Source organism: Balaenoptera borealis (assembly GCF_965194805.1).
Source record: "Balaenoptera borealis genome assembly, chromosome: 1".
In the NCBI taxonomy this organism is placed as follows: Eukaryota; Metazoa; Chordata; class Mammalia; order Artiodactyla; family Balaenopteridae; genus Balaenoptera; species Balaenoptera borealis.
Window position 1 is genome coordinate 176,984,468 of NC_138860.1, and position 71,145 is coordinate 177,055,612.

The window sequence follows — 71,145 nt, forward strand, 5'->3', positions numbered from 1 at the left end:
ACAGAGGCTGAACCCCGCCCCCCCCAGAGCCTGATCTGGGGGTTCTGTTGCACTCCTAAAGAGAGCTATCAGGACATCCCTGAGGTGAACGGAGACTGGGACCAAAGGGAAGGGCTGCTGCAGGCTCCCGCTGTCCCCCCTTCCTCATGGGGCTGGGAGTGAAAACCAGACATCCAGGTCACGTAGGTGGTGCGAGGGAGGACCAAATCTCAGCAGAACTGAAGCAGCATCCCTCCATCTCATCCCTCCTACCTGTCTGTCCATCCATCCATCCATTCATCCACCTACCCATCAGATCCATTCATCTACTTGCCCACTTTTCCATCTATCCACCCACATAACCCCTGCCCACCCTCCCATCTACCCCCCCTCAATCACCTATTCATTCATCCACCCACCTATTCATCTACCCACTTAACATCTATCCATTTACTCACCTACCTAGTCATCCATTAATCCCTCCATCTCTCTCTCTCTCTCTCTCTCTCTCTCTCCACCCATCCACTCATTCACCCAAATACCCATCCAACCACACACTCATCCATTTCTCCAGTGAATAAATATTTAAAAAGAGGAAAATCGAAGTAGCATTAAGATCCCTGGGGTAGGAAAGAAGAGGGAGTCTGAGGACATGAAAGAAGAACCACGGTGCTGAAAATGGTGAACAAAAAGGTAAAAAGAAAGAGAGATGCTTGAGGAGGTAGGTGGGCCAGGCCTGGTCCCAGTGGGCCACAAGAGGTGTGAGTCTGGGGCCTGAGGCTGAGCTGGTCGTGGGGCAGAGGTGGCAAGGAAGGCAGGGGCCAGCAGGAACCCCAGACCCTGGGGTCTCCCTGTCGCAGCCCTGGTGCCATCACCACCAGTGACCAGCAGCCTTGGCACAGGCAGGAGCTGGCACCGGAAGAAGGGAATTTGATATGGAAGAAAGCAGCAAACCTGAGTCTAGATTGGGCTCTGCTTCTCATTGCTCGTGTGACCTCCCTGAGCCTCTGTTTCCTCGCTGGCAAAATGGACATAGTCTTTCTATCTCCTGGTTTGCTGGAGGAGCAAATGAAATAATGCTGGTGAAGAGCTGCACACAGGTCAGGTTGTCGGAAGCGGAGGAAATCCAGGTGGGCCTGCAGTAGCTGGAGCAGGGCTGGGGTAGGGGTCCAGCTGCGGGGTTGCAGGCTTATGACAGCAAGAGGTGAGCCGGCAATTATGTTCAGAAGGGATATATTCAACCCTGCTGGCCCAGCTGATCGAATGGAGAATAACAGGATGTTTTTAAAAAGGTTTCCATCTGCCCCTCCGGCCCGCAGGCGGGAGCTACCACCCTGGCACCCTCTTCACTCGTATCCACTGTCGAGGAGCACGAACCATGAAGGCGGAGGAAGAGCCCAGAATTCAGATCAGACCCAGCTGCCTCTGGCCATGTGACTTTGAACCAGTTGGTAACCTCAGGGCAAACTGAGGATGGTTGGGTGGTTGAGAGTAAATAAAAAGACATCCCTTCTCTCCCCCTCTGTCCTCACTTTGTTCCAGAAAATTATTCAAGGCTGATGTAAAGTACCTGGCACACAGTGGGCACTCATTCATCCAAAACCACCCTCAGGGTGGCCTCTTGGTGGCTGGCCCTGTGGCCCCCACCCCTGTGGCCCAGCCAGAGACCGCATCCCGCCTCTCCCCTGGGACCTGGTGGGCTTCGGGGAAAGCAGGACCAGCGGCCCCAGAGGAGAAGGCTGAGGGCATGGGGGCCCGGGCAGCTGCCCTGGGATGATCTGTCAGGTGCAAGCTGGGCTGTGGAGTTGCGTCGTCTCGGGGGCATCCCGGCATCTGCACTGCCTGTTTCTTTCCTGGCACTCAGTCATCAATGCACTGCCGCTGAGCACAGGTTCTGGCTTCCGGAAGTGTTGGGGGCACCCAGCTGGGGGCCCTCGAGCCTCCAACTGGCTTGGACACAGGGTTCACCGAGCCCAGGGCTGGGGAACAAGAGGTGGGGGTGGGAGGTGGGAGGTGTTGTCCCAAACAAACAGACAGACAGACGGACCGAGCCAAGATGGCCCCCAAGCTTAGTCACTGTTTCAACTTTTCACATTTGAACCCAACACAGCGGATGTCAAACTCAGGCCCCTGCCCAGACTCCCACATCCTCCCTCCCTTCTCCGGGCCCCTCTGCCTCCTCCTACTCGCCCCCCACCTCCGCCGGGAGTTTATGGATGGCTCCCAACCTCACCCTGACACTATGGGATCCTCACTTCCTGTGTTTATCTTGGAGAGGGATGGGGCTCTCTCCTCTCACCCACCGGGGCGGCTGAATGGCCGCCCCACGCAGGTTACAGCGCCTATGCTCAGGGCACACAGCACGCGCGCATGTGTGTGTGTGTACGCGCACACACACGGGCACCGGGGTGTTGGTGTCCCGGGCAGTGTCTGCGGGGCCAGGAAGCCCGGCTCTCCTTCCGGGATCTTCATGTCCCCTGAGCAGGTCTGTAGGGGTGTGAGGGGATAGTGTGTCATCCCTGGGGACCTGAGTCATGTCAGGTGGAGGCAGGCACACAAGGGACTGAGCGCTACCGGCTGCATCCCCACGCACAGCTCTCTCCGGCCTCACCCGTGTCGCCCCCGGTTTGCCAGGAGAGCTGAGGCTCAGCAAGGTGACGTGGGGAGCAGAGTCAGAGAGCGGCTGAGGGGGTGGAGGGGAGTCTAGAACCCAAGGTGTGCCTTTTTTTTCTTTCCTTAATAGCTGCGTGGTTTTTCACCCCAACTGGAAACATAAAAAAGTATAATGAAGAAAAATAAAATAATCCATAATTCCATGAAAGAGAACCATTGTTAACATTTTGTATATATCTTCCAGACTTTCTTCATGTATATATACATGCATATAGAACTTGTTTAATTAAAAAATGGGATTGTATTATGCATACAGCTTCTTTCCCTCCTTCCCCCCTTCCCTCCCTCCTTCCTTCCTTTCTATCTTTTTTACTTTTTATTATTAAAAAACTCAACATATACGAATGTAGAGAGAATAGCACAAACAACCCCCAACACATGGGTACGGGGCACCGGGTTCCGGTAGTAAGTCTGGGTGAGCAGCTTGTCCGGAAGTCGCTGTCCTTGCCCCGGATCATTTTCTCAGAGAATTGTCTGGACCAAGGGAGCACAAAGGGTGTGGAAGATTCCGCTCCTAGTGTCCAGTGGCATCCTCCCAGAGCAAGGTTAACTGTCCACCACCCTCCTCCCACCTGCACCCCCAGGGAGGGTCCAGTTCCCTCCCCTTGGAAACAACAGAGGTCCCACTCTGAAGGCTGGGAAGGGTCCTTGGGGTCCCTGAGAAGTGGGACCTGTGCAGGGAGAACCCGGACCTCCCCCCTCTCCTCTCATAGCATCCCTTCCCCCACCATTGCTCACAGCAACCCCACAGCCAGCTCCAGCTTCCCTAACCCTTGGAATCCCTCTTCTCCCATCCAGAGGAAAATCTGCTCAGCAGCCAACGGACGTTATGCCTGATGACCAGTTTGATTTCCTGCACCGCATTGCTCACACATGGAGCACCCAAGGGTCCCAAAGGTGAGCAAGGCCCCTGGGAGATCGGGCAGTGGAGGAGGCCTTGTGTACACAGCAGACAGTGTTGGGGGCTATAGCCAAGGAATAGCATTAATCTCGCTCAGCCTCAGTCTCCTCATCTGTGAAATGGGGATGATACTCGTACCAGCCTGGTTCAATTGCTATGAGCACTAAATAAGGTCATATACAGAAAGCGCCTTTACACGTGACAAGAGCTAAACCTTGTTTGCTGTTATTTTCAAGGGAGCTGATGCCTGATCCCAAGGCAGCGTGTTGGTGGCAGAGCTGGCCCCCCTTACCCAGAGGAACAGTGTAAAGGGCACATCCTCATGGAGCTTACAACTAAATCATTAAAACAAATGATCATAAATTGGGCCAAGTACCATTAGGAAGACAGAGGACTGGACTGTTCTGGAGAACAGATTGGGTTACCAGTTGGAGGCCTCCCAGAGGAGGTGACATTTAATCAGAGACCTGAAAGATGAGAGGTCTTGGGAACGGTGGGGAGAAGAGTGTTCCACACAGAGGGAGCAGCATGTGCAAAGGCCCTGAGGTGGGGGGATGAGCTTGTTGAGTTTCAAGGAACAGAAAGGAAGCCAGAGTGGCTGGAGCAGAGTGAGTGAGCAGAGAGTGGCCGGACAGCGCTGGGGGCGGGGGTGGGCATGGCACCTGGGTGTCGTGCGTCCGCGTCCTGACTGATGCCTGGCTGTTGTCTGATTAGGCGCCACCAAGTCCCTCTTCCTGGCATGTGAGTCCCACTTGCCCCTGGACAGGGCTTGGGTCTTTGTTCCCTTTTGCCTCCCCCAGTACCTCATTCAAGGCTTAGCACCCAGGGCCCCTCGAAGCCCCAGACCCCTGGGTGGGCGGGCGCCTTCTCCAGGCCTCTCCAGACTGTTCAGCCCTGACTTGGCCTTGACCAGAGTATGCAGTGGGCCTGGGGCCAGGCCAGGGCTGTGGGAGGCCGGTCTCCCTCCTGCTTTCATCTGCCGGTGAGATCTCTTTCATCGGATCTGTTGTTTTTAGACCATGTGCTGGGCTGTGGACAGTGAGTGAAAGTTCAGGAACACACCCTTCTAAATCTGCACAGAATAAGAGAAGGATCCAAGCATCGGGGTGTCCGACACCCCATGGGCTCTCCCCTCCCCCATCCCACCAAGGACTCCTTGGGGCCTACCGTCAGGGGAAAAACTAAGAAAACTGAGGAACTGGGTGAGTGACAGGCAGATTGGAACTGGAGCGGAACCGGATGCATGGAACCCGGCACCAGAAGAATAGGGTCTTGCTCAGCATCACACAGCATGTGGGACCAGAGCTAGACTAGAACCCAGGACCTGAGCACCCAGCGGTGGCTGGACGCTGTAAGGGAGATGAACTATTGCTGTGAGAAGCACCCGGGTGTGGGATGGCACACCAGGCCAGAGTCGGGGCCTCTGGACCAGCTGGGTGACCTTGGGTGACCTTGGGCAAGTCCGTACCCCTCTGAGCCTCTGTTTTCCTCCTCTGTAAAGGGTTTCTGCCTATAATGTTGGGAGGCCCTGAAATCACATGACACCAGGCCAAGGGATTCTGTGAGCTGCAAACTGCTGTATCTGTGCAAGGCTCTTCATCTTTGTTTTATAGTTGTTTGTTATTTTTTAACCAATCAGTGCTGCACTCCACCCTTGCAGGTACACTCTGTTACTCTCCAGCTTGGGTTAAAGGTAGGTGGCAGGGGTTGAAAATCAGACTAACTCACGTGACATATTTAGCAAACAACACAGTGCTGATCCAGCATCTGGCACCAATTTGCATGCCTCCGCTGACAGGCAGCTCACTACGGAACAAGGCTGCCATGTTTCATGGTGGAACAGCTCTGATTGGTCATACAGTGTCTCTCACATTGAGCTGAAATCTGCTCCCCATGCTGATGTCACTGGCCCTGGAATAATCCCAGTTACCCATTTCTGTGGTGATCCTTTCAGAGTCCCATGACCCTGGCTATGCTTCCCTGCCAGCTCCAAGAGGCCAGCCTGATTCTGATTTCTGGGGTCTTTCTCTTCTCTTTTCTGAGTTTTCTACGATGAGTATGTGCTGCTTTTTCTATTTTTAAAATTCACTTTTAAATTATATTATTTGTGAGAACCAAACAATACAAAATATAAGAAGAGGAAATAAAAGTCCTCCCATTTCTCTCCCTCCAAACCCCACTCTACTCGAGGCCCAGAGGAGCATCCTTCCAAGTTTTTCTGTGCCTTTGGTTATATATATACATAAACACAGAACCACATAGAGACCACAGAGCAGGCTGCACAGGGAAGGGGTTGACCTTGCCTGCAGCATGCACTTGAATCCCACCTCTTAACCTCAGTTTGCTCATCTGTAAAATGGGGCAATTGTGCTACCTACTGTGCAGGATCATTATGAGAACTAAGTGAATTAATGCACACGAAGTGCTTATTAAACCAGTGCTGAGCACATGGGAGCCATCAGAGGTGTTTATTTTTCCAATTAAAAACAAATGGGGTCATATGTGCATTTCTTCCTGCAACTTGCATTTTCATTGTGGACAGCTTTCCATGTGGGCACAGGTAGTTCCGTCTCATCTTGTTAATGACTGCACGGTGGCATGTTTGTGACTGTACCCATGATTTGTCCATTTTTAATACCAGGAAAAGTCATTTTTTAACAAAAGCCCCAGGGTGAGGCCCTTAGGCAGCCAATCGCCACTGTTGGTGTCATTTTTTTTTTCCCTTGGAAAACCTTTAGTTCTCTCCTTGGTGGCCCACAGTGGCCCTGAGCAGTCCAGGCCAGCTCTTGGGCATAAGGACCAGGCTCTGACCCAGAAAGCAGCTGGGCTCAAACAGGATTTAATCCTGGTGGTGGTGGTGGTCGGGAGAGGGCGAGTGCAAAAGAGAGGTGACCCCGCAATGCTTGTGGTGTGGCTAGGGTCCCTCAGAGAGTGGCAGGGCTAGTCAGGGAAGGCTTCCTGGAGGAAGCAGGATCCAAGTGGAGCCTTGAGGAGTAAGAGGGAGTTGGATAGAGCTATCAGATGGGGTATCAGATACAGATGGGGTTGGGGGGGGTGTACTTGTCACAGAGATGAGCCCATATGGGACACTGAGGATTTTGGGTATCTAGAACTAAAAAGCCACACACAGGAAAAGGAAGACCTTGAACACCAGGTTGTATGTGGGCTTCCCCTGCCAGCAATAGTGAGCCACTGAAGGTTCTGGAGCGGGGGAGTCTCCACTCTGTGTGACCCTAAGAAAAGCTCTAAGCCTCTCTAAGCCTCAGCGGCCTGTGTGCCTGGAGTAGATTTGGGGGAGGTGTAGGGGGTTCCTTAGGGGCTAAAATTTGGGATCGGGCCCTGCTTGCTCTAATCAAGGGGACCCAGAGAAGTGGGGGCAATGTCAGAGGTCAATCCCTGCCTTCAGATCCCTGCTTCACAGAATTCAAACCGTTTCCTTTCCTTTTAACCTGCCGGCTTTCCAGAGAAATCTGATTTTGCAAACATGTTTTCTTAGCCGAGGGGAAATGAGTGCTATGCAAACAATGAAGATAGCTGTGCGTGATAAGGGCCTCCAGGCTGTGCTGGCAGCCTGGTCTGAATGGAAAAGAGGGACCAGGGTCAGGTGGCCCTGGCGCCACTGGCTGCTGTAGGCATGGAGAAGGCCCCGGGCCCCAGAATGTTCGAGCTGGATGGGGCCTTGGGCATTATCCTCCCCAGAGTGGACCAGGGAGGGCAGGGACTTGCCTAGGGCACATAGCAGGAGGGCCTGACCCTCTGGCAGTGCTGTCCCCTGCACTCAGTGGGAGGGCTGGCCAGACTCCCTTTGTCTGTAGCAGGCTGTGCTGCTTGACCCACGCTTGGATCCTGTGTCTGGCCGATGGTGGCCCTGGAAGGTCCTCTCCAGGTAGGGACTCACGGAGCGGGGAGGAATTGGGTGCTTGGGGTCAAGGAAGGGGCAGTGGGGTAAAAGGTGTGTCTTCTGCCTGAGCACTGGTTTTAAGCCTTGATGGAGAAAAGGGCGAGAGAAGAAGATACCCAAGCCGTTGTCATGGAGACCACGAAAGACCAGGGCCCAGGGATGGCTGCCGCATAACACGGTGACAAATCCTGAACTAGAGTTGGCCTAAGGCCACCCCGTGGCCACCTCACTGCAAGCCTCACAGCAGCTCTGGCACCTGGAAGCTCAGGGTAGGGGGTGGGCACACCCGGTGAGGCTCTTTCGTGGAGCACCGGTAGCTGGGGCAGTAGTAAGGCCCCTATCAAGACATTAAGACTCTGAGCAGACTTGTTACAGGACAGGACGGGCAGGGCACTCCTTGGGAGGTGCAGGAAGTAAGCGGCCTTCCAGCTGGGGGTGGGGAGGAGGCCTGGTAGGGAGATGGGGTCTAAGAACCTTCTTCACCTGGGTATTGATGTCAGGGTGATCTCGTGGGTACCTGCAGGCCCATGAGGCCTGGGTCCTTTGCTCTACATCAAGCTCAGGTGCTTGGGGTCTACTGGGCTGACCCCTCAGTTCAGAATGAACAAGTCTTTCTTGCCCTCTGGGGTGCCGGGCACTGTGCCAGGAGCTTTCACACCCGGTGGGGCTGGTATTTGTTCCATTTCCCAGATAAGGAGAGCAAAGTTCTTCAGCTGCCCTGAAAGTCCCCTCTCGAGGACATTCACACCCCACCCCACCCCACCCCCCTGGATCATGTGCTTTTCCTAGGAGAAGCTGTTAACAGTGGAATTTCTGGCACTGCAATGGACTAAAAGTGGGAGACATTGCTGGGCTATTTGCACTTCTGGGGGCACCCACAGCTCCAGCCAAGCACCAGGGAAGAGAACCAATTTCCGTGGCTGCCCCAGCTCCCCATCAGTGCCTCCTGGTTCCACTTTGGGAACCAGGGATGTGGGATGCTTTCCCACATCATCTCATCTTCCTGAGGACCACTCCACTCAGAACCACGCAGCGAGGCACAGCCACATCCCTTCCACTGTCTTTGCTGGTCAGTAAGATACCAAAGTCAGCTTAGCCATTGTCTCACACACGTGACCAGCAAAAGACTCAGGTCTTGGCCTGACCTAACGTTGGACAATGAGACAGGCAGAGGGGCAGGCGGTCCCAAAGGCCCCATCCTTCCCTGGAGCCAAACTCCTTTGTGCAACCTCTCTGAGCCTCAGTTTTCCCACCTGTAAAATGGGGGTCATAGAAACAATACCTCATAGGCCTGTTGTCTCTCTCCAATGCCTAACAAGGGCACTGAGCAAACTTAGAGGCCAAGGTTCACCTGCTCCCTATCCTATACAGCAGGGGTCCCCAACCCCTGGGCTGTGGACCGGTATCGGTCCGCGGCCTGTTAGGAACTGGGCCGCTTGGCAGGAGGTAAGCAGTGAGCAAGCGAGCAAAGCTTCATCTGCTGCTCCCTATCGCTCCCCATTGCTTGCATTACCCCCTGAATCATCCCCGCCCTCCCCCACCCCCCGCCCCATCAGTGGAATAATTGTCTTCCACGAAACCAGTCCCTGGTGCCAAAAAGCTTGGGGACCACTGCTATACAGGACTAGATTCCCTGTCTGCTTCCCATCAAACCAGGGCCACCAGCAGCCCATGGGCGGCCATGCTGGGTCCACATCTTGGCACCTCTACTTCCCAGCCTACTCCCCAGTGACCTTAGGCAAGTTCCCAAGCCTCTCAGAGCCTCTGTTTCTTCCTGTCTAGAATGGGGACTATAGCAGCACCTCACTCACTGAGTTGTTTTGAGGATTAAGTGAAACTTAGCCCGGGGCTTAGTATTTAGTTTATACTCAAAAAACATCAGCCATGAATGCAGCTGAGAAGCACAGTAAATATGGAGAATAGAAAGTGTTTCATCCCCAGGGAGGCCACATCCATCTCGCTTTATTAGATCATAAGTGCTTTTAACAAGGCAAACAACAGACGGCAGGCAGCCCGCCAGCAAGGGCCAAGAACCCAAGTCTAGTCCTTCAAGCCCCTGGACATCAAAAACAACAACAGAAAAGGCCGAACATCAAAGAATGAACAACAAGTCCAAACATTTCACTGTGCTCTTATCTTAATTAAAGCAAGTCATATGCAGGGGTTTTGATGACACAAGTTGAAAAGCCAGGGTCTGGTTTTATTGGATTTTTGCTGACACCCACAGAGAAGTCTGTGACTTGCCCAAGGTCACCTAGCACCCTGGGGCCAGAGTCAGGGCCCAAACCCAGGCCTCAGATGCTAGAGCCAGGGTCCCTTCCATAACCCCTGGCCCCTGGCCCCAGCCCGAGCAACCAGGATCCAGGGTTGGAGTGTCAGGGGAGAGGCATTAGTTCATTCATTCATCAATATATTTACTAATATTAAATGAAGATCTACCTTCCAGGCACTGTTCTAGGCTCTGGGTTTACAGCAATGAGCAAGATACTGTGGTGGGGGAGGAGAAGGGAAACAGATGTCAACAAATAATAACAAATACCTATTTCATTGCAACTGTGGTAAATGCTATTCCCTATGCCCCTTCTCTGAGCTCTGGGATTCCTTAGTCAAAAGAACATAATAGAAGTGTTACTGTAACACTTACCGGGCCCAAACCAACTTCCCTGTCTCTTGGAACCCAGCCACCATGGTATGAGGAAATCCAAGCTGCTCCAGGGAGAGGTTCACACAGGGAGAAACGGACTACCAGTCATGTAAGTGCTCCATCTTGGAAAGGGATCCCCCAGACCCAGTCAACCAGCCCTAGCTGACACCGTGTGGAGCAGAGACCAGCTAATTGCAAATTCACAAGCAAAACAAAAGATTACTGTTGCGTTTCAAGCCATTAAGTTTCAGGGTGGCAAAAGGCAACTAGAACGGTACGTTTCACTTTCATGGGGTGGGGGGGGAGGTTCAATGGTGACCTCATTTTATAGATGAAGAAACTGAGGCTCAGAAGGGTTAAAATGGCTTGCTCGACATCACACAGGCAATGAGTGGCAAAGCCAGATTCAGTGACTTCAAATCCTGTATTTTTCCATCCTACCTCATTATTGTCGGCTCAGCAGCAGGGCCACCAGGGGCACCTGCATTAACGCCTTCCTGACTCAAAAGCAGTAAACTCCAAAGGTGAGCTTTCAGGCTTGGTACAAAATGAGTGAGGAGACCATTTTTGAGCAAGGAAGCTTCCAGCATTCTTAGAGCCCTTCTAACTGTGCCATGTAGATGGGTGTCTGCTACTTGTTTAGTAAGGAGACTCCATGGTGGTGTTTGAGACGAGCAAAGAGAGGCTCATTTCCCTGTTCTGGGCCTTTCTTTCCCCATCTGCTGAAAGGGAATGAGAAAACCATCCCTGTTCTGCTCAAGCTGCGGCCGGAGATGAGCTTACAGATAACATACGGCATCTTCCCCAGAGGCCCCTTGTCAGATGCGAGCATTCCATTTGGAAAGAAATGAATAATAGCTAAGACTCCCACGATGAGAATTTTAATGCAAGGAAGTCCATGGTAGGCAGGCAGGGAGAGGGCAAAACCTATCCCTGGAGGCTTTGTAAGTAAAGCCCCCTCCAAAATGTGTTGCTACTGCGGCTGGAAGCAGCCTAGAAAGCTACAGGCTGGAAGGCAGGAGCCCTGGGTTCTGATCCCAGCATTGCCCCTGATGTGCTGTGTGACCTTGGCCAAGTCACTGTCCCTCTCTGGATCCTCACACATACAATAAGAAGATGAGCCAGCTGATTTGGAAGATCCTGATGGTGGCCAACACATAGGCAGGGATGACCAGTCCCAAAAAATCTGTGACAAACTTCCCCAGCCCCCAACCCCAGAAGCTCACTGAGTTTAGCAGCTGGTGAAGAACAAATCCCTTGGGCTGTTTCTAGAAGCAATGATGTAGGTGAGCTCCACTAGGCAAATCCCACCTCCCCTCCTCCTCCTCCTTCTCCTCCATTGTCATAGTTATTATTTATTTGACTTTTAGCTGGGCCACCCAGAGTTCTTTTTAAAGATAAAAATATCATAACTCAAAGCTTCCACCAGCAACCCAATCCCATCTGCATGATGGAGGGTTGCACTCAATAGATTTGTTCCCTCTAGCTCTGACCCTTTTAAGGTCTTATAAGATGAGAGAGTGCACTTTAAATATCAGATTGAAGATCATGATGCCAATGTTGATGCTGATGGAGGTGGCATCCCGTACCAGCACTCACTCTGTGCCAGGCACCGTGCCCACTTTATATGTACCATCTCGTTAATGTCTCACAATGGGCCTATAGAGTAGTCAACTGTCATTCTTGCTTTTATACAGATGAAGAAACGGAGGCCTGGAGAAGGAGAGTAATGGTCCACGTTTGCAGCGTTAGCAGTCGGGATCCAGACCTAGGCAGTCTGCCTCCAAAGCCTCACTTCTGAATAATCAGGCTCTTTTGCTCCCTGGCAACAGCAGCCAGAATCGATACAACCACTACTGCTACCATTACTGCTTCCTTTACTGAGCACTTGTTACGTGCTTATTATTATGCGTGAGGCCAAGGCTTTACACCTTGTTCTCCAAAATCCATGCTGCAGAACCAATTAATCCAAAACTTGGTGGCTTAAAACAATGGCAGCTATTTCTTTCGTTTATGACTCTGCAATTTGGGTAGGGCTCAGTGGGGACAGCTTAGCTCCGTCTCGGCTGGGATGCTGGCAACCCCTGGGGCAGGAAGGGCTGGGCGCTGGCTGGGTGCCCCCCTCTGTCTTCGTGGAGCCTCAGGGCCTCCCTGCGTGGTCTCTCCAGCTCAGCTCCACTCAGGGTGGTCAAATTCCTTACAGGGCGATGGGGGTTCAATGAGACGAAAGCGAAGCAGCAAGGCTCCTTCTGACCCAACTGCGAAGACTGGCAGCGTCACTCCTGCCCCATTCTGTTGGCTACGAGCAAGCACTGAGGCCAGTCCAGATTCCGGGGGAGAACAACTGAGCCCCACATCTCAGTGGGAGGAGGGTCGGAGGATTTATGGCCATCTTTAATCCACCACACTTATGCTCTTGAGTAAGGACCTGTACAACCTATGAGATTCATTTATTCACTCAGATTTATGGAGCGTGGACATGCAGACACTCTTGCAGGCCCTGGGAGAGAGCAGTGCATGGAGATGTTATTATACCCACTTTACAGATGAGGCAATGGAGAGTTAAAAAGATTTAAGTGCCAGTGAAAGGGCCCAGCACTTTCCCTGTAGACTCTTGCTGATTCTCGACAAGAGCACGAGGTAGGCACTGTGATTGCCGGCCTGGAAGTGGAAGAGCTGGATTCGAACCCTGCTCGATGGGATTCTAAGGCCAGGCAGTCACCCAGCAGCCCATGCTGCCTCGTCTTAGCATGTTCTACATCTGCGCTTCACTGTGACACTGATGCAGGGGGCCCAGAGGACGTGCGGGCACGCTTTGGGAAGGGCCAGGCTAGTGGAAGAGAAGGCCCACTGGTGCTGTTAAAAAGCCAGCCCCGAGGAGAGTGTGAGGGAGGGCAGGGCCAGAGCACGGATGATGGCGCAGCCTGAACCGGTCACCACGGCAACTGCAGGGCCTGTCTGGAGCCAGCAGCTTGCCAGGCCTTGGCCCCATAAAGCCTGGGAGGGAGGCAGAGGGGGCGGGCCGGCAGGGCATAAATCAGGGAGTTCTATGCCCCTGACTCCGGGCAGACGATTTATGGGGCTGCTCAGAGCCCAGTGGATGCACTGGGGAGAGAGGAGAGGATCTCCCGTTCCCACCGCCCCTGGGGCCCTGCTTGGTGCGGGTTGGGCAGGAAGAGGCGCCTGAGCCTGGGAGCCCCTCCAGGCCACCCTCGGCGCTGTGGGAGGGCCCTGCCCCCACCAGGCATGCACCGGTCCCTCTGTGCCCACCTAACCAGCATGCTGCCCACATGCTGACAGAAAAACTTCAAAAAACAAGTCTTATCCTTGACTGCTTGAGATGCATGCCGATATTTTCCATCCTATTCCGTTCTGTTCCTTTTGTAAGATGCTGGTCACAACCCACTAAATTAATGTCATGAGTCACTCGTGGTTTGTGACCTGCAATTAGATAAACACTGAGCCAGAGGAAGCCAGAAGGGGAAACTGAGGCTCCCTCAGCCCTCCCTCCCCGCATACAGCTGGAACAGATTTTATCGTCATCGTCTCTTCTATCATCCCCAGAAGCACCTGGGTCTGCCTCCAAGACCCAAGCTCGTTCCACTATCCAACCAACCCTGATAGCGATCCAAGATGGAACCAGCTTCCTTAGGAGGTAAAGAGCCACCCGTCTCTGGAGTCATTCAAGCAAAAGTTGAACAACTCCTTTCTGCGGTGCTTCACAGGATCCCAGCATCCCTCACGGAGGGGGCAGACCTGATGCTCTGAGCTGACACAGGATGGCAGGCAGGCAGATGCTGACTGCTGAGTCACGGATGGGATGGGAGAGAAGCTGTGCGCCAGCCAGAGCAGCCGGGCTCAGAGCTTCCGGTGGACTCAGACAGGGAAGCAAGGGTGTCATCAAGAAGGTGAGTGTGCCTGGTGGGGCCCTGGCAGAGACAGAGGGCAGGCAGCTGGGCCCATTAGGCAGGGGGCCCTGGCATCCAGCCCCGCCCTCCTGGCACCTCTGCACCCATCTGTCCAGACCTGAAGGCGGCTTGTGCCTCCCTTGGCTGGTCCCTTCCTCCCTGAACAAGCCCCACAATCGCTCTCTCCCCTCACCTCCTGCCCCTGTAAAGGTCTGCTCCTCTCGGTTGCCCTCGCAGCCCTCTGCCTCCAGAAGGAAGTTCCTCTTGCCAGGTCCTGCTGAGATGCTAAGAATTGCTGGTGACAATATTTCAGCACAGCGGCGGGGCCTAGTGCTCCAGATTCAGACGGATCTGGGTCCCAGTCCCCGCGCTGCCACGCACCAGTTTGAGACCTTGAGCAAAATACTTCACCTGTCCAAGCCTAGTTCTTTCGCCAATAAAATGGGCTGATAATTCCTACCTTGGGATTATTGATAGGGGAAGATGTCCACAGCACATTAAGTTAAAAAGGCAAATATGGGGCCTCCCTGGTGGCACAGGAATCCGCCTGCCAATGCAGGGGACACGGGTTCGAGCCCTGGTCCGGGAAGATCCCATATGCCGCGGAGCAACTAAGCCCGTGCGCCACAACTACTGAGACTGCGCTCTAGAGCCCGCGAGCCACAACAACTGAGCCCGCGTGCCACAACCACTGAAGCCCATGCACCTAGAGCCTGTGCTCCGCAACAAGAGAAGCCACCACAATGAGAAGCCCGTGCACTGCAATGAAGAGTAGACCCCGCTCGCCACAACTAGAGAAAGCCCACGTGCAGCAACGAAGACCCAACACAGCCAAAAATAAATAAGTTAATTAAAAAGAAAAAAAAAAGGCAAATATGTTCCCATGTTTGTTAAAAACAAAAAACCTACATTTATATGTTTGCATGCACAGAAAAGTTTGGAAGGAAACACCCAAACAGGTAGCAGAGAGACATTGGAAGGGGGAGAGGTGGACGATTTTTATCTCAAACTCTATACACTCCTAAATTTTTGAAAAAGTTTAAACCAATAAGCATGTATTAACTGTGTAACAAATAAAGTGAAATTTTAAAAGTCTGCTGCCCCCCTTCATTCTTGTTGTGAGACTTAAAAGGGCAAATGTACAGAGAAGGCTCAGCCCAGCATCCACCCATCCCTCACTCCTGGTTCATTCTTTCTTCCAGGGCTTTTGTGGAATCCCAGGGTTGTTTTGTTTTTTTTAAAACTGATTAATTAAAGATGTATAAAGATATATAAAAATTCTCTTCCAATTAATCGGACGACCGATGACTCTCCTTCACGACAGAGAATGTTTGCTGACCACAGTCTGGCCCGGAACAGCTGAGTGGTGGAGTCTCATGAGTATCAGTGGTCCTCCTTTCTCTGCCTGGGAAAAGCAGCCTTTAAACTTCACACCAACCCTGTAGGGTGGACACTGTTATTGGCGAATGAGGTTCAGAGCTAAAGGTCTCATCCAAGGTTAAAGAGCTTGTGAGGGGCGGGGCTGGGGAAACCTGGGTCCTTCCACCTGACCCTTGTGCCTGGAGCCTCTCTAGGGGTTTCCCCTGGAACAGGAGTGGAATTTCCGCTCTGGGTGACTGGAGGACAGAACTAGGAACAAAAACATGAAATGGGGGAAGTGAGGCTCAGCTACTGGCAGCCTCCTCTGCTCCAGGCCTGAGCTCAGTCCTTTGGCTCCTTTAATCCTCACAGCAGACCTCCATCTCCTCAGAGCCTCCACACTGTCTGTTCTGTCTGCCTAGAATGCTGTTCCACCACAAGTCTGAACTCTGGATTTTCTCAACATTCAGGTTTCCTCAGAGAGACCTGCTCTGGCCAACCCCCATCACTGTGCACCCCTTCTGGCTTTATCGGGTGTAAGGCTGCCACCTGGTTTACTAGGAGTTAATAGGATACACTATTGTCTGTGTCCATCCTGGAGGGCTGGGCCTGGCCTGTTGGCTAGGGAGCTCCTTTCCGTGTACTTGGAATGGTGCTCTGCGCACACAGTAGGCACTCAATAAGGATCTGGCAGGCAGTGTTGGTGCCTCACGCACATCCCCTCAGCATCCTCTTCCTGTGCATCCTGACCCCAACACTTCCAACTTCCACCACCTGCACTTCTCATCCGGGGGCTTCTCTGGCTGCCTGAGTCTTCCTCCCTGTCCACACGCTGGTCAAGCCAGGAGCGGGGTGTCAGTGTCCCCGGGAGCATCCTTCAGGCAAGGACAGATGGAAGCTGGTGGACAAGTACCCCAGCTCCCTCCCCTTGGCTGGGGTCACTCTGGGGCATTTTAGCCCCTGTCTCCCTGAGCTCTGCAGAGGGACCCAGCCCCAGTTTCCCACGACAGCAGCAATCTTCTGAACAGTACGCTGCTCTTTGTTTACTGTTTCCTCCCCTGCCTGTCTGTATTAGTTTCTAGGGCCACCATAGCAAAATACCACAAACTGGGTAGCTGAAAGCAACAGAAATGTACTGTTTCACAGTTCAGGAGGCCAGAAGTCCAATATTAAGATGTCGGCAGGGTTGGTTCCTTCTTGCAGACTCAGAGGGAGAACCGGTTCCGTGCCCCTCTCCTAGCTTCTGGTGGTTGCTGCCAATCCTTGGCGTTCCTTGACGTGTGACAGCGTAACTCCGATCTCTGCTTCCATCAGCACAGGGCATTTTCCCTGTGTGGGTGTCTGTCTTCGCATAGCTGTCTTCCTTCAGTGTGTGTCCATGTGCCCACAACCTACAAGGGCACCAATCATTGAATTAGCGTCCACCCTAATCTAATATCACCTCATCTTCACTTCATTATGGCTGCAAAGACTCTATTTCCAAACATGGTCACATTCCCAGATACCAGGAGTTAGGACTTGAACATTGTTTTGGGGGGAACACAGTTGAGTCCACAGCACTTTCCCTGTCTCAGTCTCCCCGACTCCTTCCCTGTGGTTCTTCCTGGGAGCACTTTTCAAATACTTGCATTCAAATCCTTGTCTTGAGTCTGCTTCTGGGGAAGCACAGGCTAAGATAAAATACGTGTTGAATGAATGATGGAAGTTTGACAGAGGAGGAAACTCACAGGGATGAGAGCCCTTGATCAGGGACTGATGCTGTTGCCGGTGAGCACAGAGCTGGGACTTTACCCCGCATCTGTCTGTTTCAACAGCCCCCAAGCAGAGAGGCTATGCAGAGCTGCCTGTCGACAGCACGGTTGCTTTTAAGGTAGTGAGCTCCCCATCCCTGGAAGGCTGCAAATGTGCCAGCAGGAATTGCTGCACAAGGCTGAGAGTTGGTTTGGGTGACCTCAAAGGCCCGACTAGCCCTGACATCTGAGTCTGTACATTTTAAAAGCATGTGGTAAGAAATCCAGGCCTCAGGGTCAGAGAGCAGAATAACCTTCCCCTGACCTCCCCAGAGCCTCGCAACAAAGCCAAGTTTCTCCAGAATCAGCTTTAATTTGATGTCTCTTCTTCTCGTTTATTAAAGGGCCACAAAAGAGAGAAAACCACTTGAATTGTCCCCAAGACGGGCTGGCTATAAATGTCTCCATAAAAGGACCCAGCCTGGGCTCTGGTGCCCAGCAATTACAGCTGCCGTGAGACCCGCCCAGACGACCAGCCCAAGGCACCTCTTTGGTCTCCTCCCTGCCCAGGCAGGTCACTGCCAGCAAGAGTACCTCTTGGGGGGCAGGCTATGGACCCCGAGGTTCCCCCAGGAACTCTATAAACACTCCCAGCTCTTGTCCAAGCACAGGACCCACCTGGATCTGGGGGCGCATGCCCCAATTTCCTTCAAGGCTATAGCAAGCCCAACTGGGAGAGCGTGGAGGAGTTCTCTTGCACAAATGCCCTTCCTCGCCCCTCAGTTTCCTCGTGTGTCTCCAGCCTCAGGCAGAAGGCGGGGAAAAGTCAGAGCCTCATGCCCCTCCCCCAGAGCTGTGATGGCTCCCCCTTGCCCAGTGAACAAAGCCCCAAGCCTCATTCTGGTTAGAAGTAGAGGGAGGGCTTCCCTGGTGGCGCAGTGGTTGAGAATCTGCCTGCTAGTGCAGGGGACACGGGTTCGAGCCCTGGTCTGGGAGGATCCCACATGCCGTGGAGCGGCTGGGCCCGTGAGCCACGGCTACTGAGCCTGCGCGTCTGGAGCCTGTGCCCCGCAACGGGAGGGGCCGCGATAGTGAAAGGCCCGCGCATTGCGATGAAGAGCGGTCCCCGCACCGCGATGAAGAGTGGCCCCCACTTGCCGCAACTGGAGAAAGCCCTCGCACGAACCGAAGACCCAGCACAGCCAAAAATAAATAAATAAATTTAAAAAATTTAAAAAAAAAAAAAAAAAAAAAAAGAAGTAGAGGGAGAGAGGTGGCTAACAGAACAGCGACTACAAACATGGACTCTGGTTCAAGTCCCTGCTGCTCCACTCACTAGCTGTGTAACTTCAGGCAAGTTGTTGAACCTCTCTGAGCTTCTGTATCCTTATACGTTAGATGGGTTGAGAATAAAGATACTGAGTTCACAGGGTTGTTGTAATGCTTAAATTTAGAGTTAACCCATGAAAAGCCCTCAGCATAGTGCCTGCCACCTAAGTGCACTCAATAAAAGCCAAGTTTATTATCTATTGAGTATTCTCTATGTGGCCCGTATCACATAATTTGGTGATGTCACATTGATTATCTCATTTGATCATCACAAGCAGCCCATGAAGTAGATATTATCATTGTCCCCGCTTTACTGAAGACACAACAGCAGTCAAGTAGTTCCCCCCAATAGTTTCGCAGGAAAAGGGGTGAGGCTAGCATTTGAATCCTGGTTTCTCTGACTCCAGGACCTGGGGTCTTTCAGGGCTCTGGGCAGTCCTTGGATAGAAAAGGAAAGTCTGTGTCTGGCTCGCCCCAGTTGGGCCACTGTTTCTTCCTTCCTTTCCCCCTTCTTTTATTCATTTAACAAACATGCACTGAGGACCTGCTGCAGACTAGAGGCTATAGGTTCCACACCCTCAGGGGACCCACAGCCTGCGGGTCCCTCTGGCTTCCTCCAGAAACTATGGTTTTCAAGTATAGAGTTTCAGAGTCTACTAAACCTTCCAGCACAGCTCAGAGCCTCTCTCTAGGAAGCCTGTCCCAATCTACTCTCTCAGTTCAGTCGCCACAGTTAACATTTCGTGACATCAACTGTGTGCCAGGCATGGTGCTCGGTGCTGCCCAGGTATGAGCCCATCGGTGCAGTAGGATGGGGCAGGCCCTAGGCTTTCTGATTGTTGAGGCAGAAGGCACATGGAGGTCCAGAGAAAATGCTAAGCCGTAGCCTGTCCCTCCTTCTAGGGGCAGGATCCCCTGCATGTTTGTAAAAGCCAAAGTGCTTCCAATGGCTGAACCTGCCCTGGCCCAACCATGACTTCATCTCCTACTCCTTGCTTCCTTGCTCACTCTGCTCCAGATACACTGGGATCCTTGTTACATCTTGATCCACCAAGCATAGTCTCACCTCAGGACCTTTGCACATACCCTTCCTTCTGTCCGGAAGTCCTCCTCCCAGACAGCAGCATGGCTTGCTTCTTCATCTCCTTCAGGTTTCTGCTCAAATGTCATTGAGGCCTTCCCTGACTACTCTGTTAGAAATTGCAACCCAACCCCGACCCCACACTCCCTATCCTCTGCCCTTGCTTCTTTTCCCGTCATAGTACTTCTCATCACCTGGCATATTAAATATTTAAATTATTTGTTAGCATTTGTCTCCCCACTCACTGCTCCCCCAACCAAGAATGTGATCTCTAAGAGGTCAGAACTTTTTTTGTCTCTTTTGTTGACTGAAGTATTCCCAGACCTTTGCATATAGCATATATAGAGTATACGACAGCCTTGTAGGTGCTCAAAAAGTGCTTGTTGACATGGAACCCTACTCAATGATCTGTGGTGACCTAAATGGGAAGGAAATCTAAAAAAGAGTGGATATATGTATACGTATAACTGATTCACTTTGCTGTACAGCAGAAACGAATACAACATTGTAAAGCAATTATACTCCAATAAAAATTAATTTTTAAAAAAAGTGCGTGTTGAATGAATGAATGAGTGTATCTCTATAGTTCCAAAAACACTTTGTAAATGGTAGGTAATAGTTCATAAACAGCAGGTAGGCAGTAAGTGAATATGGCTTTTTAAAACAGCTGTATTGACTTACTGCCTACCTACTGTTTATTACATAGCTTTTATAATATAGCTTCAATTATTCAAAGTGTACAGTTTGATCAGCTTTGACATATGTGTGCACCTGTGAAACCAGCGCTACAAACGAGATAGTCGCCTGATTCCTCCTTCCCCCAACAACCCAGGAAACCCCGGATCTGTTTTCTGTCACTAAAGATTAGTTTGCATTTTCTAGAATTTTACATAAATGGAATCACAGAGTATGCACCTCTGGCTTTTACACTCAGCATAATTATACTGAGATTGATTCATGTTGTCTCGTATATCAGAGTTTGTACCTTTTTATTGTTGAGTAGTATTCCATTGAATGGATAGATCATAATGTGTTTATCAATTCACGTGTTAATGGATATTTGGTTATTTCCAGTTTGGGACTATTACAAATAAGGCTGCCATGAATGTTTACGTACAAGTCTTTGTATGGATATATGAGACTTTTGACTTCTTTTCTCTTGGGTGAGCACCTGGATCAGAATGATTGGATTCCACGGTAGGTGTATTTTAACTTTATAAGAAACTGCCAAACTCTTTTCCAAAGGGTTTGTGCCATTTCACATTCCTATAAGAGCTCCAGTTGTTCCACATCTCATCAATACCTGATATGGTCAGTCTTTTAGATTTCAGCCATTCTGATAGGTGTGCAGTGGTATCTCACTGTGCTTTAATTTGCATTTCCCTAATGGCTAACAATACTGAGCATCTTTTCACATGCTTATTTGCCATCCATATGTCTTCTTTGGTGAAGTAACTGTTCAAAACTTTTGCCCATTTAAAAAATTGGGTTGTATATTCTCTTACAATTTTTACAGTTCTTTATGTATTCTGGATATAAGTCCTTTATTAGAAAAAAATTCCCAATCCGTGGCTTATCTTTTCATTCTCATAACAGTGTTTTTTGGATAGTAGAAGATTTTTTATATTTTAGTGAAGTATAATTTGTCCATTGCTTCTTTTATGGATGGTGCTTTTGGTGTCTTACCTAAGAAATATTTGCCTAACCCAAGGTCACAAAGATTTCCCCCTATGTTTTCTTCTATAAATTTTTTTTTTAATTTTTTTTTTTTGCTTTAAGAGTTTACTGCTGATCATCATAGAAAAGACAGCCAGAAGACAAGAGCAATTTCACTTCTGCAAGCCAAAGAGAGTCCACATAGCTTTGGTCTCTGGCCTAAAGTTCTTGAGGGCTTCGTTGCTATAACTGGTAGGTCTGGGACTCCCTGTGCTTGCTTCTAAACAAGGCTACGTTTCCACTCATTGTACCCAGATGGAGACTGACCTCCAGCCTGCATCTCCCCGGCCTATTACTGAAAACCCTTCCTGATGTTGTCTCAAGGGACCAGGGGACTAGGTCACTGCCAGCTTGTGTCTTCCACTCCAGCCTCCTCCTCCTGCTGCCTGGCCATGTCTCTGCTGCCTGTGACCCTCACTGGTGTCCTCTGCTGCCACCACCAATCCTGCCTCAGATGGGGGCAGTGGGCAGAGAGAGGTCATTGCTCCCCCTGTTACCACGCCTTTCCAGGTGAGGGACAGGTCTTTCTCTGGATTCCCCACTGCACAGCCAAGGCCGGGCTCCTTTTGATAGCAAGTTGGAGGTTTAGGTATACTAGATGGGTCACACACCTCAGTAAGAACTATGAGCTCTTACCAGATGAGCGTCACTCCGACGCACAAACTACCTTTCCCACGAAGGAGAAGGGCCCTCCTCGGCCGGGCTGCTGGCCTGGCTCCTACACTAGGGCCCAGCTCGCCCCTTCCCTGGGAGCGCTCTGTGGTGTCTGCACTTCAAAGTTCTGGTCGCCAACAGCCCTGAAGACCACAGAGCACAGATAAGATTTCCTCTTCCCTGAATCGAGTCCCATCCAGGAGTCTTCATTTCCTGCCATAGTGCTGACTTCTTTCTAGGAAGCTTAATGGTAAGAATATTCGCTTCCTTAGGGGAAAACCACCCCTACTCTGTGGTGTCTTTTTTGGCTTCTCCTCACCCTTTTGTCTTGGCCTACTTCTGAAGTTTGGAGAGCGGCAGTTTGGGGATAAGAGGTACCCAAATCACTGAGATGATGAAAGGAGGATCTGCTGCCATGAGCTCATCACCTGGCTCTAAGCTGTGCACGGGGGAGCTAGGACCTCAGGAAGAGGGAGTGGGGCCGTATGCCTGGTATGTTGTCTGCATCTTTTTTTTTTTTTTAGTTCTATGAATTTTATAGCTCTAGATTTTACACTTAGATCTATGATCCTTTTTGAGTTAATGTTTTAATATGGTATGCAGTATAGATGAAAGTCCTTTGCTTCCGCTCTTTTTTTCTTTATTTTCCTTCCTTCCTTCTACCTGCATGCCAGTATTCAATTGTTCCACACCATTTGATGCAAAGACTATTCTCTCTCCACTGAATTGCCTTTGCAGAGTCAGTTAGCCATACACGTGTGTGTCTATTTCTGGATTTTCTTTTCTATCCCGTTGACCTATTTATCTATCTTTATGCCAGTACCACTCAGTGTTGTATAAAAGTCTTGAAATCAGGTAGTGTAAGTCCTCTCACTTTTCAAAATTGCACTGATGGCTTTAGGTCCTTTGCATTTCCATGTGAATCTTGGAATCAGCTTGTCAATTTCTATACAAAAGCCTGCTGAGAATTCATCTCTGTACATCAATTTGAGGAGAATTAACATTGTAACAATATTGAGTCTTCTAACCCATGAACGTAATATATCTGTCTGTTTAGGTTTTCTTTAATTTCTCTCAGCAATGTTTTGTAGTTTTTAGGGTACAGGTCTTGCACATCGTTTTTCAGTATTTTTTATTTTTCGATGCTAGTGTAAATGGTGTTTTAGATTTTCAATTTCTGATTGTTCATGGCTATTATGTAGAAATAAATTAATTTTTGTATATTAACCTTGTATCCTGCAATCTTGCTAAATTCAGTTATTAATTCTAGTGCACACTGGATTTTCTACATACAATATCATGTCATCTGCAACAGTTTTACTCCTTCCATTCCAACCTGGTTGCCTTTTTTTTTTTTTTTTTGTAATTTTCCCTTATTGCACTGGCTAGAACTTCCAGTACAATGTTGAACAGAAGTGGTGAGAGTTTTTGCTGAGAGTTTTTATGTGGAATGGGTGTTGTTTCTGTTAAATTTTTTCTGCATCTGTTGAGATGATCATAAAGTTCTTTCCCAGTTTGTTAATATTGTGAATTAAATGATTAATTTTCAAATGTTAAACCAACTTTGTGTTCCTGGGATAAGCCCCACTTAGTTATGATGTGTTATCCTTTTTATATATAGTTGGATCCAATTTGATAAAATTTCATTAAGAATTTTTGCATCTTTGTTCATGAAGGATATTAGCTGTAGTTTTCTTTTAATGTCATTTTCTGGTTTTGGCATAAGAATAATGCTGGCCTCCTAGCATGTGTAGGGGAGTATTCCCTTCTGTTTAATTTTCTGGAAGAGTTTGTATAGAACTGATGTTATTCTTCCTTAAATGTTTGGTAGAATTCACTGGTGATTGCTGATGTTTTCTCTATGTGATGGTTTCTAAGTATTCTGCAATTTCTTTAATAGATGTAGGGCTGCATTTATTTCTTATCTATTTCTTTTTGAGACTCCTTTGGTAGCTTGTGTCTTTCAAGGAACCTGTCCTTTTCATCTAAGTCATTGAATTTATAGGCACTAAGTTATTAACAATATTCTCTTATTCTTTAAATATCTGTAGACTTTGGATGTCATCTTTCTCATTGTTGATACTGGTAATTTGTGACTTCTTTCTTTCCTGACCACTATGACTAGAAGGTTATTAATTGTATTGATCTTCTCAATAACCAACCTTTGGTTTTATTAATGTTTCTCTTGCTTTTCTGCTTTCTATATCATTTATTTCCTCTCTTGCTTTTATTATTTCTTTTTTTCTACTTATTTTGGTTTTAATTTGATCTTCTTTCTCTAGTTTCTTTAGGGGAAAGCTGAGGTCATGGATTTCAGACCTATTTCCTTTTCTGATACAGATAATTAGACAAATTTCCACCTAAGTACTGCTTTAGCAGCTTCACACAAATTTTGATATGTTGTTTTCACTTTCATTCTGTTAAAAAATATTTTATAATTTCCTTTTTAATTTCTTCTTTGAGCTTTGGGTTATTTAGAAGTGTGTTATTTAGTTTCAGATATTGGAGGGATTTTCCAGAGATCTTTCTCTTATTGATTTCCAATTTAATTCCATTGTGGTTAGTGAGCATACTTTGTATGACTTAAATCATTTAAAATTTTTGAACTTGTTTTATGGCCCATAATATACTCTGTCTTATAACCATTCCTTGTGCACTTGAAAAGAATGTGTATTCTGCTGTTTTGGGTGGAATGTTCTATCTATGTCACTAAAGTCAAGTCGGCTAAAAATGTCCAAGGCTTCTATATCCTTACTAATTTTTGTCCACTTGTTCTATTGATTATCAAGAGAGAGGTATTGAAATCTCTGATTATATTTGTAGATTTGTCTATTTCTCCTGCATTTCTATCAGTTTTTTTTTCTTACATTTTGAACATCTTTTATTAGGTGCATAAACATTTAGGATTATGTCTTCTTGATGAATTGACCCCTTATAATTATGAAATGACCTTGTTTATCCCTGGTCAAATTCTTCACTTCGAAATCTAATTTGTCTGATAATAATATAGCCACTCCAGCTTTCTTTCATTAGTGTTATATGGTATATCTTTTTCTATAATTTTACTCTTAACCTATTTGTGTCCTCATATTTAAAGTAAGTTTCTTGTAGGCAGCACATGGTTGGGTCTTGCCTTTTTGTTCAGTCTAACAAGTCTTTCTTTTAATTGAGGTATTCGGATCATTTATACTTAATGTGATTGTTGATACAGTTTAAATCTACCATAATATTATTTGTTTTCTAATTGTCCCACCTGTTATTTGTTGTATTTCTCTATTTCTGCCTCCTTCTTAGATTAATTGATTTCCTTTTATCATCTTTGCTTATTAGTTGTAACTCTTTGTTTTGTTATTTTCATGGTTGTTTTAGGGTTTCTAGTATACATATTTAACTTATCATTCTACAAGCAATATTATACCACTTCATGAATAGTATAAGAACCTAAAAGAGTATACCTCCATTTCTCTTCTCTTCTTCCTCTCCTGTTTATATTATTTTCTTTCTTCTGCTTACTTTGGTTTTAATTTGATCTTCTTTTTCTGGTTTCTTTAGGTGAAAGCTAAGGTCATGGATTTCAGACCTTTTTCCTTTTCTGATACACATACTTTGTGCTACACATTTCCAGCTAAGCCCTGCATTAGCAGCATCTCACATGTATATATAGATGCAAAATGTATTGTTCTCATACATTATACATCTACATATGCTATAAATTTTCCATTGCTTTGCTATATTTTTTTGTTTGGTCAGTTATCTTTTAAAGAGTTTAAATAATAAGAAAAAATCTTGTATTTCAATCTTCATAATTATCATTTCCAGTGTCCTTATTTCCTTTGTGTAAATCCATATTCCATCTGGTATCATTTTTCTTCTGCCTAAAGGATATTTTAAAAAATATTTCCTACTGTGTGGATCTGCTGGTAATGAATTATTTTGGCTTTGTATATTAGTATATCTTTAAAAGTCTTTATTTCACCTTCATTTTTGAAAAATATTTTTTCTGTAGAATAGAATTCTAGATAGACAATTTTGGGGATTGGTTTTTTCCAGTACTTTAAACATGTGGTTCCACTGACTTCTCACTTGCATTGTCTCTAAGAAGAAATCTGCCGTCACCTTTATCTTTGCTCCTTTGTATTTACATTATGTGTCTATTTTCTTTGGCTAGTTTTAAGATTTTTCTCTTTACCATTGGTTTTGAGCAATTTGATTATGAAGTGATGGTGTAGTTTTCTTCCTTCTTTCTTGTGCTTGGGGTTCTTTGAGATTCTTGGCTCAATTTGGAAAAATGTCAGTCATTATTTCTTCTAATATTTTTCTTTCTAATATTTCCTCTTTCCCTCATCCATTTTCTCTCCTGCCCTTTAAGGATTCCATTTACTCACATATTAGGGTGCTTGAGGTTGTCCTGCAGATCACTGATGCTCTATTCATTTTTATTTTTGTGTCCTGTTTCCCTTTGATTTTATTTAAAATAGTTTTTATTGATATGTGTTCAAGTTCAGTGATCTTTTCTTCTGCAATGTCTAGTTTGCTATCAATCCCATCCTGTGTATTTTTATCTCAGACACTGTAATTTTAATATATAGCTGTTTCATCTGAGTCCCTTTTTTATATCTTCTATCACTCTACTTAAGATGTTCAATCTTTCTTCCAGTATTTTAAACATATGGAATACAGTTATAACAACTGTTTTATGTCCTTATCTGATAATTCTAACATCTATATCAATTCTTGATTGGTTTTGATTGATTTTTATCTTCATTATGGGTCATATTTTCTTGCTTCTTTGCATGAATGGTAATTTTTTATTTGATGCCAGACATTGTGAATTTTGCCTTATTGAATGCTGGATATTTTTGTATTTCTATAAAAAAATTCTTAATCTTTGTTCTGGGACACAATTTAATTATTTGGAAACAGTTTGATCTTTTCAATTCTTGCTTTGGAGATTTGTTCAGAGAGACCAGAGCAGCATTCAGTATAGGAATAATTATTCCTACTACTGAAGCAAGAGCCTTCTGAGTACTCTACCCAATGCCCTGTGAATTATGAGGATTCTCAGTCTGGTACATGGGAATAGGCACTGTTCCAGACGCTACGTGAGTTCTGAGTACTGTCCCCTCTAATGCTTTGGGGTGTTCTTTCCCTAGTCTTGGGTAATTTCCGCACATGCATATGCCTGTGCAACTTAGAGGACCTTCAGAAGCCCTGAAATTACACACAGAAAGACTCCTGCATGTGCACTTGTCATCTAGGACCTCCATCTTATTTTCCATTGTGGTTCATACTCCATACATCACAGCAACAAAGGCCAAGAGCCCACTCACTCTCCAACCTGGCATCTATGCTGAATCTTAAAAGCAAATCCAATGATAATGACTGAATCAATGATGAATCAGGGCCACTGCAGAACAGCCAGTTGCCATCCTTAGTGACTCACGTTACTCTTACATTTATCACTTATTATTCATCAATACCATTATCAAACTTAACAGAAAATCATTTATTAAGATGAGAAGCCCATGTAGTGTAACAAAAATTTGTTCTTGGCAACCCGACATGGAGTACGAATCTCCCTGAGATGTCAGAAGAGAATCAATTTGCCCCACCATCAATGCCCCAAGCTGAAATTCTTTTTAAACTATACCCTACACCCCAAACAAAATTACATAATCTTTTTCCTTCATTTATCCAATTTTATACTCGTAATGTGCTATATTGATATTGATAGCATTTACTTTTATTTAATATTTTCATATACATAGTGCTATAATGCATTGCTACCTTAAAATGTACTAACTGTAATCAGATTCTTTAAGGAGTCAGTGACCAGAAAGCAAGTTAAGAGTAATCATCACAGGAAAGACTTCTTAACACTCAAGGCTTCCCCACTCCCCCTTTCCTTTGTCCTTAACTCTCTTCTTTCCCTACTCTCTCTGTTCTCCTTCTTTGTTATTCCTTGCCCTTCTCTCCCTGCTTCTCCCACTCCCACCTCAGGTAGAAGTCTGACACCTGGGCTCAAATCCTTGTTCCACATCTTCTTGTTGGGTGACCTTGGTTAAAGTGATTTCTTAACCTCTCAGAACCTCAGTTTCTTCACACATAGAAGAGGGACAATGAAATTTACCTAAGACAGTGGTCATGGTCATGAGGATCAAATGAGATAATATGTATAAAACACCTGGCACATAGTGTGTGCTTAGTCACAGAAGACATTATTTCTCTATTTGATGAACACTTATTGAGCACCTACTATGTACCAGGCCCTGTACTAGGTGCTGGAGATACAGAAAGAAAGGAGTTTGATAGGGGAGATGGATGAACAAACAAATTACACTAAAGCAGAATAAGAGAAATTATAGAAGTCTGAATAAAGTTATCAAAGGACAGGGCTGCCTCTGTGCTGGTGGACTCTCCGTCACTGAAGGGGTTTTAGATGGAGAATGTGGGCACCATTTTATTGCGATGAGAACACATTTATGGTCTGCTGCCTGGTGTCTGGGGATGAGAGTTGGGTAGAAGTTGTGCCTCTGAACTTCAGGTAGAGTTGACTCTATTCCCAGCTTGGGGTGGGGGTAGGGGGTACATGTGACTAAGCCTGGCCAGTTGGAGCATAACATCTTAAGAATTTTGAGGGACTTGAAGATAAGGATCTGGAGCTGCTGGCAGCCATCTTGCCTCCTTATAATGCTGAGAATGAGGCCACCATGGAGGCAGCAGAAGCAAGGGATGTTCCAAGACCAGGCCTTGACAACATGGCTGGAACGGCTGGATCCAGCCATACCTGAAGCCAACTCTCCTTAAACTTTGAAGTGAACTGAGCCATAAAACCCCCTTTGGTTTTTCATCTAGATCAGCTTAAGTATTTTTTTATATTTCTTGTGGCCAAAAGAGCCCTATAACTGACACAACGAAGATGCTGAGATATTCAGTAAATGTTTGGTGGGGAGGAAGGAGAAAGGCGGAAAGGGATGACCTTTAAGAGCCCTTCCGGCCAGAGGGGCTATGACTTGGGCATTGAAAGGGCTGAATTGGTGGTTGTTTGAGGGACAGAACACCAGAACGGGCAACGCAGTGCCCCTGCATTCCTCCAACTCCAGTTTCCATTCCGGGGCACTTCCTGGTGCATTTAAAAGCGGCCCTGTGTGTGAGTGCCTTCAGGGGGTTTCAAAATAGCCTGAAATATAAACAGACTGGAAACCCACTCCTTCTCTTCCTCTGGCTGCCTTTTCTCTCTCCCTAGAGCAGAAGTGGGGGGCAGGGGCTGCAGAACCTCTACATGGAGGATTTAGAAAACATTTCAAATTAGGTCTCCCTCTTTCTGGGCTTGGCAAACCCACCCTGCCTGGGGGGCTTTTTCCCCTGAGTGCCGGGCCCAGGTGCGTGGGCAGGAAAAAGCAGCCTGCTGTGCTCCGGCTTCGAGTCCTTTGGGTCCCAGGACCTGGCCCTCCCCACCCAGCCTCCAATTTCCAAGGAAAAGGGGTCTGCAGGGAACAAGGAGCCATGAGAAGAGGCTGGTCCCCCTCACTTTCCTGCTGACGGAGCAGACCCTATCACAACATAATTTAGTGCAACAAAAATTTATTAAGCAACTACCCTTGTGCCAACCCTGTGAGCGACCTGGGGTGGACAAAAACAGGGAATTGAAGGCACTTCCATCTGGGGTGCAGGAGATGTGTGAGCTTGCCACAGAACTGCGGTGGCTTGCTTCCAAATGTAGCTCCCAGTATACCTCGCGGTATTCACACCCTGGAGTGGTCCCCTCCTCTGAGTCTGTGCTGGCCTTGTGACTCGCTTCTGACCCACAGAATACAGCAGAAGTGATGCTGTGTGATTGCAGAGAGTAGGTCAGAAGCAGCCTTGCAGCTTCCACCTGCGTCTCTCTGAACACTCGCTCTGGGGGTGCTCACAGCCACCATGCTGCGAGAAGCCCAAGCCACAGGGAGAGGCCGCAGATAGCGTTATGGTTTGAATTGTGTCTCCCCCCGACAATTCCTCTGTTGAAGTCCTAACCCTCAGTACCTCAGAGTCTCCTTATCTGGAAATAAGGTCATTGCAGATGTAACTGGTTAAGATGAAGTCCTACTGAATTAGGCTGGGCCCTAATCCAACATGATGGGTGTCATAAAAAGGGGAAGTTTGGACACAGACACACACACACAGGGAGAACATCAATGAAGATGAAGGCAGAGATCAGGGTGTTGCTCTGTAAGCCAGAGAACACCAAAGATGGCCAGCAAACCACCTGAAGCCGGGAGAGAGGCATGGAACAGTTTCTCCCTCCCATCCCTCAGAAGGAACCAACCCTGCCAATACCTTGATCTTGGACTTCCAGCCTCCAGAACTGAGATAGTAATTACTGCTGTTTAAGCTGCCCAGTGGGGGGGAGGACTAAATAGGTTTGGAGAAATGGAGAGAACTGGGGAGATGGGGGGGGCGTCCACATGAAACCCCCCTGAAGGCCTTACCTGTGGGGCCTTTCTCCCTCCCCACTTCTTATGTTGTGAATGCCAGGCCTCTTCTTCTGCACCATTTTGGGGTAAGGCTCAAACAGTTCAGGAAATCTGTGGCTAAGACTGCCCATGAGCTCAGTGTGGATCTGATTTGGGGACATGGGTGTGTCTGGCTCTGAATAAGAGAACCCCTACTCCCCACCCTCGGAGGTGCCAAGCAGAGGGTCACAGATCAGCAGAACCCCCTCAGCCCCCATCCCTGATCCTTACCCCGCGCCCACCCCCACGATGCAAGGCAGCAGCCCCTGTTTACTCACGAAGGGCTTTGCGTTTGTCTTCTGTAGCAGTCTGGGCAGAGGCTCTGCCCCAAAACAAAAAGGCCCGGAGACACGGCGGCCCAGCAGGAAGGGGGCTCGCTTCTCTCTCGTGTCCAGAGGTAGACAGAAGGTCCAGGGTGTGTGGGCCAGCTCCCCACGATTGTCTAGGCTTCCCAGCCTCCTTCTGTCTTGTTGCTCCTCAATTTCCTGAGGAAGAATTTCCTCAATTTCCTCATCGACTTGGTAGAAGCTTATTTCACCAAGCATCAGGGTCCCACCAGCCTCAGGGTCCTGCTCCCCCCGGCAGGAAGGAGAAAGAGAGCATGGTGGGCAGGCAAGCGGCTGGAATCTGAAGGTTGCCCACCTCACTTCCACTCACCTTCCAATGACCTTGCCTTGCTGCAAAGACCGGGAACTGTCTCCAGACGTGCGTATCGGCGCTCAGCCAGAGTCTATTAATAAAAGGAAAAAAAGATGATAAGTGGTGAGGGACAGCTAGTGGTCTCCGGCACAAATCTAATCACCAAGACGGTATTGTCAATCTCACATTCCAGGAGAAGAGGGCTCAGAGAGGGGTAGTGACTTGCCCAAGCTTACCCAGCTAGGAAGCTGCAGAGCCGCACAAAGCCAGGCCTGGCTGGCTGCTGCAGCCACAGCCTTCTGCACAGAATTCAGACCCCGTTACAGTGTTGAGGTGGGGTGCAGGGGTCTTCCTATATCTTAGCCGTCCTGGGTCTGCCAATGTCTGAGACTTCCACCCTCAGCCTTGGATAAGCGGCTGAACGGCTCTGAACCTCAGCCTTGCCATCTGTTTAATGGGGTAATAGTTGTTGTTCATAAGGTTGTAGTGAAGAAGAGATGAAGCAGAGAAGGGGTTCGGTACAGAGCAAGGAACAGAGCAAACATTCAATCATTGCTAGTTATTATTGTTAGCAGAGCCACCTTGCTGCACCCCCTGCTGCCACACCAGCTATTTTAAAGAATTTGTAATTCTGCCAGCCCACTGCAGTTTTGCCCTTATGCACCTTCAGAAGTTGTATTAGTTATCTGTTGCTGCATTAACAATAGTACCACAAACTTTGTACCCTTAGAACGACACACATTTATTATCTCAGAGTTTCATGGGTCAGGAGTCTGGGCACAGCTTAGCTGGGTCCCCTGGAGGGCTGCAATCACAGTGTTAGCCGGGGCAGGGAGCTCATTGCGGGAGAAGGATCCACTTCCAAGCTCACATGGTTGTCAGCAGGATTCAGCTCCATCTGGGCTGTCTTGCTGGCCATGGAGACCATCCTCAGCTCTCACCACACGGGTCTCACCTTGGACAGCTCATGACATGGAAGCTTGCTCCATCCAAGCTAGCAAGGGAGAGAGTCTAGCAAGAAGCAAGCCAGGATCTCATGTAACATCATCATGGAAGTGATATCCCATCACCTCTGCTGTACTTGGTTGGTTAGAAGCCAGTTCCATTCGAGGGGAGGGGATGACACAAGGCATCAGAGCAAGAGGCAAGGATCACTGAGGCCATCTTGGTGTTTGCCCACCCAGAAGTCAAGGTCACGACAATTGATGAGTGGACAGCTGCCTGGGACCATGGTGTCAGAGGAAAATGAAACCATACTGAGGTGTCCAGAGACACAGAAAATAAGAGCTACCATTTATTGAGCACCTACTATGCACCAGGCACTGTCTAAGTGCTTTAGACATATTTGCTCATTTAATCTTTATAACAACCCTTTGAGAAAGGGGTTCTGAGTATCTATTTAGAGAAGAGGCCCAGTGAGACTCAGAGAGATTAAGTGACTTGCCCAAGGTCACACAGCAGAGAGGCAGCCAAACTGAGATTCAAGCTCAGGCCACCTCACATCAAAGCCCTGGCTCTAAACCCTGATGGTGCCTTGTCTGTGTCAGCCAGCTGAAAAAAGATTGAAATCAATGACTGCTGAATCTGGACTTTTCTCTAAAAATAAAAGTAAAGGTCAGGCCCCATCACATGAGGAAAGATGAAAGAATTGGGTGTGTGTGATGAGAGAAGAAAAGGAAAAAGAGGTCACAGTTGCTGACTTCAGACCTCAGAGGGCTTGTCTCAGGGAGGAAGGACCCTTTTTCTGGATGGCTCCAAGGCATGACGGGGGAGGGGCAAACTCTGGAGAGCAGGGGGAGGACCGTGGTGGACCCCAACCCAGGCCAGGGTCTTCCCCCTTCTTGTGGAAGGAAAGACTCGTGAGCTTGTCTTTGCAGCTGAGCAAATATTTCTGCTTCCCCTTCGCAGGCTGGAATCGGCCTCTTCTCCAGCCAGCTCCGCGGGCCTTCAGAGCAGCGGCCTCGAGCTGTGAGGTGGAGGTCATCCCGGCCACCCCGACCAGATGGGACCAAAGAGGAGACCGCCGGGCGCAGGTCGGAGGGCACTGCTGACATCCCGTCTCCCTCTTCTGGGCCTCATCACCTGGACGACAGCAAGGGACTCCGGGGTCTCCCCTCCTGCCCATTCTCCCTATGGCAGCCGAGCAGTCTTTCTACAACTTAAAGCCAACAAGGTCACCCCACCCATACTCAAACCCTTCCATGGGCCCCTGCTGTCCTTGGGATAAATTTAACTCAGCCTCAAGGAGCTACATGATAAGGCCCTTCAATCCTCCCAGGTCTGACCTCCAGATGCTTCTCCCACCAGCTCCCATCCGACCTTCCAGGCCTCCTGAACAGTATGCGGGTCCCCACACCCCACACTATCCCGAACCTCCGTGCTCACTCTGCCTGAACCGCCCTTCCACCTAGAGCACTCCTATACATCCTTTAAGAACCAATTCAAACACAACCTCTTCTGGGAAGCTTTCCCAGGCTCCCTCCGATGGAGTTGCTTCCCCTGCTCTGTGCCTAATAGAAGCAGACATTTGTTGAGCACTGGCTCTGGGCCAGGCCATGTGCTCAGTGTTGTACATACATGAGCTTACTAAGACCTCCCCACTTTTATCAGCATTTTTTCACCCCCAGTTTCCAAAGGAAGAAACAGGCACAGAGAGATTAAATACTTTATTCCAGGGCACACAGCCAGGAAGTTGTAAAGCCAGGACAGGAACCATCTCTGTCTGACTTCACAATTAGTGCTCCTTGTTGTTTACTTGTATATGTGTCGAAACAAAGTAATTCATGCAAATGGTAACAAATATATTAGTAGCAAAGAGCAAAGAAATAAAAGAAATGGTCTCTCCCTCTCTCCCCACTCCAGCTACATCATCCAGAAAACTTTTTTGAAGTTTTGAGAGCACAACTTTTTAATGGTTAAGAGTTGGTTAAGGCCTCTGGGAGCCAGACATCCTAGGGTTTACATCCAGTACCCACCCCTTACAGTTACTAACATCTCTGTGCCTCAGTCTCCTCATCCATGAAATGGGAGTGATGATGATAGCATCTACCTTGTAAGACTGTTCAAGGATTCAGTGAATCGATTCACACTTAGAACAACACCTGGTATGTGGTGAACACTCAGTAGGATTGATTATCATGATTTCTTATTTTAGTTCTTCTGGTTGTTTCCTCCATATATATCCATATGTATAACACTTCTATTTCTTCGTGTGTCAACTTTAGACAATATCTCTTGACTCCTCACCATTAAAGGTGAGACTTTCTCTTAAATATCCCCATCTTCTCACCCTTCTTCATGATGCTTGATGGTTACACAATTTTCCTTCTCCAATTCAATGTCCACAACTCCACTCTACATCACTGCCCTTGGCAGGGACATATTTGCACATCAGATTGTCCATTCAACTTGAGTCCTGGAAAGTGGGGACCCAGGTGGGGCATCTTTACATCCCAGCACCAGACACAGAACTTGGCACAGGCCGAGGGGTCAGCTCTGCTTCCCGAATGCATAAATATTTCAGACAAGGGAATGGAAGGCCAGCAAAGGAAAACGGTTGAGACAAGGACAAGATCCTCAGACTTCCAGACCTTTCCACTCACTTCATGGAACAAATTAGGTTGTGGCATTCTCAAGTTTCAGTTATGTCAGTGCAAGAGGCTCAGCCCAGGTGGACACAGGCAGGAACCGTCCTAACCCACTAGCAGGACCCCTTGACCACAACCTCTGGCCAAAGACAGGGAAAAGGCAAGTTTTGAGGCAAACAGTGCTGGACTGTTCTCCGGAAGCTGGGAGCTGCTATCCAAATCTCCCGCCCCAAGACCAAACTGGGGAGGAGGTGCCTCGCTGGGCAGGGGGCCAGTGAGAGTCTTTTCCTCTCCTCTAAGGTTTGGGGGAGGTGTCCCTTATGTGGGGATGGGAACAGAGCCGCAAGGGCCAAGGAGAAGCTCGATCCAACAAAGCTGCCCAAACACCGGCACTGAAGGGCCATCTTGCGGAAAAGACCAGAAACCGGCTGCCCACAGAGCTCAGCCCCATGGCAGGGCAACTGCCACCTGCTTCTGCACATGGCCACATAGCCAGACGCCCTGAAATGGCTCAGAATATGATCATCAGCAAGGAAGGGCTCCTCACACATTCCAGGGCAGATTTTGAGAGCTGGAAATTTCCACGGCGGGGAACTGTGCTGGAGAAAGACTCCAGAACCAGGCAAGTGTAGGGGATCACGCCCAGGTGAGCATGTGGGGCAGATATTTTCAACCATTTCTTGAGCAAAAAAAAAAAGACCTTTTTTTTCCTTATGGAATATTCCATTGAAACTGAATATGTGAAGTAAGTAGTAACAGTAGCTGGTATGTTATTGAACATACTGTTCACCACAGGCTAGTGCTTTGCTAAGCATTTTGTGGCACACATTCCTTCAAGCCCACAGCAACTCTGAAGTATCTTCATTCCCATGTCAAGATGGGGAAACTGAGGCTCAGAGGGATTAAAGGACTTGTTCAAGGTCATACAATCCTGTAGGTCATGCATACAGGATTTAAACCCAGGCAGCATTGTTCCAGAGCCCGTGCTTCTTACATATTACACTAAATAAAGCCACTCTGTTTAAAATAGGCGTGGTAGCAGGGGAGGGAGGTGAACCCTTGCACTCAGCTGCCCCCCAACCATTCCCAAATCCCGACAACCCTTGACATACCTCTACTGAGCGTCAAGGCTCTCAGGGACACAGCTTGAAAACCACCGTTGTCGGGCAATTAGGTGGCATCTCAAAGGCCTGGTCAAACCCTGTTCTTCTCAGATGAATCCTGTGACCTGGTTGGTCCTCCCCAGGGTACTCTGAGGGCCCCCAGGGCTCGGGTACTGAGATAACTATGGGTACCAGGAAGCAGGGCAATGCCAGGAGAAGCACCCAGACTCGGGAGACAGTGAGGCTTGAGGTGCAGTCCTGCCACTGCCCGGCTCTGGCTCAGGCTGACAGAAGCAGAGAGGGAACTAGAAAGAGAACAGGCTGCTCTGAGCCGACATGAGGCGGGAGAAAGGAGCTCAGGAGTGGCAGGTCCCTGGGGGCTCAGGAAGGCTGGGAGTCGGGGGAGCAGGGACTCTGCCTGTCATGTGCATCGCTGTTCCCAGGGCCCCCAACCTCTGTGCCTGGCCTGGGGCGGTGCTCCCAGGTTAGCCACCAACTGAATAAATAAATGAGCATCTGGTAGCAGGAAAAGGCTGATAAGGACATCGTTACAACCATGACACAAAAGAAAGAAAAAAATTCCCGACTGTTGTTGACTGGTTTTGAACCACCACTCAAGGCTCAAAGACTCAGCAGAGCGCTGTCACCTGGTCAACTCGGGGTCGTATGCTACACCAGGGGAGGGAGACAATGGTGGTGGCTCCTTCTATTCTGGGGGAGGGAGGGGAGCACCTAGGATTAGCCCCCACTGCCACCTTCACCACCAAGATGACACACAAAGGGCAGGGGCCATTCACCAACAACCAGCTCTGGCAACCAACCCAACAAATGTCTGCTATAGCTGCCTAATAATGTTGGTAGTGATAATCATACTGACATTGGCACTACTTACTGAACGTAATACATCCCAAGACAGTGCTAAGCACCTGCCATGCATTATCCTACTGATTCTTCATAACAGCCTTACAGTTATTACCCCCATTTTACAGATGAGGAAACTGAGGCTCAGAGAGACAAGTAACTTGGCTAAGGTCACGCGATCAGTGGGCGGTGATAACAGAACTCAGGACTGTTGGATTCCGAGGCCGTGTTCCCAACCACTACGACGTATTGCTTTCTCCTTCTCCATGATGCTGTGTGACCTTCAGCAAGTGACTCAGGCTTTCTGACCCTCAGTTTTCTCAGTTGTAAGGTGAATAGTAACTTTGTCCTCACAGGGTGGTTGTGAAGTGTCGAGGAAATAGCCTGGTACATCACGGGCTGCTGGTTAGTGGAGCCAAGCCGAGCAGCCCCCAACATTGCTCCTGTTCTGAGCCCCCTGATGTGATGCCCAGAGAACTTAGCAAACACTCACTGCTTGCCTGGTCAGTGCCTGGGCTCTCCCGCTGTACGGGCTCAGACAAGTCACTTTCTGGCCTGGGCCTCAGTTTCCTCATCTGCCAAAGGAGGGGGTGGTGGAGGCGACCTCCAAAGGCACCGAAGCGTTGACATCCAATTTTAAGCAGCAAAGTACCAGTGGCTCAGCTTCGGCAGGCAGTCCACACAGGCTTCACGATGTCCTCAGAACCAGCCAAATGAATGCTGTAAATTTCCCCTCCTCCGAGGACCTCTCTCCTTCCACACCCTCCTTCTCGAAGGCTCACACTTTCTCTGCTTTCAGAGAGATGTTTTTCAAGCTTCCCGTGTGGGTGCCTAAGCGACAGCGGTGTGCAGGAGCCCAACCCCAGCGGTAACCCCCGGCGGAAAGTGAGTGGGAAGAAACGTGCAGGATGGAGGCACCAAAGAAGAGGCCTCAGCCCTGATCTCCCAGCAGCGAGCTGGGGGTGGAGGCTGAAGACGGGGCCTTGGGGGAGTCCAGCAGGTCCTCCGAGAGGGCCTCACTGGGACTATTCATAGCCCAGGATCGTCACCGGAACCTGGCAGGCGGGGGCAGGCACCAGAAGTGATCTTGCTTGTTTGTGGCACAAACACAGGCTGAGTTGTTAATGCTGCTCTTCCTTCCACGCCCTCACTCAGCCTCAGACCAAATACCATCTGTCCTGGAGCCTGAACGGGTGTCCAAGACCCAGAATGCGGTCTGTGAGCTGTGTGCAGTCAAATGAGCACTGAATTTCGAGTGGGGGATACATCTGTGGGATTTGGCAAGATACTGAACGGGGCTGCTGTGTGTGGTGTTTCAGAGTGTGCACTGAACAAGGGCATCTGGGGTGACGAGGTGAATCCATCGTGTGCTCTGCTTACCAAGCAGCAATCACTCAGAGGGGCACATTTTTCTAATACATACAAAGGTGCTCTATGAGCTAGCAGATGTCCTGACCCTGAACTTGAGTTTCTGCCTCTGTAAGGACCCACTCGTTTTCTCCTACAGGGATATGGTGAGGACATAGTCATATAACCTATGTGAACGCACCTAATCATTATTTGTAATGAATTATCATTATTTATTTACACAAAGCTTTGTTCCACAAAGGCAGATTATGAAATTTCATATGATTAAATAGGATATAGGCATACACACAATTTTATACACTGAATGAATGAGGGAAGGCAAATATGAGGCATCTGCACCAGTACTTCCCTTCCTGTGCCTATAGCAGACATCACTAATCAATGCAATCCATGATGTGCATTGTCCGCATCCTGAAAGTCAGGTTCCACCTTGGTACAAAGGAAACGAGAAATTGGTTAGTAGAGGGTTGTATCTTACCTGCTCCACAGTAAGTGTTCAACAAATGATAATTATTATAATTTGGAGCCAGTGGAGGAGAGCAGGGGAAGGAGCTGGATCAGGGGGTCCTGCACTGTTGTGTTTTACAGTTTTAGCCCTGAGCTTCATGGTGGGCAAGGCAAAGAAGTAAACACTCAGGCATGCACACACATGTACACACACAATCGGTGTCTGTAAAATAAAATTATACCAGTTTCTCAGACTTCACACAAATCACTTACACTGAATTCTAAGTGAATTTTTCCTGTGGTCCCTTTAGCGGGGCCATGCAATAAATCAAACATCCTCAACGGCAGCCTGGAATAAGCACACTGGCAGGTTCTGATGGGTGACTCCACATCGAGCAAGCCCAGGATATAAAATCCAAGCTGAGTCCCATGAAAGCACATGGAAGCCTTGTCCCCACCCACACCCAGCTCATGGGAAGGGTGCTGGGAGTAACAGGAGACAAACCTCCTCCCCACTTTCTGGTGTTGGGGAGCAGACCTTCAAATGGCCCCCCAAGCCCTTCTCTAGATGAGGAGACCCTGAGAGGTAGGGAAGAGCCCCAGGTTCCCACCTCCAAGCCCGGGAGTATTTCTGTTGCCCCCCCCACTGCCTTCCTAGAGGTTGCTTCCCACATGGCAGGACTTCCAGGTCCAGCCTGACCCATCAGCAGGCTGGGTGGTCACCTCCAAGTCCCATGACCCAGCCCTCCGAGCAACGCCCACCTAGAGTTCCACTATGGGAGGGCAAGGCTTTGGGCTGGGCTGCCCCAGGGAAGCCCTTTGCAAATACAAGCACCCACGGGAACACAGATCCGGAATGTGCTCCTAAGGCTTGATGGGGGTGTGGCAGCGCTTGAGCAGACCTTTGAGAATGGGCCCCTCCTGCCCCATAGCTTGGAGGGACAGACAAAGCATAAGCAAATCCCCGCCCTGCTGCTTACTAGCTGTGTCCTTAGGAAAGTTATTTTACCACCTCTGAGCCTTATTCCCCCTATCTGGAAAGCCAGGTGAATAACTGAACCCCTCATGGAGCTGTCGGGTGGCCCGAGTGAGACCAGACGCTTCACACAGTTAGTGGTTTATGATTCACGCCGCTGTCACTACCAAGGGTAGCTGACTCCTGGGTGCTGGGCAGAGTTCTGGAGTTGGACAGACCTGAGTTTGAAGCCTGGCTCTGATGTGACTGGCTAGGAACTTTCTGAGCCTGTTTCCCCATTCATTACGTGGGAAGCAGGGCTATTCCAAAGACCAGCAGCCCGTGAGGGTCCCAGTTTGGCCCCGCAGAAGCTGGGAAGCCCAGGGGAGCCTGCGCCTCATCTGGAGGAAGGCAGGGGGCCCAAGAGGGCCTGAGGCCGCAGCGCTCACCAGCAGCTCCCTTCCCGGGCCTGGGCCCGGGGAATGTGTAGGAGGGAGGTCCGGGGAGGGGGCCCTGGAGTTGGGGGGGCGGGAATAGCCTTGGCGGGCGGGCGGGCAGCACGGTGACCCAGGAGGGAGGGAGAGCTTGGCTCTAAGCTCATCACTCAGCAAGCTGTCTCCCCCAGGCCCGGAACCCTGGCGGCCTGTCCTCCCCACTTCCTGCGTGCTGGGTCAATATTGTGATTTCCACCGTGCCGCCCGCCTGGGACGGCCTGGTCCTGCGCGCCGCCCAGGGTCACGGGGCTGGGGGGAGACAGGGGTACGGAGAGGTCACTCGCTGCCTGGAAGATGACTCAGGACCTGAAGGCGGAAGGCGGCAGGCGGCGTGGCCGAGAGCCAGGAGCCCCGGCGCAGCCTCACCTCCACCGTCCCCTCCCGGTCCACGAAGACATCGCCGGCGCTGCAGGGGCTGGAGGCCCAGGAGCCAACCCCACATATCAGAACTGGAAGGACGCCCTATCAAGACCCATGTATGGGCTTCTTCCATGTAAACAGAGGAATCCACTGAGGTCCGGAGAGGGGCGGGATCACGGGGCCAACGTCACGCGTTGCGTTTGTGGCTGAAGTAGGACCTGCATCTCATCTCCTAACTTCAAATCCAGACCCAGCCCACATGTCCTAGCCTCCCTCCCCAGGCTGGTCCACCTCCTGTCCTCCCCATCAGCACTCAGAACATCTTCCTCCTACACCTCTGCGGAGCAGAGGAAAGAGAACAAGACCCATTCCGACCCAAGAATGTTGGAGCCAGGCTTCTCCAGCGGTGAGAGGCCATGCGAGGACACTGGTGGTTCTGGAGACAGTGTTAGAGGCGCCAGCTCTGAGAACAAGGGGCCTGTGGTTTCATTTCCACCTGTGAGCTCTTCGTGTCAAGACTCAGTGTGGACGGCACCTCCTCCCGCAGTCCCTCACCATCCCCCCACCAAGCAAGCTGCTCTCTGTCCTGCCACCTCTCACAGCCCACGTCCGCCTCGCCAGCACCTGCGGGAAGGGGCCGTGGCTGTTCGCCCAGCCGAGTACCAAGGCCGTCCCTGGTGCTCAGCTGGCACCAGCTGAGTAAAGGAAGGAACAGGCGAATGAATGGGTTCATGCCCTGTGTTCCCACATCACATGAATACCACGGGGCAGAAGCTCCACTCCTCCCAGTATCACTTCTCCTGGAACATCTTCTTCTTCTTCACCTGGCTATCTCCTGCTCTTCCCTTAGGTCTCTGCTTAGTGACAGCTAAGGCTTGGAAGCCCTCCCTGATGCTCTGACCTCGGGGAAATGTAAGGGCTTGTTTAATGCTCTTGCCCTCTAGGCTGAACTAGGACTTGAGTCCCCATCTGTGAGTGAGACAAGAGACACTTGTCTCATCACTGTGTCTCTAGCTCAGGCCTTGGTGCAGGGTTGATGCATGATGATGAATGAATGAATGACTGAATGGATTCCTCTTGGAATCTGGCCCATACTGGGACTCAGTTAATATTGGCAGATGGCAATGGTGGTGATGGTAGTGGTGGCTGAGGCAGGTATCACTTGCTCCTTTCTGTCCAGCAGCCCCCATATGGCTTCCTTTGTCCAATATCAGCCACCCCATCTCCTCTGGGAAGTTGCCCTTGCTCCAACATGACTTCATCAATCACTAAAATCACACAACCCAGAGTTGGTCAATGATTGTACCCCACTGACCTGGCAGCAGTGATTGGTCCAAGAGTGGGCACATGACCCCAACAAGGCCAGTCAAAGTCCTTCCTTGGGACTGACATGGATCCCGGAGAAGGTAGCTCTCTTGTTTTGGACTGAGGTCGCCAGGCTGGGCTGCTGCTGGCCAAGGGAGACAATGAGGCCAACCCCGAAGGGAAGCAGAGACAAGCAGAGGTGAGTGATGGGCACAGAGAATCCTGGTGGCCCTGAGCCCTGGTTTCAGACCCCCAGGTCCTCCTCTGGCCTCTTCCCGGGCCGTCAAATTCCCTTTTCACTCAGGCCGATGTGATGTGGGCTGCTCTCACTTGTAATGGAAAGAATTCTGAATCACATTAACCCAAGGAGAAAACAGTGAGAGGAACAGGGTGGGTCCAATTGGAGACACAGATGTTGAGCAGCGATAGGCCAGCAGACTCAGGGAGATGTAGGGATCTCCTGCTAAGGGCAGAGCAGAGACCCACTGGCCCCACCGCAGGCAAAGCTGAAGGACAAGAGTTTGCACAGAAGGAGGGACCTGGGGTGGGCTTGCTGCACTTTCACTGCAAATAACAGAAATCCAACTTAAACTGACTTAGCAAGCAGGAAGGGGAATTCGTTAGCTCACATAACTAAAATGTCCATGGGTCTCTGGCTTCAGACATGGCTGGATCCAGGTGCCCAGCTCCTGCTGGCAGGTATCCGTCTCTCCTCAAACGATGGCAGCTTTGGGCTTCCATCCTGACAGCAACCTCAGCTGAAAGAGAGCACCTCTCTCCTCATCACTGCAGCAGAAATCCCAGAATTTAATCGGATTGGCTTTGTTTCAGTCTCATGCCCACCCCTAAGGCAACCCTCAGACGAGGGGAATGTGGAGCTCCCAGTGGCCAGGCCTGCACCCCAGGTAAACCCCTCCCAAATCAATGACCCAAAAGTGGAGGTGGAGAGGCTCCCAGAGGTGCTGCTGCTGTCGGGGAGGGGGGTGCACGCGCGGGGCAGGCAGAAGCAGCGTGTCCGCTGATCTCGGGAAGAGGTCTTTGGCTGGAAGCCGCTCCCCACGGGAAGGAGGGCCTGAGGGAGGGGACAGGAGCTCTGTGGGGAAAAAGACAGCCTTCCCCTTGGCCGGGTTGGCCTTTGGAGGAGGGGGGACATCCCCCATGAAGGCAAGAGGATGGATGGGAGGACCCCTCGGTTACTCCCAGCCCTGGAAGTCTCTGGTTTGCAGCCATGACGCCAATTGTCTGCAGCCAGACACATTCCTGGACTTGGCTGAAAGGGCGGAGATGAGAGTCAGGCATCTAGAAGCACCTCCGATCCCCACATCTGTGCTCTCCAAACGCGGGAGGGGGCCAATCATGTGTGCGCTCGGAGAGAATCGCAGCCGACCCGCCCAGGACGCCTGGGTTTGTCAGGTTGCTGGAGAGAGTCAGTGGCTTCCGGGTTGTCAGAAGAAGGCTACATTCCAGGGCCAGGGTGGTCTAGGGTGGTCTCCAGGGCCCCCTCGGGAGGAGGCTGCAGATGGGAGGCTCAGAAATCCCCTGCCCTATGCTTGGAGAAAAACGGGGAAAAGCTCTCCTGTCACTTTAAGGCCGCCACTGTGCCCGTACTTTACAGTAAGGACCCTGCCTCACCCTCACATCACCCAGTTCCCCCTGCCTGGCTTCCCACAGCCGGGCACCTCCCCGTAACTCCCTGCTGCCCCTGCACGTCTGTTTTTAAAGCCAAGAATGGACACATCGTCAAGAGAGCTGCACACCTCCTCGTGGCTGAGACTCAGTGCTTCTCTGAGAGTCAGTTTCCTCAAATGTGCGAGGGGGGCAGACCTTCCCTGCAAACCCCTCGGGGACGCTAAGATGATCAAATGGACTGAAGCTGTGACCAGGCTTCGGAAACGATAAAACCTCTCACCAGGGTGAAGTATACTAACCTCCAGCGTGGACACCTGGGGGAGGTCTGAGATCCCCCAGTGCGTCTTCTCTTGGAGATGCGGTTTAGGGAGAGGGGTGAGTCTATGTCTGGTCTGGAGGCAGGAGGATGGACAAGATGATGTCTTGAAATCCTTCCAAGCCTTCAGTTGTCTGGCCCAGTCCATATATGACGTGGTCAGACTTTAACTTCCCACAGGACTGGTCCCCTAGCCCCTTGTCATCTCTCCAGCATGTGCCGAGCATGTAATAAAAGTGCAGAGAACACCTGCCCAGGGAGCCGAAGGTCACAAGGGACACCTCCTCTTGCCATCCCATCCAATCCATCAGCTGGTCCTATTGACGCTCCTCCACTGTCGCTCTTGGATCCACCCACTTCTCACCACGTCCATGGCTACTGGCCTGGACCAAGCCACCCTTTCTCTCTTGGATGCCTGTCCAGCCTCCTCTGTCTTCCTGCATCCATTCCTGCTGCCCTAGCATCCTTACCCCACAGAGCAGCCAGAGTGATTCGACAAAACAAATAACAAATTATATATATAATTATAACAATTCCTTCCAATGGCATATCCAAACTCTTGACCAAGGAGAAAAGATGATCTAATATTTTGGGGTTTTTTAATTGTGTTAAAATACACATAACATAAAATTTACCCTCTTACCCATTTTCAAGTGTACAGTTCAGTCATGCTAAGTACATTTAGATCACTGTGCATCCAATCTTCAGAACATTTTCATCTTCACCAGCTAAAACTCCACACCCATTGAACAACAACTCCCCATTCCCCCACCCCTAGGCCCTGGCAACCACCATTTTACTCTTTGGCTCCATGAATTTAACTATTCTACGTACCTCATGTAAGTAGAATCATATAGTATTTGTCTTTTTGTGACTGGCTTAGTTCACTTAGCATAATGTCTGCAAGGTTCATCCATGTCGTAGCATGTATCTGAATTTCCTTCCTTTTTAAAGCTGAAATAGTCCATTGTATGGACATAGCACATTTTGTTTACCCATTCATCCATCGATAGACATTTGGGTTGCTTCCACCTTTTGGCTGTTGTGAATAATGATGTTATGAACATGAGTATACAAGTATCTCTTTGAGTTCTGCTTTCAATTCTTTTGGATATATAACCAGAAGTGGAATTGCTGGATTGCATGTTAATTCTATTTTTAATATTTTAGGAATTGCTACACTCTATTCCATAACACCTATACCATTTTACATTTCCACCAAAGTGCACAAGGGTTCCAATGTCTCCACATCCTCACCAACTCTGGTTGACTTCTGTTTTTTTGACAGTAGTCTTGCTGATAGGTATGAGGTAGGATTCTGTCTTGTCTTGATGGAGGAAATATCAGTATTGTGTGGGACTCCTGTGTTATAGGAGTGGCATGTACCCCAATCCTGTGACAACCAAATGCCAGTGGCATGTACCCCAATCCTGTGACAACCAAAAAATCACTCACTGGGGTGGGTGATTCCCCCCTGGCTGAGAACCATCAGCCCTGCTCACCTCCCTGCCTCATCTCATACAATGTCACCCCCTTGCCCACCACCCCAGTCACTCTGGACTTCTTTCTGTTCCTCAGTCATGCCAACCTCAGGCTCACCCCAGGGCCTTTACACCTGCCATCCCTTCTGCCTCGCATGCTCTTCTTCTTGGTCCTCACATGACGAATCCCATCCCCCAGGTCTCAGTCAATGTCCATTGACTGAGTGAATGGCTGGTCGCACGCAATGTTAGAGCTGGAAGCAAGATCACCCACTCTTGCTACCACTCCACTCCCAGAGGGGGATCATGAGGCCCAGGAAAGAGAAGGGACTTGACCAAGGTCACAGGAGGCCCAAGCCAGGTTTCACGACCTCAGCCAGGTGCTCATCCCCCGACATCCCTCACCTGGAGGACTTCTGTGCCAAGGTCGGGGCCCATGCAGTGACAGTCACAGTTGATTGGTCTGCGTGGGAGGTAGCACATCATCTCCAGCCAGTGGGCTTTCCCTTCTGTGTGGTTTGTTCTTTCTTTGGCAACCAGATAAACTAGTTGGCTTGTTTGGAGGCTGGGCAGTACGAAAATCCAGTGTCTTTAACTGCAGGACCACTGTAGCTCAGTGACCGGCTCATGAGGGCCTTGTGGGACTGAGGCCGCCTGCGGACCCGCTGATGCTCACAGGTCCAACTCACAAAGCTGATCGCAGAACCACTGCAGAGTGATCCTCCGTGTGGAATTATCCTCTATCTATCATCTATCTATCTATCTATCTATCTATCTATCTATCTATCATCTATCTATCATCTATCTATCTTATCAATCCTAAAGGAAAGGAAACTATAAACAAGACGAAAAGACAACCCTCAGAAAGGGAGAAAATATTTGCAAATGAATCAACGGACAAAGGATTAATCTCCAAAATATATAAACAGCTCATGCAGCTCAATATTAAAAAAACAAACAACCCAATCAAAAAATGGCCAGAAGACTTAAATAGACATTTCTCCAAAGAAGACATACAGATGGCCAAGAAGCACATGAAAAGTTGCTCAACATCACTAATTATTAGAGAAATGCAAATCAAAACTACAATGAAGTATCACCTCACACCGGTTAGAATGGGCATCATCAGAAAATCTACAAACAACAAATGCTGGAGAGGGTGTGGAGAAAAGGGAACTCTCTTGCACTGTTGGTGAGAATGTAAATTGATACAGCCACTATGGAGAACAGTACAGAGGTTCCTTAAAAAACTAAACACAGAATTACCATATGACCCAGCAATCCCACTGCTGGGCATATACCCAGAGAAAACCATAATTCAAAAAGATACATGTACCACCGTGTTCATTGCAGCACTATTTACCATAGCCAGGTCATGGAAGCAACCTAAATGTCCATCAGCGGATGAATGGATAAAGAAGATGCGGTACATATATACAATGAAATATTACTCAGCCATAAAAAGGAATGAAATTGGGTCCTCTGTAGAGATGTGGATGGACCTAGAGACTGTCACAGAGAGTGAAGTAAGTCAGAAAGAGAATAACAAATATCGTATATTAACGCATATATGTAGAATCTAGGAAAATGGTACAGATGAACCAGTTTGCAGGGCAGAAGTAGAGACACAGATGTAGAGAACAAACATATGGACACCAAGGGGGAAAGTGGGTGGGGGGGGGCCGTGGTGGTGGGATGAATTGGGAGATTAGGATTGACATGTATACACTGATCTGTATTAAATGGATGACTAATAAGAACCTGCTGTATAAAAAGTAAATAAAATAAAATTCAAAAAAAAAATCCTAAATTTTTTTAGGATTGAATTTAGGCACATGAGCTCTACAATCAATGTGCCTCCTTCTCTTGAGAAAGGCCAGGGCTGCCCACACACGGTCTCCCTCAGATCTGGATCCCTCAGATCCAATGTACTGAATAAAACTTTGGCCTCCTTGGTGGATGGAGCTCTCAGCCAGTGTTACACTGACGTGGGCTGGAAGGTATTTCTCCAGTTCAGTGTAGAGTCAGGTTGACCTGGGTTCAAATCCCAGCTCATCCCTTTGGGAGTCAGGTTACCATCTCCCGAGTCAGGGGGTTTCCTTATCTGCAGGGTGGGACTATTTCAGGGGTGTCGAGAGGATTGTATGAGATAATGACGCTAGTAAAAGCCTTAGCACCGTCCTGGCACGTAACTGAGGGCTTGCTTAGTCACATTTCCCGGTCAGCAGTTGGAAGGACTACAGAGCACCCTCCTCACTCCCGAGTCTTGCCCAAGCTTCCCTGGGAAGTTCCTCCCATTTCCATTTCCAGAGGACTGGACAAGACTCAATGGCCAGTGAATCGGGAGGGACAAAGGAATAAAAATGGAATAAATGGGATCGTGCTGATCACTAATACAGATCCATTTCTGGCGCACAGAGGACTTGCCAGGTGCTATCCTGAGCCTCTGCAGGTGAGAACAGAGGGGATGCCCACAGCCACCCTGGAAGCAGGTAGCATTTTATCCCCATTTAACAGATGAGGAAGCTGAGGCAAAGAAAGCCTAATCAAATTGTCCAAGTTCACATGGTTAAAAGGTGGCTGGGCCAGGCAGCCCAGAGCCAAGAAGAAGGGGCACTCAAAGGCCATGGGGCACAGGGGGATGCCCTGCCCAGCCCGCAGGGTGAGACAGGCTTTGCTCCCAGAGCCTGAAGGGGTTGTTGATGAAGGAGAGACTCTCTGCTCCAGGGTCACCATCTCAGGAAGACCCCTCTCTGACCACCCACCTAAAACGGCAATCTCTGCCCCTAGCCTCCCGCTATCCCCCGCCTTTGCCCGGCTTTACTCTTCTCGTAGTACGTAGCGTCATCTGACGAGGATTTATGGGGCCAGAGAAATGGATAGAGGCCAATTGGGAAGGTCCCGGTAAGGGGGATAAAATGTTGGGACTTTATCCTTGGGTCCCTGGAAGAGTGGGGAGGATGATGGGAAGGCAGCTCCCACAGCACACACACACACACACACACACCCACACCCCTTACCACAAACAAGGATTTTGAAAGTCATCCAAAGGGGCAGCCTTCAATCCGTTTGGGCGTCAAGTCCAGGGCTGATCCTCTGGGCCAGGCTGTGGCTGGGCCATAAGGGCAGTAAGACAAAGGCAACAGGAGCCTGCCCTTGGGGTGCCCACAGTCCTCCAGGGGATACAGGAAGGTGAACTCACACGCACAAAGGTTTTGATAGACAAAGTGGCTTGTCCACCAGTGACACCAGACCTGGGCATGCCTCCACGTCTCTGCTTATGCTGTCTCTGCCTCCTGGAATGCCATCCTCCCATCCAGCAGATATTTACTGAGCTCCTATTATATACCAGGCATTGGGGAAACAAGGATAATCCAAGGCAGATATGGTTCCTGCTTCCCAAGCCCTGGTATGCCCAGGAAACTTCTATTCATTCCTCATAAGCCTACTCCAATACCCTCCCTTCAACATGAAGTCTTTCCTGACTCCCCCAAGCAGTAAGTTCCTTCTTTTCCAGGGCTCTCCTAACATCCTATGCCTTTACTTGTAGAGGAAAGAAAAAGGAAAGAAAAAAACAACTGACCACTGGAAAAAACTCACCATGCACCAGACCCTGGGCTGGGTAATTCACAAGCAATGTCCTCCTTCAGGCTCCCAGTGACTCTGCAAGAGAGGGAATAGTCACCCTTTTCACAGATGAGAAAATGGGCCCAGAGAGGTTAAGTCTCTCGCCCAAGGTCACACAGTCAGCCGGTAAGTGAGAAAACAGGGACAGGAAACCAAGCTCCACTCCAAGATTGGCCGTGTCCATGCTGTGAGCACCCTGAAGACAGGGGTGCTGGGTCACGTGGGCGTCATGCTCTGTCCTCAGGCCCCAGCACAGGCAGGGCGCACAGTGAGTGCTCTGGGTGGGCAGGCAGACGTGGAGGGAGCCCCGCTGGGGCTGCACTGCCCTCCTTGGGGCCTAGGTGGCGATGTGCACACTCTGTCCCTCTAGCCCTTGCTGGCGTCCACCTTAGGCTCCCAGATCCACTGCCTGGAAAGGCTTTTCTCTCCCTCTTCCAGCTTCCTCTGCCTGCCAGTCTCTTGGATCCGTTCAGCCTCTGTCCTCCCGACTGGGATCCCCCCTCACTGACACTTGTCACCACTATGGGACCTCGGGATGGGCCAATTCTTCTCCAAAGTGTTTGTGGAGGTGAGGGAAGGACCATTCATGTCCACAGTCAGACCCAGGAAGCCCACTGGCTCAGGCACCCAGGGAGTGCCAGGGACCCATCCCTGCCTGATTTTCCCTTCCCTGTTGCTCCCGGGGAGGCCTCCCCACACCCCATGAGGCTGAGAGTTGCCATCTACAAAGCTCCAGAGACCAAGACAGAACATGTCAGCCGAGACGAAGACCAAGAGAGGGTCATGAACAGGATCTTGTCCGAAGCACCCAGAAGTCATGCAGGAGCTGGGGTAGAATCTAGATTTCCTGATTTGTACCCTCAGCAATCTCCAGCACAGTTTGAAGCTGTTTCTCTGGGGCCCCGGGTGTGGGGGGGAGCAACTGGAGAAAAATGCAGTCCAACCAGTTATCTGATGGAGTAATAATAAAAATAACAACAACTCCCATTTCTGTTTTCAGCCTTTCACTCGCATTACGTCACTGGTCCTCACACCTGCCTGGGGAGGTGGGTGCCACTGGCCCTCGTTTTACAGATGCCTGAAGAGGAAGGGGTTTACCCCAGTCCCCAGACTGCTGGGATCAGGTCCCAGCTTCCAGGCCCGGAGTTTCCTGTGGAGTGGGGCAAGAATGGGGGTGAGGGGCTTGGAAGGCTGAGATTGCGGGGGGGGCTGGGGCAGCCAAGCTAGGAAATGCATCTCCTCCTCCCAGGCTGTTCTCACCCACGCCCTCAAACTTCTTTCAAAGCAGCAGATGGGCTCTGTCCTGAGCCAGACCACCTCTCCTCCCTCCCTCCTTCCCTCCCGTCCCCTACTGTGCCCCCAAGAGCCGTCTGGGCCTCCACGGACCATCAGACCTGGTTCGCTCTGCCTGCCCTTAGGCAAGTCCCTTCCCCCATCTCAGACTCAGTTTCCCCGTCTATATAATGAGTGAGTTGAGCTTTGAGTTCAACCTTTCGGAGCTCATGGTCTGACCTCTTGGGGAAAAGGGCGAGATCAGCATAAGGGATGGGGAATAACTGTGTCTGAGGCCTTGACCAAGTGCCAGACACCAAGAACCAGCTTCTTTGCTGGCGACACAGAGCAGCCAAAGGCAGATGTTGCCCCAGAGGCTCGGGGTCAATGAACACTGGTTCCCCAACTTCCTGTGCCTCAGTTTCCTGATCTGTCTAGTGGGGACGATAAACTTACCTCACAGGGTTGTCTGGAGAGCGCACCGCAATAATGTACGTAATGTGCTTCACGGCACCCATCACACAAGCACTCAGAAGCATCATCATCATCATCATCGTCTTCGTCACCATCTAACCCCTCCTCCTGGTCTGGTCCAGCCGCAGACAGGGCTCAGCCTTCGAAGAAAACTCCTGACCTGGCATCAGAAAAGCCTGGGCTCTACTTTCAGTTCTGTTGTTAACCTGCTGAGTCACCCAAGCCTCAGTTTCTTCACCTGCAAAATGGGGCCAGTAAGCTTTGTGTGGGGAAGTATCATGGGCATGCAGCAAGATCACTCACGGAAAAGTGCCTGATACGGGGCGTGGCCTGGTGAGCATTGTTTCCTTCCTTCTTTGTTGCCCCAAAATGACATCTTTTGACAGCAGAGCAAATATATAATAATACTACAGCTAACATTTAATGAGCACTTACTATGTGCCTGACACTGGCCTAAGGATTTTGTGTATTTAACTCACTTCATCCTCATAAGCAACACTATGAGGTGGACAGAGACATGATGCCCATCTTACTGAGAGGGAAACTGAGCCACAAAGACCCAAACCCAGATCTGGGTAACTCCTCTACCTGGACCAGACCCCACCTGGAGTCTGGTACTCCCATGAGGTCTCAGCAGCACCCAGGGGTGCAGGCCAGACCTCCATGACTCCAAGAGGTTATGGGGTGGTGAGTCCTCATATTTGGTGCCCTCAAGGAGCTGGGGGGTCTGAGGTGAGGCAAAGCTGCACTCTCTCAAGAGGGCAAACCTCCTACCCCAGCCCTACCGCCATGCCAGATGGGCAGGGAACAGGTGCACAGATCCCCGGCCCCGGGCTAGGTGAGGGGGGCACTCACTTGGCAGCCGGAGCCCCGCGTGAACAAGAAGAAACCCAGCCTGCAGCCCCTTGGCCCTGGCAGGAGATTAACAAAACAAATACCCAAGCAATCTCAATTTCAACACTTGGGGAGGGGGCCAAGTGTCAGGGCGCAGGCGGCGGGCGGGAAACGCAAAGACATTTTACCACCTAAATAACTTTCCCTCTGTTTAGTTTCACACGAATGTACACTCAAGTGCTCTCTCTCTCCCTCTCTCTCTCTTTTTACGTTTTTATTTTATTTTTACAAATGCTCAAACTTTCCTGCCACAAATTATTCTTGGCCAGGTTACAAGCAGAAAGGCCGTGTGTATCCTTTACTTGACAAAAAGGGGACGGGTGGGGGGGCGGTTCTTGTGAAATATTTCGGTTGTGCGTTTGAGGTGGGATTTCTTTCTTCGTTTTCCCGGCTGTGTCTTTGCCAGGGAGAGCAGGGATGCTGGCCTCCTCGCGCATGAGCAGTCTGCAGGTGGTCTAAATCCTACCGCTCTGCTTACCTCCAGCTGACCTGACCATTTCGTGGTTCTGGTTTCACCAAGCCGATCTGGAATGGCATTTGCCAAGGGCGGGTTGCAGCTGGCACCCGTGTGTCTCACCTCACCCAGGGCCTGCAGGACCTGCGCCCAGGCCAGCTGGAGGGTCCTGTCTGGAGGCCTGGGGGCCTGGGCAGAAGTTCCTGAATTCTCGGATGGACTTGTCCTGCTCTACCCAGGACCCAAGGAAGGGGCTGGCTCTGGGGCCTCCCCACTTGTGCAGAAGGAAGGAAGTGACCTGTCCAGTTCACCTCAACCCTGCCACATCCCCCAATCCCCCCCTCCTGCAGATCTAGCCCCAGGCCCCTTCCCCAGCCTCATCCACCCACTCTGGCCCCCATCATTTTGCTCCAGCCACGTCATTTCTCAAATACACCAAGCTTTTCCCACCTCAGGGCCTTGGCCAGTGTTCGTCCCTCTTCCTGGAATTCCTGCCCCTCCGCTCTGCCCGTGGTACCCTCCTGCGTATCACCCAGGTCTCAGCTGGATTATCACCTCCTCAGAAAGGCTTTCCTGATGACCTCATCCAAAGTAGGGACCTGTTATTTGCCATCTCAGCCCCTTTTTGATTTTCTTCGTAATACTTAGGCAATTTATTCTAGTTTTGTTTGTCTGTGTTCTTGTTTTTTTGCTGGTCCTACCCAACTAGAGTGAATAAATAAACGAGTGAGTAAATGAATGAGTGAACACATGAATGAATGAATGAATGAATGAGGGAAGTCCTGAAGGCTGGACTAATTTTCCATTCCTTACACTGATATCAACCCTGGGCATCCACGGCTGCCCTTTGTGAGGACTGCTCCTCCGAGGATGGTTAGAAGGGAACACAGTGGTGCTGGTCTAAAGACCCCCCAGTGGGGGTCTCTGTTCCCAGCAGGGAGGATCCAGGCCCTCTTAGAACCTGACTGCATCACCAAAAATGTTTCGTAGCATTTCTTAGAAAAGTAAGATCACGCAGTCACCGCCACATGGCTCAGTGCCCACCCCGTGCCCAACACTTAAGGGTCAGGCCACATTCATTTAACTTAGGTCAGACAGAATTGATTACACCATGTGTTTTAAGTTGATGGGGTTATGAACTTTTCAACATGCGCTCACACTCTCAGAGGTGCTGTCAAGGCAGAGATTCTGAATCCCATTCGACAGATGAGGAAACAGAGGCTCAAAGCGGGGATGGGATTTGCACAAGGCCACCCAGCAGATCTCATCCTCGCCCCTCAGTGCCACTGCTGGGCCTCTTCTGCTCTGATCTGTGATGGCCGTGGTGGTCCACCCTTGCCTGGGTGTGCAGGGCAGACCCTTGGGGGTGTCCTTTATGCCTCTCTCCCCACCAAACCCCCATCCAAACAGTCCCGAGTCCCGTGGTGTCCACCTCCCCTCGGCCTTGTCCATCCCACTGCTCCTCACTCAGGACAAATGCGCTCTGGGGTGACTGTTACTGGCCTCAACTCGCACAACCACAGAGCAATGGGCAAAACCATGACCCCGCTGCTGCCTCAGGAATTGTGTCATTTTATTAGTGTGATGAGTGAGTTTATGGAGCTCTGTGGTGTATAATTACGCACTCATTTTATTGATTAGCAGCTTGAGGCTGGAACTTTCTTATCCCTTAATAGAAACCCTGCTGCTCCTCTCCAGCAATTATAATGGAAATTAATGGCTACTTACATAGGATTGAGCTCCTGAGCAATAATTTGGGGCCAATTACATGTGAGTCATGAGGAATGAACTGTATCTCTCAGACGGGGTGTCTATTGCCCTTGTTAGGTCCTAGTGGGCTGCACGTTGGTTCTGGGGGGAGAGTGGAGTGTATTGTCCTTTTAGCCCCCCCATCTTTACACCCCAGCTCTGAGCTCCACAGGCACGCAACACGTCTTTGCTGCGTAGACTCCGTCAGCATTTTTTCAGCTATCCCTGGTTAAGGAGAGAGGTCGGTAGAACGCTAAGGGAGAAGGAATTCCAGGCAGGAGGGAGCCCAGGAAGACAGGGGTGAGGACAGATGGGGTGAACAGTTTCTCTGCTAAACATCCTCTCAGTCCTGGGTCTGGGAGTTCTGGGCACACGTCCTGGTGCCACATTCAACGTACATGCGATGCATGCCTCCCACGCACCAGGCACACTGCTAAGGGCTGGGGTCACAGTGTGGAAGAGAACAGACAAGAATCTCTGTCCCCACAGAGCTCCTGTTCTAGTGGGAGGTGATGGGCAACAGGTAAACCTGTAATAACCTTGGGGTATAGGGTCAGGAACAGACAAAAAAGATCAGTGGGACAGAATGAAGTGTAGCCAAGCCTCGAGGAGACCTGTGAGCCCTAAGAACACATAATTTCATGATCTTGGCTAGCGCAGCCCTTCCTCAGCAAGTTACAAAACCATGAAGGAGAAAACTGAATTTAAATATGTAAACATTAAGCCTTGAGGAGCCTTGAGCAGGAGAAGGGGCAAAGGTCATGGAGGGGTTAAGCAGTGGCCACCAGGAGCGCAGTCAGGCGGGGTCCCTGGGCCGGTGAGGCCCCTGGACATGGGATGGAGGGACGGGGCCCCTGCACAGAGCCGTACCCTATCTCACCACGCTCACTCCATCCCTGGCCCGGCCACTCCCGCCTCCCCCATACAACTTGTCCTGTTCCTGTTCCTGCCCCTGGCCAGGCCCGAGAGGTGCCCCAGGGGCAGCAGCTGAGGTCTCCCAGCCCCTTTCTCAGCCCCACTGGCCCAGTCAGGGGGCTCTAGGTTCTGGCCTGGCCGGGGCGGCCACTCAGCCCCCTGATCAGCGCGCCACTGACAGAGGAGGTAAACTTGGCACAGGGGCCCTGAGGAAGGCACCTGCCCTGACCCGAGTCCGCCCGAGGCCTCGCTCACTGCGCTGGCCTTCTCCCAGGCCCCTGTCCTCACCTGGATGCTCTGGGGGCTGTCCTTCCCCTGCCCCGGAGCCGCTGCTCCTTCACAGACAAGCCTCACGCTTGGTGATCTTCCAGGACCCGCCAGGAGGCCTTCCACAGCCTCAGGGCTCACTCACCTGTGGCCACACAGCTGGGAGGTGGAAGAGCTGGTATTCGAACCTAGCTCTGGCCGGCTCTGCCCGCCTCTTGCCTCTGCACCTGTGCAGTGTGACCAGCCTGCAAGCCATGCCCAGACCCTGCCTGAAAGCGGGGCTTCTTCACCCCACAGAACCAGAGAAAACGGTGAACTTGTTGGGGTCCCCAGGTCCTCAACACACCGGGCGCATGTCTAGGCATGGCAGGCAGGGGGAAAAGGGGAGGAGCCTGTGGGTCGAGGCATAAAGAGGACAGAGAAACAGGAGAATTGACCAAGAGTAATAGAGGCAGAAGCTGGGGCAGGGAGCTCACGGCTGGACCCTGCCCCAAACCTTTGGCACCCGGGAACCAGGCCAGTTAGACATGGACCGGGAAACAGGGCCAGCAAGGCCACGCAAGAGAGAAAGAAGCTTCCTGCGCATCCCCGCGTTACCAAACCCTGCAGCCCCCGGGCCAGCTGGAAGCCCCCCTCGCCGGGCCTCCTGCTACAGCCCCCAGGGGTGGAGGAGGGAGTCTCTCCAGGGAAGCAAGGAGATCAAAAGGAGAAGAAGCTGATAAATCACCAGCCTGCGCCTCCCTCTCTGCTCTCCACGCACCAGGGAGCCTTCCCACAGCAGCCCCGATGTGGTTCAGGGACCCCTGGGAGATCCCATCCCAGCCTGGCTTCCTGCAGCCACAGCCCAGTCCCCACTGCCTGACTCAGGCTTTTGTCCGCACAAGTCTGAACAACCCCCCCCGACCCCAACACACGCACACACACCATCATATACAGGAGATGCACACGCGATGGAGAGAGGGGCCGCCCACACTCGCTGCAGGGTGGGCGTCCAGCTTTGCCCACCTCCGGCATCCCTGCCCAAACTAAGGCCACCTCAGGGGACCTGTGCCTAGGGCCCTGTGCTCCACAGGACTGTCTCTTCCACACCTTCACTCGTTCTAGTCAAATCAGAGTGAAATGAGCACCCAAGGCCCTACTGGAGGGGAGAGGGGGGGAGATGTCATGAGACTACACGGGCTGCAGTCTTCACACCTGTGGGCAGAGCTTCCTGGGCATGCGGGTCAGTCTTCAGACCTCAGCCCCTTCTACCAGCGTCGCACTTCCTGTGCAGTGGCAGGCTGAAGACATGGGGGGAACACGGCAGGGGGTCGGTTCCAGTGCCAGCCTCGCCGTTTCTCTGTGGCCTTGAGCAAGTTACTTAACCTCTCTGAGCCTCAGATTCCCCATTTATCAATTGTAGAGGAGCCAGGCACCTAGGAAATACCACTCTCTTAAACCCCACCCAGAGGAAGAAACTGAGTCATCCAAAAGGGCTCCGGCCACATTTTGGGGTTAATCAGAATAATAACAATGGGGACGGTGCCTAGTCCAAGTCTATATATGCAACGACTCCTTCAGTCCTCGCAGCTACCCTTCGAGGAAGGTACTGTTATTATTTCCACTTTGCAGATGAGATGATGCAGCTCAGAGAGGTTGAGGTTGACCTTGGTTGTCCAAGGTCACACCAAGATGCAAACCCAGCTGTCTGACACCAACACCCGTGTGCTCTTCATCAGCCTCCAGAACTGCCCCCTTAGCGCCACTCTGCCGGTGTTCATCGCACCCTTTATGCCTCCCCTGGGGCCTGGCCTTTGCCTCCAGCCACATCAGGGTGTGAGCACACACGAACACACCCTAGCAAATGCACCATGTGGCTCCGGTGAGCTTGGTTCTAAGTGCTCTCCGAATGCTAAATCTGTATCTCCAGCTCCAGGCTTGGGTTATCAAATCCCTGCGGTGCAAGAATTACGTCAAACTCAATGTCTCTGAAGTGGGGCTTCTCCCACCTCCCCTGCTCCCAATGGGTTCTTGTAGCAGCCTCCTCCCTGGTCTCCCTGCCTCCCCCTTACTCCCGAGTGAGTTTGCTTGAAGTCCTGCAATGGGTCCCTGCCACTCAGAGCAAAGTCAGAGCCCCCCACTGCATGATCCTGTGGGCCCCATGGCTTCGCTGGCTCCTCTCCCACTCTCCCCACATTCACTCTCCTCTGGCCCCTTTGCTGTCCCTAGCACATCCTAAGCATGCTCCCACCTCAGGGCCTTTGCACTGGCTGTGCCCTCAGCCTGGGACATCCTTCCCCCGGATAGTCACATGTCTCCTGCCTCTCGTCCCTCAGGTCTCTCTCAAATATCCTATCAGGGAGGCCCTCCCTGACCAGCCATCTAAAACAACCCTCCCAGCCTCACAGGCCCTTTTCCCTCACCCTGTTTAACCTTTTCCCTTGCACTTGTTACCACATGGCATGTTACTAATTTGATTATTTGTTTAATGTCTGTCTCATCCCAGGAGGGTATGCACTCCTGTGAGATCAGGAATCTCTTCTGTTTTATTCATTTTCCATTCACCCTCGGAGCCTAGAACGGTGCCTGGCACATGGTAGACCCTCAATAAATATTTTTGGAAGGAAGGAAAGAAGGAAGGAAGGAAGGGAAGAAGGAAGGAAGGAAGGAAGGAGGGAGAGAGGGAGGGAGGGAGGCTAACACAGTGTTGGAGTAGAGGATTAGGAGAGTAGGGTGGGGAGAGGAAGGGAAAGAGGAGGAAAGGGACGTGCGTAGGAACAGTCATGAAGTAGAGATGGACGTTTCGGACCACATACACACAAACACACACACACACACACACACGTGCGTTGAAGCCCAATGTCACACACACAGATATGCTCACACAAAACATGCACATACCCCCTTGCACACATGCCCACCCCCACAAAGCCCCTCGCTAGCCCTCTGTTCTGGCCCTGGACACCCCCTCCACACCGCTTCCCGGGTGGCAGGGAGAGGAGCTTTTCCAGGTGACCTCACTGAACGGGGAGGGAAACTCCACCAGCTCTTTTTCAAAGCTGATTTGGCTCCAGTCTCCCTTGTAATCTGCTCCCGGATCAGTGCTCACAGGGGCGCTGGCCCCAGCCGGAGGTCAGGACCTCTCACCTTCTCCCAGGAAGTCTCACTGAGTGCCCATCAGCACGCCCTCTACTCAGCTGCGGCTCTTCCCCTGACCAGTATAACCTGCTGAGCTGAATTCTTACAGAGCATTTTCAAACAATTCCAGTTATTCGGGGGGAAGGGTGATACTGTGACTCTCAAGAGGGGCAGAGGGGATCCCCTTCAGGGTAGGGCAGCCTCTACGTTGCTTAGTTTGCCACGGAGAGTCTGGCCCCGCCACCTCCCGCCTCAGTTCTCTGAAAACACCACAGATTCTCAAACCTCCAGGTCTTTGAACCTGCAGTGCCTCCAGGGCCCTCTCCTCACTTCCCCAACTAGTGAACTCCTCCACATCCTTCAAGGCCTCAGTCAGATGTCCCCAACGCCTCCTGGTGGGGGCTCCCATCACCCTCTGCTGGAACTCATCTTTCTATTATCCTTGTCTGCTTAGGTGTCTGCCTCCCCAGCTGGCTGGAGGTCTTCGAGGGCAGAAAGCACAATGATACATCCATACCCACTGCAGACCCCAGCACAGGGCCTGGCACAGGGCCTGGCACAGAGCCCAGGCCCAGGAAATGTGCTTGTAGATGTGCGAAAGGGACGGGGAAGGCGTGCAGAGGCCTGGGCCAGGTGCCAGAAGTCGTGGGTCACGTACTACCTTGCTTGTGACCTTGAGCCAGTCCCCCACCATCTCTGGTCGGCCATTCCTAAGAGCCTGGGCTCACTGCAGCCCGTGATGGGCTGTGAGACCCTGATTCCAAAGGGAGAGGGTGGTGCCTTGAAGGAGCTATCATGGTCAGGTGTGAGCCAGGTGCTGCCTGCAAGGTTGAGGCAGTGGCCAGACAGAAGCAGAAGGGAGAAAGTGAGGGCTGGTGTATCACACATCTTTACTCTGTCACCAGTATCATTGTCACTAGCACCATCTAAGACCATCGTCACTATCTCCAAGACCGCCATCCTCACAAACTCTGCTGTCCCCCCCAGTACTGCTCCAGCACCACCAGAACCATCATGGTCATCTACACTCCTATCCTCCCATCACCCACAGAACTTTTACATCATAATTTCTGCACGCATGTTCACGCACACACACACACACACACACACAGGATTGTGTTCTCCTCCCAAGCGGAACCATATCTCGTTCCTCTCTGGACCCTATGGCCCAGCAGAGAACCTGGCACATTCTAGAAGCTCCAGGTTGTGGTCTGAAGGAAGGAAGGGCTCGGTGGCTGATGGTGTGGCCCCGTGGTTTGGTCCCACTTACTCCAGCTGGCGTAGCCAACAGAGAAAGCTGGAACAGGATGGGCTCAAGGTCTAGGATGAGCCCAGTGACCTTCCTGTGTCACTGTCCCCTGCCCTGGCTGCTCAGGACCAACAGGGCCACCATGTGAATGATTTCTCTCTGAGTCCCCACTTTGTTCTACGGCAGCTGTGCTGAACCTCCGTCCTGCGTTCTCAGGACTCACAGAGCGTGTCAAAAAGCCCATGTCACGGTGAGAACTCAGAGTGAAGCCCCCTCGTTCTCTGGAACTGAAGCCTCAGTTTTCCTGTCTGTAAAATGGGGATCATGTTCCTGCCTTTCAGGGCTGTTGGAAGAATGAAGTGAGCGACAGCAGGGGAGACAGCCAGTCCAGGGCCTGGCATTCAGCAGGAGGTGGCCCCTCAAGCTGTCAGCCCTTCACCCCCAGCCCTGCATGGCTGCTGGAGTTGGGATGGGTGTTGGTGTTTCTCCAGGGTTAGGGCTCCAGAGGGCCGGGCACTAAACCTTAAACTGCATTACCCTGGACCTAGACACGTTCTCTCTATTATCCCATCGGCCCCTCACACCAGCCCTATGAGCAAGAGTCTGTGTCCCCGTTTTACAGATAAGCGTATGGGAACTCATTCAAGGTTACCCAGCCAAGAGCAAAGACCCCACGACGATTGGCTCCCACGGCCCCCTCAGCAGGGCAGGGGCTCAAAGGGGTGCCGTGAAGCCCTGAGCACCAGGTCAGACTGGGGGCCTGGACCCAATGCCACCACCCTCCTGGTCAGCAGGGGACCAGAACCCAAAAGTATCCAGCTTGGATGCCTCCTAGGAAAGGGGTCTGCACAGTGCCTTGATTCTGTGGGCCTGAGCTGCCTTGGGAATTCTTTCCATCATTTAGCCTCAGTCAGGACTCAGGCAGCTCTGTGGTTCTGGGGGTCATCCCTGCTGTGCCCCACCACCACACTCATCTGGGAGACAGGAGGTTGGTGACCCAAGCCAGGCCCCGCCCCCTGGACCACTTCCTCTAGGTGATTAAAGGGGCTGGGTCTCCCGCACGCCTGCCTATCCCACCATCAGTGCAGGAGCAGCTTCCTGTTTGCAGGGATGGGCGCCCGCTGCTATGGCGACAGCAGGAGGTGGCCCTCCAGGTGACTGATACCAGGCCCAGTTCCTCCCTATCACTGCAGCCGCTTCTCCAGCAGCTGGGCTGGCAGAACCATCTGGTCTGCGATCAAAGGGGCCTGGGCAGCACACCCCTTATCTCTCCCAGGCCCGGGAACTTTCCAGACTCGGGGCACCGGGAGCCCAGTGGGGCAGGAGGGGCAGGCCAGAGGGCGTGAGAACAGACACTCCCTGGGAGTGGCGGGAGGGACTTGAAACTTGCCAGGAACGAGGCCTGAGACTGGAGACAGGCAGGAGGGGGACAGTGGTTCGTCCTTATGGTTCCCTAACCCCACTTGTCCCTCCTCCTGCCTGGGCCCAGGCAGCTGTGTGACCCGGGGCACAGCACTCCACTTCTCTGGGCCTTGGTCTGCTCTGCCGCCAAGTGGGAATCAAAGCAATGGTGGTGAAGACCCAAACGCACAAGGCCCATAGCATGCTTGTGGGTACTCAGTTGTAATAATCAAGATGTTATTTACCGTTTATGAAGGACAAGCCCTCAAAGTGCATTATTCTCATTTAATTCACATGACAACCTGAGATCTGGGCCCACTATTAACCACATATTACAGAAGAAAACACTGATGTTCAGAGAGGTGAGGACACTGCCCCAAATAGCACAGCTTGTAAGTGGCCAGTGGATGCTAGCTGCTAATACTGCTATTTTCCTCCTGTTACATTTTGCCTAAGTTCACAACAGCCCTGCCCAGTCCCTGGCTCCATCCTCTCCCCCACAGTCCATCCTGCCGCCACCAGCACGATCTTTATCCATTGGTTCATTTTTTTATTCACCTAATAAGTATTATGAATAACAATTATTAGTGACTAATATTTATCAGCCCTTGATTATAGCTAGCAAGTGCCCAAGTCCTGAGCCAAGTGCTCTGTCATCTTTGTGACAGCCCTGTGAGGCCAGACCGTAATAGGAATGAGGAAACGGAGGCCAAGAGAGGGGCAGGCACACACACACGGCAAACACACACACGGTACACTCCAACCCAAAGGGACTGAACTTCCACCTCTGGAACGTACTTCCCTCTGTCTCACCTCTTGATCTTTGCCGCGCCGTTCTCCCCACCTAAAATAACCCATCCTTTTGCAGCCTGCATCTAGGCTGGAACGTGGGCTCCAGGAGGACAAGGACGATGTCTTAGCTGATGACTTCCTAGCACAGAACCCAAACAGAGGAGGCTTTGCATACAGAAACAATCCAGGACTTGATTAATAAAGGAATAATTGCTCAGAATATTATTCATAGCAACTTGACAGGGCCTAAAAGACAATAACCAAGCCCCTATGATTTTCCAGACTCTCTCCAGGTAAAACAATCTCCATTCCTATAGCATGTCCTTGTTAGAACTCTTAGAACCTTGAGCTTCTAATAGAGGTATAAATAAATCAGTGAATAAGTGACTGGATGAATTCTTAAGTGAGCATGTTGGTGAGAAAACAAGTCAGTGAGCTAGAACACGAATCAGAGATTTATTGAAACAATGCAGTAAATGGGTGAATAGACAGATGAGTGAGCGATGGATGGGAAGGAAGGAGGGAAGAGGAAATGAAAGAACAAACCAGTCAGGTGGAGGGGCACCTCCAGCAGGGTCAAGTGCACAAGAGCAGGTCAGTGGTCTCTAGTCCACAAGCCCAACCCGTACCCACAGGACCCAGAACGATAGGCTCTGCAGAGTTGGCAAACTACAGCTCACAGGCCACATGTGACCCTTGGCCTGTGTTTGTAAGTAAAGTTTTATTGGCACAGCTACATGCATGCATTTATGTGTGCTACAGCAGCAGAGTTGACTAGCTGGAACGGAGACCACGTGACCTGCAAGGTCTAAAATATTTTCTACGTGGTCCTTTATAGGAGAAGTTTGCCCGGCTCTGTAGGAGAGCCCCCTGCTGAGGGACCTGAACTGGCATCCTGCCGGGGACCCTCCCAATGCTGACTGGAATTCTCTGGCCTTCAGAGGGTCCTCAGGACCCCACTTGCATACCTCTGGGCCCGGACACTCCCTACCTCTCCAGGAAGCCCCTCCTGCCCTTGGGTAGCTCGGGCCTTCGAGAACTCTTCCTTCTGCTGAGGGGAAATGTTCTGTCGCCTTCTCGTCCCCACCCTCCTCCCGACCTCCCGCCTTGACCACGGGTGTTTACCCTGACCTCTGCCCTGCGTCTCGTTCTCCACCAGCCAGGACAGCTCAGGCGCGGCTGGATCCCTTTCTCAACCAGGGAGGCAAGTGAGTCACCGAGTCCGGAGAGGGGACATCTGCTGGGTTCCGGCCCTCAGATAATCTCACTAAGTCTGAGAGGGAGGCCCAAGCCACCCCTGCTGCTTCTTGTTTGCACTTGGGCCTGGCGTGGAAGCCGGCAGCTTGAGAGGAGAGTCACTCGCCTAGAATTGTGGGGTGTTTGGACCCCGAGTGTTTATTTCAAGTTTGGTTTGTCTTCAGTTCCTGGAATGATTTCCCAGAAGAGCTGGAGAAATCTGGCCACGACTGGGCCTGTGCACCCGGAGGCAGAGCTGTTCTCATTTGACCCCACGCAGATTCCTGTACCCATTTTACAGAAGAACACACACAGGTTGTCCAGTTACCAGTCCAGGATGCCTGCTCTCCTGTTGCCTCTCTCTTTCTGGAAGCTTCTGGAATGACTGGAGAACCACACAAGCTTCAATGGGTTGCTTGGGACCTACTTCCCACTGTGTTCCACTGGTGCCTTAGGCCCATTTCACAAATGGGAAGACTGACACACCTCTGATGTGCTGGGACCCAGGACTCATATTTCAGTGAGCAAGTAGTCCATCAGTGGACAGAGGACCAGGGGAGAGAGACAAGCTGGGGGTTCTGGAGCAGGAGACCTGAGTTCCTGAGCCCAGGGGGAAGAAAGAAAGGCAGGCCAGGAAGGAAACAACCTGGGCACAGGTATGGAGTCTAGAAGGCTCCTTCCCCACAGATTCTAAGTGGCTTTTTTTTTTTCCTCTGTTCAATGTGCCCATTGCCCCTGGGACTATAACTGGATGGGAAAGGCCCACAGACGTGGGGCAGGAGAGGAGGGGGAGAGAGAGAAATAAAGGAGGAAAGCACAGCAGCTGTGAACACGGGCTCTGGGATCAGACTGCCTGGGTGCAGGCCTGGCACTGTCACCTTTTAGCAGAGCCCCACTTACTCATCCGTCCAGTGGGGCCCATAACGCTGAGCTCACGGCTTGTGGAGGGTGAAATGAGGTAATGCGTGTCAAACGCCGGGCCCGGGGTCTGGCACGAGCCAGGTCTGGCTCCTGGTTTCCTTCCACACGGATGCAGCGTGCTTCTTATCACTCGCTTTGGGAGTCTAGAGCTTATCCTGAGCCCCGGAGTGAGGTTACGTCTAATCGTTGTTGGTGTGGGCCCCCCACCATCACCAGTCCAGCCCGGCGAGGTCGAAGAGGGCGCCACGCCACCATGGGAGCATACCTGGCCTGCCTCAGCCCCCGTGGCGTCACCTGCGCACATTAATGAAAACTTCACAGCGCGGAGCAGAGCCGGGCCAGACCAGGAAATTGCAAAGTCTCGGACGCCTTACCTCAGCGCCACTGCACACTCTCTGCTTTTATAGCTCCACGTGTAATAACATAAAAGCATAATTTATTAAAGTATCACTTTAAGTGGGGATGGCAGGAGGGGGTCCATGCCCTGGGGGCCGTGAGTGCCATACTGACCGGAGATGCCAAGGGAGGGACAAGACAGTCCCAGGGCTCACCGGCCTGCCGGTCACAGCCCAGGGTGCAGCGGCTGGAGCGCCAGGGAAGTGCCCAGGACTGGTGGGAAGCTACCACACAGAGACAGCGTAGCCTGGAGAGGAGAGCTGAGCTGCGCAGATTTGAATTCTGGCCGCGTGAACTTGGACAGGTCAGTTCCTCTCTCTGAGCAGCAGTTTCCTTGTCTGTGAATGGGAGGAATTGCTGAGGGGTCCCCAGTCCTTCATTAGAGGTTCTCCCACTAAGCAGATTCCTCCCAGAGTGAAAGAGACTTCCAGGCACTGAGCTATACCAGGAAATGGCCCTGGGATTGCCTCATTAAACATGGAGGGGTATTTACACTGGGAGAAACAAATATTTATCTCTGGACCAGGAAGGAGGAAGGTCTTTGGAACCCCAGTCTAGTATCTGGCTCAGACCTGCTTGGAGGGGAGGGACCAGGCCGGAAGGGGGGTGGAGGGAGAGCGCAGGGGCAAGGCTGGGAGTCAGGCAAGCCTGGGTTCAAATCCCAGCTCTGCCACCACCCAGCACTGTGACCCTGAGCCCAGGTCCTCATGCCTCTGTGTCCTCTCAGGAAACATGGTGCTAAGAACATTGCAACCTCTCGGGGTGGATGGAGGTTTCAATGAGATGATGCGCGCCTGAGATACAGGGTAGGTGTTCAGTTATTACTGACTCTATGCCGGGCACTGTCCAATCTCTCTAGACCCTGCAGGGAAGAAGGAAAACAAGCAGCAGGTATTTTTATTGGGAAAAATGGGGTGGGGGAGAAAGGTCTCACATGGTGACCTGTAACACTCTAAGAAGCTGGCAGCACCAAGGGGACAGGGCCATTTAGCACACGATCTGCACGGAGTTTTTTAAAACCAGTAAATATGCACCAAATGACACAGCCTGGCTTTCGTTGGCCCACCTACCCAAGGGGAATAACAGATGGGCTGACTCACAAGGGCCATACGTAAACTTTCAGAACCTAAATTCAAGAGCTTTAGTTTGACCAAAGCATTGTGTGGTGTTTCCCCCATGGGATCTGCTTGCTGAAATGGGAGGATTCCTGGATCCGACTGGTTCTCTCCACCTGCACTACTACCATCCTGGTCCAGGCCATCATCCTCTCCTGCCTGGACTATTTTGGACTATCCTGGCTGGTCCCCCTGCCTCTGTCCTTAACCCCTGCAGTCTTTTCACAGCAGCCAGTGTGTTCTTGCCCCTTGAAAGTGGTTGGAGGCAGCTGGGGTTCGCTAAGAGGGAACCCATGAAAACTGAACTAGGAGAAATGGACACAAAGCAGGAGACACGCTCAGACGTGAGAACTTTCTGACTACAGAAAAGAAGCATCTTCAAAGCAGCCCTGGGAGAAGCTGCACAAGCTTCCAGTCTTGCTGTCGGGGGAGGGGCTGGGATGGGTATTTAGCCTCTCAGTGGGGCCGAGGCACAGGGTGGGTCCAGAAGATCCCAGAGAGTAGCGAACACCAGAATGTGGGCAAGCTGACAGTGTGACCAGACCAGACTGGTGGGACAGGAGCAAAGGCCTCCCTGAAGCTCCCGGGGTGAGCAGCTGACCTCCTGTCAGATCTTATTTATTTAACGTTGAGGTTGTTGAGTTTGGTGTTTGTTGAAATGACTCTGGGGCTCTCCTCCCACGAGCTCCAGGCCCCACTGAGAACTTGAAAGTGACATTCCTCAGCCCAGCTAAGAGGAGGGCAGCAGCCCAAGTCAGAAGAGAAAGTGAAGGGAAGGGCAGCTGGGGAGACATCAGGGTCCCCGCAGGAAAGAGACTCACGCCTTAGGGATAACAGAAAACGGACTTTCAGAGTAGTGGGTGGGGTTCAGGGAAACCAACAGAGGGATGCTGCCGCACCCAGGGACTGGCAACAGTGGGGAGCCATTACCACCCCCTCCCAAAGGGCAAAGGGAGGGAGCGGTTACTGGAACCCAGACAGAGGGCTACAGAGAGAGCCACAGAGGAACGCGGCCAGCCCAGCGCGACTCAGCAGAGTGGAGCCAGCTCCTGTCCCTACCCTCCCATTGGCTGGACACAACCAGAAGCCGGAGAGCCGGGAGCCAGGGGAGAGGGTCAGTGGGGGACGGGGGGCACCTCTCAGACCCTAGGGCTTCTCCTTCTGTAGGGTAGAACTTGAGCACGGCCTACCATGGGTGTGAAATCTCTATTTAGCCTTGGCTCAAAATTCAGGCCTCGCCAAGACCCCTGGCCGCATGTAGCTCTGTCCCCCAGGGGAATAAGTAAAGGTCTCCAAGCGTTTCCCTCGCAGCAGATAAAAAGCACAGGAGGGAAGAAGACCCTTCCCTCCTGTTCCTCCTGTAAGAGCCAGCACCAATACCAGCACTATTTGTGGATAATAACAGCTATTTACTCACAACAAGTATGTGCCGGGACCAAGCTTAATGGTTCAGATCACCTGAAGTCAGTTCCGGCTTTGCCCTTCCAAACTGTGTGAGTTCAGGCAAGTCACCTCCCCTCCCGAGCCTCCATTTCTTTATGTGAAATCGCCCCCTCCCTCGGGAGCAGATGTGAGGATTAAAGAAGGCCCTACACAGTGATCTCAGGTTGGAAGTATAGGAAGGCTCAGGACAGGTTGACTCTTGCTGTCACACTCACCTTCCTCACAGGGAAGAAACCCAGGCTCAGAGAGGGGCCATGACACCCAGGGCACACCGGATAAGAGACCAAGCAGGGATCCCAGCTTTGGTCTTACCCCAAAGCTAGCCTTCTGCAGGAAGCCTTCCTAGGTTGCACAGGTGAGAAGAAATTGTTCCATCTTAGATGTGATTCCTACAATTAGAAGAATAGCCATCACACATGGAGTCTCACTAGGCTGGGCACCCCAGCTTGAGTTCATTTCGTCTTCATAACCACTCTCTAAGGTCATCCCCATTGACCTTATTGGATATGATACTTATATCCAATAAGTATCTGGGGCCATTGAGGAGGAATCTGGGGCCCAGAGAGGTTAAGTATCATACCCACGTGGATCAGCATTTGAACTCAGACACCAGCCTGGCTCTCCAGAGCCTTTGTACTTGACCTCAGCCCAGCCCTGTCTCCCTTTCAGGTCTGCTCTGAGGTGCCCATCTCCCCACTACACAGGAAGAAAGCTATCTAAGGTCATGCCCAGCTGACCATCACCTCTCTTCCTCCAAGGTCAAGTGCAGGGCCTCTTTTGGATATGGTTGGGTTAAGACCTGTTAGTTAGGGGAAAGCTGATGGTGAAGAGGAGGGAGTGGTGAGAAAGGCCAGAGTTGGGGGTCGCCTCTACCTGGCAACCCTGTCTCCCCACCCCATCAGATCCACTACTCCTGCCCAGATGGGGCACAAGCCTCCCTGGTGGTCAACCCCACCACCACCTCACAGATGCCAGGTTCTCCTTCTGAAACACAAATCTGCACCTGCCCCACGCAACCAGCCCCAAACCTTCTAACTCTTGCCCGCCTCTCAGGAGCACACCACGCTCCCTAGCCTGGCACCGTGGACCCCACGATGTGGCCCCATCACTTCTCATTGCTGTCCCCCCACCCCACCCCCCGAAACACCCCCCCCTTCCCAGGATGCCCTCTCATATTCCGCTACTTTTCTAGAAGCACCTCCAGATCAGAGATGGTTCTATCCATCCAACCACCCTCCACCCCTTCACCTGACTCAATGCCTGACCAATAGCAAGCGCTCAACAATTCTTAACTGAATGGGAACCACTGGCCTGGGAGATCTGAGTTCTGGTCCCAACCTGGTCCAACTAATTTGATCAGACACCTCCCTTCCCTACCTCCGAGCCTCAGTCTGTCTATTCGTACAAGGAATGCTATGAACAGCATACTCTTTTGGGGGCCTGGACACTGTTTAACTCTCTCTCACACACACACGCACACACACACGCACATGCCCACAGAGAAGGCTCGTGCCAGCCTCTCCCCAGGACACTGAGCTTCTCCGTGGATTGAATTACCAACATTTCATCGGCGGAGGAAGGAAGGCGGGGCAGGGAAGGAGCTGTGAATTCCGCACACCAAGTCTGTCCCCGCAAGGCCTGGACTGAATGCCACCGCATGTCTGTGCCCATCTGCCTCTGGGGTGGGGGATGGGACGGGGGTGGAGGTACAGGCAGGGAGGGGGTCCCCAAAACCAGAATGCCAAAGAAAAGACACCCAAGGAATCTCACACAGACTCACATACAACTCTGTCCTCTCAGGCACTACTGCACACTCATGCATTCACACCTATGTACACACACATGCTTAAACACACATTTGTGTGTCCTGCACACACATTTACACACACGTGTGATATTTTTATTCAGCCAACAAACATTCATGGAGCCAGTCTGCTATGAAAGCCTCGCTCTCCATGTCTCACTCTTTTGGTCACATCCTTACACACACACACACACACACACACACACACACACCGGTCACCCACACAACCCAAGGCTTACACTGCAGCCTTCTTCCAAGGCCCTGAAAGGGCCTAGCAATGTGTTCACTCACATGATGGTCAAAGCCAAGAACAGTAGGGAAATCAGCAGTACAGCAGTGGGCCAGGAAGTTAGTAACACAATTATTATAACATTTTTCTGGATTTCGTAATTTTTGTGGTATTTGTCAGTTTTAAAAACTGTGTCATTTGTTGCGGTTGCTTTTCTCATTTTAAAGACTCTTTGGTATTGGTCATTTTGTATTCTGTTTCATAAAGAAGGTCCCCAAAATTGAATTCACTTTTTAGTTCACCAAGCCTGAAACTGCCCCTGCAAACACCCAGAGGTTCCACCAGACAATCACACTCACCCTCTCTCACACTCATGCTGTTGCACATCCTTCCACATCCCCACCAATTCCTATGAGTCAAAGACAGTGTCAGACACACCAGAGACACACAATCTCTCACACTCTCCCTCCCGTGCTCACTTCAGACAGGCAGGCAAGCTGGGCACCTCCAGCCCCCGGCCTCAGGGCAGACCCTGTCACTCCATCACTCCCAGGCTGCTGCCCTTCTGACTGCAGGCACCTGGCCCTCCCTGGCCCACCCCCAAAACCACACGACGACTCCCCAGGATGCCAGCCACTCATGCCCCCCAACTCCAACCTCTGAACTGGACCAGGCACACACCCCGATTCTGCCCCACAGTGAGCCTCCGGGATGCTACACACCCCAATACCACCTCAGCAAGAAACCGCCAAAACCCATGGAACGTTCTAGAATTTCCTTGACGATCTCCTCATTGCCCAAAGGCGGCTGGCTTCGATAAGACGACGTGAGAGTTGGAATTATATACAGCGCTCAGATTATATCCTGGGTTCAAATCCTGACTCTAATGCCTGTTCCATGCTCACGGGCAAGTGAGTAAACATCCCAGAACCTCAGTTTCCCCATCTGTAAAGTGGGCGTAATGATCCTACCTCATAGACGTGTTGTGAGGATTAACTGAGCCGACACAAGCACGGCACAGAGAGAACCCAGAGCCTGGTAGTGGTCATTCTATTTTCCTCTCCATGACTGCAGGAAGGCGGGGCGGTTACCCTGTCCCCTCTGGACTGGCCCCTCCTCCAGCCCTCGGCCCTGTCCAGCCCCCCTTCCCTGTTGCCTCCGCAACATCACCCTCTCGGCCTCGGCCACCCGAGTGTTGGGATCACCAGCGCACCTGCTTCCAAGGGCTCTAATTTCCTGTAAGTGTAAGAATTCAGGTCAGACACGGCCCAAGGCCTGCAGCCCCCCTCCCGGCGGAAACCCATAAATAACCCGGCTCAGGCTGCCTGGCCCGGGCACGAGACTTTCTCTCCTCACTCAGCATGACACTGGGCCTCAGCACAGCCCTGCGAGGCAGGTATGGCAATTTCCGTGTACACAGGGGAAAACTGAGGCTGTAGAGTGGAATCTGAGTTTGAGACCCTGACCTAGGCTCTAGAAAGAACCTCCTTTAAGATATGCCCTTCCTATCCCTCCCCCTCCCCCAAATGAATGTCCTTCCATCAGTCTCCCCCTGACACCCCGGCCAATGACTTACGCCTGAAATCCATCCATTAGCGCAAACTTTTCCTACAAAGGGCCAGACAGAAAATATTTTAGGAGTTGAGGTCCAGACAGCGTCGCAGCTACTCAACTCTGTCGATGCCGCCACAGACAAGGTGTAAATGAATGGACATGGGTGTGTGCCAGTGACACGTTTTTACAAACACAGGTGCCAGGCCTGGTTGGCCACAGTTTGCCCACCCCTGCATTGGTGCACAGGTCCCACCACCACACAGCACAGGAATTGAGTCTAGAATCCTAGCTTGTGAGAACTCGAAGGGCTCTGGGACTTAAGAGATTTCAGCTCAGCATTGGCCAGAGGATGAGACTGAGGCCCGAAGAGGGGACACAGCCTGTCCCAGCTTCCCCAGCTGCTCAGAGCCAGCGCTCCCGGCGCCTTCCTCAACATCACGGATCCAACCTCCAAACTCCTGACTCAGCTCCCTTGCTCTGGGGGTCAGGATCATGTTGGGTCCTGGTCTGTCTCCCACACTGAACCTGGGCTTCCTGAGCACCAGGATTGGGCCCTGGATCACCTCAGGATCTCCAGTGTCCGGTCCGGGGCCCACCACAGTGAGGGGCTTGGGGAGAAAATACAGAATGGGGGCACCAAACCCCAGCTTTGGGGTCACTGACATTCTGGGCCAGACAATTCTCTGCTGTGGGGCCTGTCCTGCTTGCTGTAGGATGTCCAGAAACATCCCTGGCCTCTGTCCTCTAGGTGCCAATAGAATAGCGTACACACACACACACACACACACACACACACACTACCACTGCCACCACCACCAGTTGTGACAACCAAAAATGTCTCCAGACATTGACAAACGTCCCCTGGGAAGCAAAACCCCCCCAATCCCAGCTGAGAATTGCCGCCCTAAGCAAGCTGAGGGCGAAAGGGTCTCCTACGTGATAAGGCTGTCCTCTCCTCCTTGCTCTGCCGCAGTTGGGAAACCCGCCCCGGGCCCTCGGCAGCCTCAGTCTCCACAGCCCAGGATGGGTCCGTGCCATCAGCTGCAGTTCTGGCTGAGGGGGAGGGGGAGGGAGGAGGAATGCGACCACAGCTGCAGGGTCCAAAAGTGCTGAGGAGACATGAAGACGTTTCCCTGTGAGTCAGGAGCCAGGAATGTGTCGCCCAGAGTGGCCACGAGCCAGAGGCCCCCACACGCCACCCTCTGTCCACCCCCTAGAGCATCTGCCTTTTATTAGAACAGAAAAGGCAGCAGGTGCCAGGTCTCCTCGAGCCCATTAAGGACCCAATAAACTCCTCAAGGGCAGGGGAGGGGGCCACTGG

General features: G+C 51.0%; 2 long non-coding RNA genes across 8 annotated transcripts; one reads left to right on the forward strand and one right to left on the reverse strand.

Annotated features, from left to right (window-relative positions):
* Nucleotides 1–2,112: 2,112 nt before the first annotated feature.
* Nucleotides 2,113–15,101, forward strand: LOC309618735. 3 transcript variants are annotated; one of them, XR_014238603.1, is made up of 3 exons: nt 2,113–3,549; nt 13,824–14,006; nt 14,566–15,101. It is a non-coding gene; the product is annotated as an uncharacterized lncRNA (long non-coding RNA). The 3 variants fall into 3 exon arrangements; XR_014238604.1 differs by lacking the exon at nt 2,113–3,549 and adding an exon at nt 4,938–7,439 and having other exon boundaries at nt 13,663–14,006; XR_014238605.1 differs by lacking the exon at nt 2,113–3,549 and having other exon boundaries at nt 12,527–14,006.
* A 108-nt stretch (nt 15,102–15,209) lies between these two features.
* Nucleotides 15,210–56,629, reverse strand: LOC309618723. Of its 5 annotated transcripts, none has more exons than XR_014238592.1 (6): nt 54,589–56,629; nt 50,271–50,448; nt 48,516–48,578; nt 41,500–42,247; nt 30,649–38,357; nt 15,210–16,756 (listed from the first exon to the last, which is right to left on the reverse strand). It is a non-coding gene; the product is annotated as an uncharacterized lncRNA (long non-coding RNA). The 5 variants fall into 5 exon arrangements; XR_014238594.1 differs by lacking the exon at nt 54,589–56,629 and having other exon boundaries at nt 30,649–31,100; nt 37,054–38,357; nt 50,271–54,401; XR_014238595.1 differs by lacking the exon at nt 54,589–56,629 and having other exon boundaries at nt 30,649–30,939; nt 31,028–38,357; nt 50,271–54,401.
* Nucleotides 56,630–71,145: the final 14,516 nt, after the last annotated feature.